The sequence below is a fragment of the Bos taurus genome, chromosome 15 (assembly GCF_002263795.3).
Source record: "Bos taurus isolate L1 Dominette 01449 registration number 42190680 breed Hereford chromosome 15, ARS-UCD2.0, whole genome shotgun sequence".
NCBI classification, from domain to species: Eukaryota; Metazoa; Chordata; class Mammalia; order Artiodactyla; family Bovidae; genus Bos; species Bos taurus.
The window spans coordinates 30553457-30625068 of record NC_037342.1 but is presented as its reverse complement, the minus strand read 5'-3'; the positions used below and the strand labels follow the sequence as shown (position 1 = coordinate 30625068).

General features: G+C 48.5%; 1 long non-coding RNA gene across 2 annotated transcripts; it reads left to right on the top strand.

The window, feature by feature from the left end:
• Positions 1 to 33359: 33359 nt before the first annotated feature.
• On the top strand, positions 33360 to 66023 carry LOC112441621 (uncharacterized). 2 transcript variants are annotated; one of them, XR_003029447.2, is made up of 4 exons: positions 33360 to 33653; positions 38607 to 39036; positions 60849 to 60975; positions 65781 to 66023. It is a non-coding gene; the product is annotated as an uncharacterized lncRNA (long non-coding RNA). The 2 variants fall into 2 exon arrangements; XR_009490648.1 differs by lacking the exon at positions 33360 to 33653 and adding an exon at positions 37624 to 38397.
• The last annotated feature ends 5589 nt before the right edge of the window (positions 66024 to 71612 follow it).

The window sequence follows — 71612 nt, the reverse complement described above, 5'->3', positions numbered from 1 at the left end:
TCCAAGGTACAATGGCTTGGCTCTCCTGCTGGGGTGGGAGTGAGAAGGAAGAGAAGTGGAAATACCTGTCATTCTTTACCAAGGAGCCACAGTGGAGAAAGCAAGACCCAGCTAGTCTCTCAATAGGCTCTTCTGCCACATTACATTCTTCACAAACCACCATGGTACATTTCTAAAAACAAATCTGCTCATGTCTCCTCTCTGCTTAAAATCTCTCAGTGGTTCCCCTTCATCTTCTGGATAAAATCCCAGACTCCCCCAACACGTAAGAACGTCATGATCAGCTAGAGCGTACTTCTCCAGTTGGGACTATCCCTCTCCTCCCTGCCTCAGCTGTGGCCAGATCAAGATTTTGATCTAGAAATTGACTGTGTGTTCGAAATTGTTGGCCATTTAGTGTGCTTTCTCTCACATGGCTCCTTGGACTTGCTTTCTCTTCAGCCTGGAACACCTTCCCCATCTTCCTTTATTCTCCTCATCTTCTAAGATTCAGAGAGTGGGCCTGGGGCAGTGTGAATGCTCACTAAGGGCTAAGTGAATCTCAGCCTCTGAGATGTCCCCCAAATTCAGGATTGGCCCCACAAATTTGTCCAAGGTATCATATGGCTATTTTATCCTTGACTTTTTTTTTAGTATATTTAGCCCAAAAATCAGGACTTGCTCAACTCTTTTTTTTTTTTTTAATTACAGGAGTCATAGTTTTGTATTTAATCTTTAGAGTGACCTGATGGAGGATGTGTCAATTTAGAGGCAGCAGGGTCCGTGGCCTTTGTTCCTGCTGAAACGGTGGGTTGATGTCCCCATCAGTCTCTAGTGAGAACCACCATCCAAGCCCAGGGCCTGTCTTAACCCCAGAGGGAGGCCTCCCCAGCATCCACAATCACACTGAAGTCCTCAGCTCTGGAGGGCACTGGGTCTAGCCTGAGGCCAGGCCCAGGACAGCTACTGGAGTGGGTGTTCCTGCCTCCTGAGGCCAGATTCATCCAGGTCCAAAGGAAGAAATTCCCAAATTCCTTTCACTATCCTTGTCTTGCAATCCAATCCCCATCCAGCCCAAGAGGGGCCTGAGAGAGAAGCAGCCATGCATGGAGCATCGCCAGGAAGGGCTCTGAGGGGCCATCCTGCTTCACTTAAGCCAAGTGGACCAGAATCCCACAGGGAGACCCTTGAGGGTTGAGCCCAGTGGAGGGTCATTCCTTAGTGACAGACACTTGCTGTTGAGATCAGCCTCCTCCTTCCTCAAGAGCTTATGGAAATCCATTACATCCCTTTCCTTTGACTAATTTCTTGATGCTGGGAGGTGGGCCAGAGATGAAGGCCATGTCCATGGCTGAGGATGGTTCCAGCAAATGCTGACTGTCAGCTGTGTGTGTGGTTGCCTTGGAGATGAGCTGCGCCGTGGCCCTGCTGTGTCCTGCTTCAGTGGCAGGTGACAGGGCCTTTGCTGCTGGCCACATCACGGAGCCTGACCCCGAATGGGAAGGAGCAGCTCACTTTGCTCTCAGTGACAACCTCATAGCCCCTGGGTACCACATTAAAGACAGCTTGGCTGGTCAGAGAGTCTCTAGGACACCATCCGTTCAGTCATGAACACATCCTTGGCACTGCAGGGAACAGGAGTGAGGCACTCTGGACTTGAGAGTTTGTATGCTTAGGTATGTGGGAGGAGCCTAGGATAGAAGACCAGGCACTTTGAGATTGCCATTCTCACAGCACCTTCTCCAGGAAGCATTCCTGGACAACCCCACCAGACACACTTTACCCATCAGAATCTCTGCAACCAAGCAATGATCTCAATGGCAGTTGTCTTCTCCCAGCTTACATGGCTTAAAATCTCAGTAAAATTTTTCTTCTTTTCCTTGTCTCCATATTGAATTGGTCGCTGGGTCATTTCCATTTCTCCTAAACAATGTATTCAAGGCCATTCTTACTCTGCTCAACCTGGTCTGGGTTTCCATCCTAGCGAGTCTTCGGACTTTAGGCTCTAGCGCCTCTAATCCACCCTACATACAAATGTCCAAACCAATCATTTTTGCATTCGGCTGTTATCCTACGACTCCCCTACTCATTAATCTTCCATGGCTCCCTCTTTTCTAGTACATAGACACCAGAAAGTTATCTAATTTTCTTCTGTCTTCAACTGATTACCCATGACCTTCCCATATACAAATCAATGATCCCTTTTTAGTCCTCCCTTTTTCTGAAACTCTCTTCCCCCAGACTTCCTTAGGATCATTCCTGCTGCTGCTGCTAAGTTGCTTCAGTCGTGTCCGACTCTGCGACCCCATAGACGACAGCCCACCAGGCTTCCCCGTCCCTGGGATTCTCCAGGTAAGAACACTGGAGTGGGTTGCCATTTCCTTCTCCAATACGTGAAAGTGAAAGTGAAGTAGCTCAGTCGTGTCCGACTCTTAGCGACCCCATGGACTACAGCCTACCAGGCTCCTCCATCCATGGGATTTTCCAGGCAAGAGTACTGGAGTGGGGTGCCATTGCCTTCTCCAAGGATCACTCCTACCTCCTCACAATTCCTGCCCAGGTTCTCAAATCATTCCTGCTTCTCCTCTTTCTGCCCAACTCTTAAGTGTTGATGTTTCCCAATCTTCTATCCTTGGCTCTTTCCTCTCCTTCCACATTCATAGGCTCCTCCTTGGGTGATTTTATTCAACTGCATAGCTTCAGCCACTACGTATTTGCTGTCGATTTGTAAATCTACATCTTTAGTCTAGACTGGCCTCCCAGAAGCTATGTGCTACTTGATGTCTTGAGGTATAAGAAGAAAACATTGTTTTGAAATAAGATTTATAAATATGTAATAACCACACTGACATACATATTAATTATTCATGTAAATACATATTTTTTTCAAGTGTTAGTAGCTCTTTGCGATCGCATGGACCATAGCCTGCCAGGCTCCTCTGTCCATGGAATTCTCCAGGCAAGAATATTGGAGTGGGTAGCCATTCCCGTCTCCATGGGATCCTCCCAACCGTTATATATAAATGCACATATACTGAGGGAGTACCTACTCAAAAATATACTGATGGGATGTAGAACAGAGATTCCTAGCCATCCCAGAATATCCACTCTCCATTATTCCATAGTAATAGAAATGAACTGTGCATACAACTGCACGGGATAATAATGATGTCACTCAGCCTCCCTTTCAGCCTAATGGAGGCTTGTTACCAGCTTCTGGGATGTGAGCAGAAGTCATGTGTGCATCTCTCAGGGTTCTGACCCTAAAAGGAAGGGACTTGCCCTCCCCTCGCCCAGTGCCCCATCTCTGCTGGCTGGAATGCAGATGGGAGTGAGTCATCTTGGACAGCCCACATGCGACAAGACAGGGGGAGCCAGGCCCTGACACCTTCGAGTGCCACATCGGCCCGGGATTGCTTACCCTTATGAAAGACAGTGCTGCTGCTGCTGCTGCTGCTAAGTTGCTTCAGTCGTGTCTTACTCTGTGCGACCCCATAGATGGCACCCCACCAGGCTCCTCTGTCCATGGGATTTTCCAGGCAAGAGTATTGGAGTGGGGTGCCATTGCCTTCTCCATGAAAGACAGTGAGACCTCATCATATTTAAGCCACTCTTATTTTGGGTTTGTAACAGTAGTTGAATCTGTATCCTATCAAATGTGAGATATATGGCGTGCCCAGGTCTAGATTTCTCTTTTGAACTCCAAACCATACATGTGTCTGATATCTATGGCACAGAGCACTTTAGATGTCTGAACTAACCTAGCAGATTCCCTCCCATCACCGTCTGCTCCGCCCCTTCCCTGTTTGGGTCCATCACACCGCTGTCTCCTGGAGCAGGGCTCCCTGCTGGCCACTGCTGGGTAAGGCACAGAGCTCAGCTGCTGGCATGCTTGGAGGGCTGGGACCCCTGGGGATATTAATTCTCAGGAAGTGGTATCCCCAGTATTTTTTATTTTTATGCTAATAGAGGAGGAGAGAAGTTCTTTTTTTTTTAAATGAGTCATTAGGGAGGTTGAGGGAACAAGTGGAAGGAGGTGATGGGGGCAGTTGTGGGAGGATGGGACAGTGGGAGTGGCAGCTTGGATGGGGAGAGGGTTGAGGTCTGAGGCTGAGGGGGCCAGTTCTGTGGGCACAAGTTGCAAATTTGGGTTCAAGCTGAGCTGCTGCAGGCCTGGGTGACAGAGTGCAGAACAGAGGTGCTGAGGGCCCCTCCTCCCTGCTCTTTGAAGGAGCCAGTCCTGCTTGGGTACCTCAAAGATGGATGTAGGGGAGTGTCAGGTAGATCTTTGTGGGAATGTCAGTGCTCTCATGACGGGGAACATTGGTAGGCTCAGCTAGGAAGGGGTCTACAGCAGAAGCAATGTTATAGAGGCACCCGGACTGCCTGTCCCAGCTTCCACGCAGGTGGTACCACATTTATCAGGATGTGAACAGAAGTGGTGTTCACACTCCCAGCCTCACCTCCCTCTCATTCCATTCAGTTTCAACACTCTTTCCTCTGCTGCCTGGATGATGCTGGGGTGACTGTGAGGCCACAGGATGGTGGCAGCACAGGCCCCCAGCACCACTAAGTGGAGAACCTCCCAGGAGAGCGGCCCGGTTGGGAACATCCCAAATACATGTGCTAAGCACAAAGTAATTTTCATGATGTAAAGACACTGGGATTTGGAGGTTGTTTGTTCTAGCAGCAACCATTAATCATCCCAACTAACAGAGTTCTCTAGTGGCTTTGTGAGTGAAGGACACTGACAAAGGGGAAGTGAAGCCCAAGACAGGGGACAGGGACACTGTATGACTGGAGGTGGCAGACAGATGTTCAAATGTGCGCGTGATGTCCTTTCTAGAGACATCAGGGAGGTGAGATCTTATTAACCCCTCAAGTCTAGACAATCTTTCCCATAATTCTTTTCTACTTTCCTTTGATCTTCCAAAGAGCCTTGAACAAATGCTGACAAAAGCCAATGCATACTTCTCTTTCTGTATGCATGTGTGTGTATAATTATACATACTATATATATATATATATATATACACATACACATATATATGCATATATACATACATACATATAATTCACACTTTTTAAAAAGCTCATGTAATTTTTGGAGCCTGCACTAGGAAATTATAAACAGCATGGGATTTAAAAAATTAGCTTTTTTTTATTTTGAGAATCGTACGTTCATACACAGTAGTAAGAAATAAGAGAGAGATTCTGGGTATCCTTGTCCTCTTTACCTGGGTTCCCCTGGTGGTAACATTTCATGAAAATGCGGTACAGTGTCACGCTGGTGCTGACACTGATTCCATCCCTGCAAACTTCCCTTATGTTATCACTCAGCATAATGATCCAGGTTGTCATGTGCACCCAATTTGTTCTGCTTTAGTATTGAGCAGTAGTCCATGGTATGAATATGCCACCACTTTTTAAATTTTCACTTGTTAAAGGGCACTTGTGGTGTTCAGTTTTGGACTATTATGAATAAAGTTGTTATAACATCTATGTACAAGTTTTTGTGAGGACTTAAATCTTTATTTCTCTGAGATAAATGCCCAGGAGTGCAACTGCTGGGTCAGGTAGTAATCACGTGCTCACCTTTTTTTTTTTTTTTTTTTAACAAAGCTGCCAAACTGTTTTCCAGAATGGCAATATTGTTTTCAATCCCGCCAGCAATGTATGAGTGATCTAGAGTCTCTGTATTCTTGTAAACATCTGGTTCTGTCACTATTTTTTATTTTAGCCATTCTGAAATAGGTGTAGTAAGTCGTGTCTTATTGTTCCTGGTTCTAATTTGCCTTTTCCTAAGGGCTAATGATGTTGATCATCTTTTCATGTGCTTATCTACTATCTGCAGATCTTCTTTCGTGAAATCTCTCTTAATATCTTTGTTGTTGTTTAGTCACTCAGTCGTGTCTGACTCTTTTGAGACCCCATGAACTGTAGCCCACTAGGCTTCATGGGAATTTCCAGGCAGGAATACTGAAGTGGGCTGCCATTTTCTTCTCCAGGGGATCTTCCTGACCTAGGGATTGAATCCACGTCTCCTGCACTGGCAGGCATATTCTTTACCACTGAACCATTGCCAGAGGAATTTGTTACAGAAATACAAGGTAGATTAGAATCAATGTCAATCCAATTAACAGATTTTAAAAAAGAGGAAATCTTACTATATTTCTTGAAATATGAAGAAGAAAAATACTACTCTTATTGCTGAGTAATATTCCATTGTATGAATATAACATAATTTATTGATCTATTCGTCGGTTGCTAGACATTTGGGTTGTTTATATGTTTTGGTTGTTGTGATAATGCCACTAAAGGTTTCGGCGTTTTGTATGTTTGTTTTGGACACATGCTTTCACTTTTCTGGCATGTTTACCAGTGAGTGGAATTTCTGGGTCATAAGTAACCGTGTTTAATCATTGAATGGTCAGACTGCTTTCCAAAGTGGATCACCATTTTATATTCCTACCAGAAATGCATGATGGTTGCAATTTCTCCTCATTCTTACTAATACTTCTTACCATCTGTTTTGTTGTTGTTCTTTTTTATTATTATAGCCATCCTAGTGCATGTGAATTTATATCACATAGTGGTTCTGAGTTGCGTTTCCCTGATTACTAATCATGCTGAATATCGTTCATGTGTTTACTGGCCATTTGTATAGCTTCTTTGGGGAACTATCTAGTCACATTCTTTGCCAGTTTTTCATTTGGATTATCTTTTTTTTAATTGAATTATAATAGCTCTTTAGATATTCTAGATACGAGTCCCTTATTAGATATATAATAGGCAAAGATTTTCTTCTATTCTGTGAGCATCTTTGCATATTTTTGATGGCGCCCTTTGAAGCACAAAAGTTTTAAATTTAGCTAATGTCCAATTATTAGGCAAAGGAGAAAAGGAAAGATATACCCATCTGAATGCAGAGTTCCAGAGAATAGCAAGGAGAGATAAGAAAGCATTCCTAAGTGATCAATGCAAAGAAATAGAGGAAAACAATAGAATGGGAAAGACTAGAGATATCTTCAAGAAAATTAGAGATACCAAGGGAACATTTTAAGCAAAGATGGGCACAATTAAGAACAGAAATGGTATGGACCTAACAGAAACAGAAGATATTAAGAGGTGGCAAGAATACACAGAAGAACTATATTACAAAGGTCTTAATAACCCAGATAACCATGATGGTGTGATCACTCACCTAGAGCCAGATATCCTGGAATGTGAAGTCAAGTGGGCCTTAGGAAGCATCACTATAAACAAAGCTAGTGGAGGTGATGGAATTCCAGTTGAGCTATTTCAAATCCTAAAAGATGATGCTGTGAAAGTGTTGTACTCAATATGCCAGCAAATTTGGAAAACTCAGCAGTGGCCACAGCACTGCAAAATGTCAGTTTTCATTCCACTCCCAAAGAAAGACAATACCAAAGAATGTTCAGACTACCGCACAATTGTACTCATCTCACACACTAGCAAAGTAATGCTTAAAATTTGCCAAGCGAGGCTTCAATAGTACATGAACTGAGACCTTCTAGATGTTCAAGTTGGATTTAGAAAAAAGAGAGGAATCAGAGATCAAATTGCCAACATCTGTTGGATCATAGAAAAAGCAAGAGACTTCCAGAAAAATGTCTTCTTCTGCTTCATTGACTACAAATGCCTTTGACTGTGTGGGTCACAACAAACTATGGAAAATTCTTAAAGAGATGGGAATACTAGACCACCTTACCTGCTTCCTGGGAAATCTGTATGCAGGTCAAGAAGCAACAGAAACAATAGACTGGTTCCAAATAGGGAAAGGAATATGTCAAGTCTGTATATTGTCACCTTGCTTATTTAACTTATATGCAGAGTACATCGTGCAAAATGCCAGGCTGAATGAAGCACAAGCTGGAATCAAGATTGCCGGGAGAAATATCAATAACCTCAGGTATGCAGATAACACTACCCTTATGGCAGAAAGCAAAGAGGAACTGAAGAGCCTCTTGATGAGAGTGAAAGAGGAGAGTGAAAAAACTGGCTTAAAACTCAACATTCAAAAAACTAAGATCGTGGCATCTTGTCCCATCACTTCATGGCCAGTAGATGAGGAAACAATGGAAAGAGTGATATACTTTCTTTTCTTGGGCTCCAAAATCACTGCAGATGGCGACTGTAGCCATGAAATTTAAAGATGCTTGCTCCTTGGAAGAAAAGCTATGACCAACCTAGATAGCACATTAAAAACCAGAGTCATTGGAAGGACTGATGCTGAAGCTGAAGTTCCAATACTTTGAGAACCTGATGCAAAGAACTGACTCTTTAGAGAAGACCCTGATGCTGGGAAAGATTGAAGGCAGGAGGAGAAGGGGACGACAGAGGATGAGATGGTTGGATGGCATCACCAACTCGATGGACATGAGTTTGAGCAAACTCTGGGAGTTGGTGATGGATAGGGAAGCCTGGTGTGCTGTAGTCCATGGGGTCACAAAGAGCTGGACACGACTGAGCAACTGAACTAACTGAATGTCCAATTTATCTATTTTTTTCTTCCTGTACTATCTAAGAAGCCATTTTTTAAGCCAGGGTCTTGAAGATAATATGCCCATATTTTCTTCTAAGAGTTTTATAGTATTAGCTCTTTCATTTAGGTCTTTGATTCATTTTGAGTTAATCTCCATAGATAGTATGAGGTAGTAATCTGACTTCATCCATTGTAGATATCCAGTTATTTCTGTACCATTTATTGAAAAGACTGTTCTTTCTCATCGAACTGTCTTGTCACCCTTGTTGAAAATCAGTTGACTATAAATGTGAGGGTCTGTCTCCAGACTGTCAATTTTATTCCATTGATCTGTATGTTTCCTATTACATTTTGAGCTCTTTTAAAAGATGCCTTATTCATCTTCATATTCTTGGCATATGTTAGGGTCTGTTGGTAAATCTAAGTGCCATCTGTTGAACTGAATAGAAAGCAGGACTGCTTTGACAGATGAGAGGGGGGAAATGAGGCTGTCCCAGCTGAGCATCAGCTGCTCAAAATGCAAAGGTACTGCGCCTGGCAAGCATGGACCAATCTGAGAAGTTATCCGGACTTCCTCAGGTCAAGTGAGAGCCTGGAAAGGGACAAGAGAACAGTGTGGGCTCTTCTTCCTGTGGAAGTGATGTTTGTGAGAGGCAGAAATAGACATAAGAAGTTTCACCTGTGAGATGATGGAAAGTTGGGTGTTGGCCGTGCTTGAATGGAGAGTGTGTGCATGGAATATTGCTCCCTATCACGAGAGAGAGAGCCAGGAGGAGTGATATCTGTTTTTCCAACAGTGATTTCTGCCTATTGTTGCTATATGGTTTCTGTGAACATTCATGGGACAGGTATAACAGCTAAGCCTTGGCTGGGCATGCACACATCACTCCCCTCACCTTCACAGGTGTGGGCCTCTTTGCTGGGAGGCACTTATAGTATAAAGGTTGTGGTTGTTTAGGTGCCGAGTCAAGTCTGACTCTTTGTGATCCCACAGATTGTAGCCCTCCAGTCTCCTCTGTCCATGGAATTTCCCAGGCAAGAATACTGGAGTGGGTTGCCATTTCCTTCTCCAAGGGATCTTCCTGACTCAGGGATTGAACCCATGTTTCCTGCATTGGCAGGCAGATTCTTTACCTCTGAGCCACTAGGACAGCCCTAGTATAAGGATACTTGGCATTTTCCTCTGTCCTGGGTTTCTTTTAGGTGTTCAAACATTGTCCATTCTCTGCTCTGCTGTGGGCATGGAGCAGTGGGGTGTTTGAGAAAGCCCCTCTCTGAGATACAGCTTCATTGTCTTTATAATAGCAATGTAATTACTTCCCCTCAACTGTTTAAGCCTAGGGCTGTTAGAAAACCTGTGTCAGTGGAACAGCAAAATGGATAGAGGAGGGGTATTGCTGGGGAGGAGGGCTGAGACGCAGCAGAAGGAGAAAAATGGGAGAGATCATGTTTAGGAGCCTCCAATGCCTCCCAAACTTGAACCAAGGTCTTGTTATTATTTCCGGTGGAGGCCCAGACAGTATTCTCGCAATACAATAATATCAAAAGGCTCAGAAGTAAGCAGTTGTAATGGTTTTCATTGATCAGGCCTATAAGCTCGCTCATTGCCTTTCAGGAAGTTCAAGTCAGGGGTGGGAATAGATTCAGGCAGCAGGGGAGAAGGCTGGGAAGTGAGCTCAAAACTCAGCGCATTCTGAGTGGACAGAGGGCATGACCCGAGCACTGGGGGTTGTATGGACATCAAGCCAGTCTTTCTTCTGCACAATTCAAATGTGCTGGTTAATTTCATGCCCTCTGGGTATAGAGACTGGCTGCAGGCCAGGAATCTCAGTGTCCCAGAGGCTGGAATGGATCAGAGGAACCTAAATTTACCATCTCCTGACTCCTTGAGGGAAGGTTGGAAGCCTTTTCAGTTCAGTTTCTTCCTTCCTCCCAGGCTGCAACTGAGGCTTGTAGTGGGTTGGCTGAAAAGTTAGTTTGGGTTTTTCCATAATGGAAAATCCTGAATGAACTTTTTGGCCAACCCCATGTAACTTTCTCCCAATTAACACGACTCAGCTGTGAAGATATTTCAACCCCCAGGTTCCTTCTCCCGTTCCCTGTTTTCTTGGGGGCCCGTGGTTTCTGGGGCACAGGACCTAGTGATGCAGTCTTACATGTCTCCAGGGCTCTTTGCTTTCCACTGCCCCTGCCTAGCCCTGGTGGCAAACTTGAGTGCCCAGGTGCAGAGAAGAAGGTCACTGGTGTTTCTGAAACACAGCAAACTGTAAAGCCAGTAGGACCAGGACTCGGATCTGGATGGCTCAGTTTCTGCTTTCTCCTCTCATTTCCCCGCCTATTTCCTCTCACTGTTCTTTTCCTTCACTGCCCTCCTCATCCATGGTGTCTGGCAAGGATTTCTAAGGGTGGTGGGTGGACTGCTGAAAAGAGCCCCCTCTGAAAACATTTCCTTAGGGACCTGGAATTCAGCTAGGAAGAGTTCTAGCTGGCAAATTCTGGGCCAATCTGAGCATTGAAAAGAATAATGGGTTCAACTGATTGTAAAACACTGAACAAGTAGATATCCATCAGACCATGGTAGATAGATAGATACGCAAATGAATAACTAAATAACTGTCAGAGTTGAGAAATAGAGAGAAACTCATTTACCACCATTGAAGGTGACTATTGAACCAATTCTTTATTCAGGAAATTCATAATTAAAAAGAAAAAATTAAGCATTTACCTGCCTTTTCAGGAGGAATCGTTCTTAATTCCTGTTGATGAGGAGAAAAAAATGCTTCTTTGGGAAGAACATGAGCTGGTGAATATGAAAAGAATGATAGACTTGTAAAAAAATCATTTTGCAATATTTAAAGAAATAATTAATTCAGGGAAGGATCATCAATAAAGGTTAAATGAAGAACAAGATATTCCAGGGGGTCAAGGTAATGTCCTACAGAAGACTTGCTGATTGTAGAAAGGGAAAATAAGCCTTTTCAATGGTTAGATCTGGCAGGGGCCACCTTAACCAAGTAATGAAAATTAGTGGGACAGCTTGGCAGTACATGCCTTCTGATATGATGAAATATGATGTTGATAGCATCCTCTACAAAGTTGTTTTAAGTATCTATTGATTTATGTGTTAGTCTGCTCAGACTGCCATAACAAAATACCACAGACTGCGTGGCTTAAGCACTAGATATTTATTTCTCAGTTTTGGAGGCTGAAGTCCAAGATCAAGGTGTTTGTTGATTCAGTTTCTGGTGAGAGCTCTCTTCCCGCCCTGGAGACAGCTGCCTTCTTGCTGTGTCCTCACATAGTTGGGATAGGAAGAGAGAGATCTCTCCTATTCTTCTTCTTATAAGGCCACAGTCCTATCAGATTAGAGTCCTACTTATGACCTCATTTAATCTTAAATTCTCCCTAAAGATCCTGTCTCTAGATACAGTCACATTAGAGACTGGGGCTTCAACACATGAATTTGGAACAAGGGGACACCATCTAGTCCATGGCAGTGCATACCGCCAAACTAAATAGCCTTAAACAGCAAATATTTATTGTCTCATGGTTTCTGTGGGACAGGAATGCAGGCACAGCTTAGCTGGGTGCCTCTGGTTCAAGGTTTCTCATGAGGTTGTAATCAAGCTACCACCTGGGACTGTGGTCTCATCTGAAGGCTTACTGGGGTGGGGTGAAGAGATCTACTTCCAAGCTCACTCATGCAGTGGTTGGCAGGCCTCATACCCTTGCCACATGGACCCTTCCAAAGAGTGCCCCATGGCATGTTGACTGACTTCCCCCAACAAGGGTGATCCAAGAGAGGGTGAGAGACAATAGCCATGACAGAAGTTACAGTTGTTGTTGTTTTTTTTTTAATAATCTAATCTCAGAAGTGACATCTCATTGTTTCTGCCATATTCAATTTATTAGAATCGAGTTACAAAGCCAAGCCCATGCCCAAGCAGAGGGGACCACACAGGGTGTGAATGCCAAGAGGCAGGGATCAATGGGGGCCACCTCAGAAGCTCCCACCATGGACATTCTCCTACATGAAATCTCAAACTTGAATCTAATCTGCGGACAGAAAATACCGGGAAATACAGTGAGAAGTTGAATAGCACCATAAGGAAATAACCAGGCAAGCTCAAAAAGTGGGACATTTTGTAGGACTATCAGCTCAATCACTTCAAAATGTTGATGTCATGACAGGAAAAAAAAAAAAAAAAAAGGCTAATGTGGTGGGGAAGTGGGGTGGGCTATTTTAGATAGAAGACTGAACCGACATGATAACCAAATGCGATGTCTGACTTTTAGAGCCTGCTGTTAAAATACAGCTAATAAATGACATTTCTGGGACAACTGTGAAAAAATGAAGATGGTCTGGATATTGAATAATATTAAGAAATTGTTAATTTTCCTCAGGTGTGATAATGACATCTTGGTTTTGTAGGAGAAAGTCCTTTTTAAGAGATATAGGCTGAGCATTTAGGAGTGTGCTATCTTGATGTTGGCAACTTATACTCAAACAGTCCAGAGAAACACACAGATAAAGCAAATTTGACAAAATTTTAATTGGAGAATGTAAATATAGTGGGTATATGGCTGTTATTGTCTTATTCCTTGAGATTTGTTGTATGTATGAAATCTTTTCGTAGTAAAAAGTTGAGAGGAAAAATATTCAGTCTTCTGACCAAAACTATTCAACCCATAGAGACGAGCCCTGTTACATCCCTCATGAAAAATGCCTCAGTTTTTTCTCACTGAGACGCTTAGAGTTTGCCTGGTTCATGCCCCATCTTGTTCTGGATGAGAGTCATAGTGACTTCTCGCCCTGCCTCCAGCCCTTGCCTGGCTTCCTGGAGAAGGAAGCCTAAGATGCAGGTACAGAGCTGGTTGTGTCCGGGTCTCTGGGCACATGGAGGCAGGTGGCTGGGCAGTCTTGGAGCAGATTCCTGGGCAAGTGTCTTTTTTAAAAAAGTTAACTTGCCTTGGAGTATAGTTACTTATAGTATAAATAGATAACTAATGTTGTATAGCACAGGAAACTCTACTCCGTGCTCTGTGGTGACCTAAATGGGAAGGAAATCCAAAAAAGAGGGGATATATGTGTATGTATACCCGATTCACTTTGCTGTACGGCAAGAACTAACCCAACACTGTAAAGCAACTCTATGTGTGTGTGTGTTAGTCACACAGTCGTGTCCAGCTCTTTGCGACCCCATGGACTGTAGCCCACCAGGCTCCTCTATCCATGGAATTCTCCAGGCAAGTATACCGGAGTGGGTAGCTGTTCCCTTCTCCAGAGGATCTTCCTGACCTGGAGATAGAACTGGGTCTCCTGCATTGCAGGCAGATTCTTTACCATCTACTCAGGTAAGGCTCGTTGAGAAGGAGAAGATGAAGGAGATGGAGGGGTCTGCTGTTTTCAGGTCCTGGCATTCCGAATGCTCTCAATGGGACATCAGGTGGGGCAGGGAGACCCTGAAGCCCCTGGGGAGGGGACCAGAGAGCCCGTCTCAGGTATACTGCGAGTGTGGGGATGATCAGTGTTTGACAAGCAGGAGCTCTGGGCCCTGTGCCATTGTGTGTGTGACACACGAGGCAGACCCTGGCCAGGAAATGGCTCTTCTTTCCCCTTGCTCACCAGCACCTCTCCTTGGGATCATCTTGGGAAATCTTGAAAACATTTCCACGGCCTTTTCCACTCAGGGTAGCTGGGGATCACAGCAAACCTCTCCCATTCATCGGTCATCTGCCCCTCTCTCTCACAAGTCCAGGTCCTGCTGGGAGGGGGCTTGGCTAGGTTACCAACATCAGCTGCCTGCCCACCCATGTCTCTGGAACAAAGCCTCTATCTTATCACAGGAGGCGCGATGGCCTGCGAGATTATCTGTAGAAGGAGAGTGGATGAGATGCACCAGTACACACATCAGTTCAAAACTCCAGAAGTGAACTTGCTTCCTTAGACCTGGAAGTCTCCTGGAAACCCCAGCCAGGGGTGTTCACTGGCTTGGCGAAGACCCCAGAGAGGCTGCTGAACGAGGCTGTCAGGTTCCCTAGTTTTACCCATAATCTAGAAATCCATAAACTGTAGTCACACATGAGCGGAGCCTGGGCTTGTGGGCAGCTGACAGGTGGGTGATGAGGAGCTGAGGGAGGCGAGTGGATCCTCTGTCGAGGAGAAGCGCTGGAACCACAAGGAAGCAGTGGGGAGGCTGGTGAACCCTCAGAGGGGGCGAGAGGTCTCAGGGTCCAACCTGATGATGTGGTCAGGAGGGGAGGACCAGGAGCCCCTCCTGGAGCAGGTGGAGCCCTGAGCACTGGAGAAGAGCCAAAGTGTCCCCTTTTACGGCATATGCTTTTGGGTTAAATCTTGCCCTTAAAAATGGAGAATAGTCTTAAAACAGTAAGGAATGGGGACTTTCCTGGCGGTCCAGTGGTTAAGACTTTGCCTTCCAATGCAGGGGGTGAGGGTTCGATCCCTGGCAGGAAGTTAAGATCCCACATGCCTCAGGGCCAAAAAACTAAAACATAAAACAGAAACAATCTTGTAACAGATTCAATAAAGACTTTAAAAATGGTCCACATCAAAAAAACATAAAAAAAAAAATAAGGAATTAAGTCACCGACCCCAACCCTCAATAGACTATATCAACAAACTGCCAGCCCTCAGCATCCATGGGTTTCCCATCAGGCTGCAGCTGGGAGCCAGCATTTAGTCTGTCCTGTGGACACCTGAGGCTGATGCCCTGCAGGGAGAAGGTGCCCAATGGGGAGGGGGAAGGGGGCAGGCAGGGGTGCCCAGGGAACACCTGTGTTATGGGACCTCTGTGCTGGAGGCCAACAGGACCAAGCTGGTGTGGAGAAGACGAGCTTCACTGTGGAGGGCTAAGGCAGTGCAGGGCAAGAAGCCAGAGGGCTGGTCTCTAGGCCAGCCTCCTCACCAGGGGGCCCGGAGCCGTCACTTCTCCTCTGATTCTTGGGGCCTCATCTGTGCCTCGGTAGTTTTCCAGGACCCACTATAACAGAGATGCCTGGTCAACCCCAGACTCACCCAACCCTATCAATAGGGGCAGGAACTGAGCCTCTTATTACCCAAACGTCTCCCCAGGTGACTCTGCCTCCAGCCATGGTAGCCGAGGCCCAGGAAGGCAGCAGGGGATGGGCAGTGAGGAGGGAATGCCAGGGGAGATGGAAGGTTTCTTCAAACCTCTGAAATCCAAGGACTTCCTTTGCGACAACTTCCAAGGTCAGAGTGGTGACCCTGAGGGCATTCAGCCCTCCTACTGATGGGTTAGATGATGGGCTAGATGATGCTGTTAGGCCTGCAGCATTAGTCTGAGCTCAGTCAATGCGTGTATTCCCTGCTCTTACTTCGGTGTGTCCCTACTTGCCTGGCTGGGGCGGAAGAGTTCATCTGAGAACTGAGAAATATGGCAAAACATGGTGAAATATCTTCCAAGACAGAAGTGGGAGGTTGTGGAGTGGTTCACAAAATCCCCATGAAGTTCTAGGCTTCTCTTCTTTGAGGCCAGTGATGAGAATTGCTTTGCCTGATCTGGAATAAAGAGGCCTTGAATGCTGTACACTCCCTCACCCCTTACTGGCATCAAAGAAGACTCCAGAATGACCCTGGAGGTCTCAGGAGGAGCAGGGGCCAGGACAGGACTTGCAGCCTCCCCCAAACTTGGAAAGACAAGGTAAGGAGGCAGTTTCCCAGTGGGATTCCTGGCCAGGGCCATCCCATTGCTGTCTAGAGAAGGACAGCCTATCAACCCAGCAGCTTGCTCCAGCAAGTAGAGCTCAGGCTGCCTTGAAAAACCTCCCAGAATCAGTTCTGACCTGGACCAACATGATTAACTCCCCTTCAGGAACCCTCAGGCAGGGATCAAGACAGCAGCCTCAGGAAAGATGTGGGGTGGGAGAGGCAGGAGCCAAGTGGCAGATGGAAGAGGGGGCAGACGGAAGAAGGGGGGAGTGCAGGTCGGGGAATGGAAGGTGGGGTGTTAGGGGCATCACTCTCCTCTGTTCTCCCTGGACCCTGGCCCTCTCATAGGGCAGGGGTCTCATTGTTCACAGAACCCCCTTGTCCCTGCTCACACCCATCATTCCCATTCCCCTGTCTTTGCCCTTATGTTGCCTTTAAGCATCTTCCCTTTCCTAGTTTAACGTGCTCAAGTCTTTCCCGTCTTCAAGCTCCATATCTTCAGCGGAGCTCTCCCAGACAACTTCAGCCTTTATTTAGTCAATCATTCATTTTACAAAGTTTTTTTTTTTTTTTCCCCCAAGCCACAAGGGGCCAGGATATAGAGATGAATGAGCCAAGATCTTTGCTTCAAGGAACTCTGTTAGACTGATATGTAAATAAGCCAACTAAACTAAGACACAAAGGTGGGCCCCCAAGGGGCCCAGTGGGTTGAACGGCTGTTAGGGGGGCCAGGCAAAGCTTCTTCCCAGAGCCAAGTGACTCTCAAGGCATCCTGGGATGTGAGGGGTGCTCAGAAGGTTGTCCTGGCAGAACACCTGGCTCGTGGCGGAAGGTCATCTGCTGGAGGGACGATGAAGGGCACTGGGCAAGGATGTGAGGTCCACGCAGGCAGGCACCTGGCCTTGGGGAGGTGTGAGCTGCTGCGTGTGGGACGGGGGGGGCCACCCTGGGTCCCCACCGTGGCTCAGGCAGCTCCTGGGATGTCCGCCACCAGGATCTGCGTCTGATCTTATCTACCTCCTCATCGGAGGATAGGGACCAGGTTTTACCCCCTTCCTCCTTTCCCTGCTTCCGTGGTGGCTCAGATGGTAAAATCATCTGATTGCACTGCTGGAGACCTGGGTTCAATCCCTGGGTCAGGGAAGATCCCCTGGAGAAGGACATGGCCACCCACTCCAGTATTCTTGCCTGGAAAATTCCGTGGATGGAAGAACCTCGTAGGTTACAGTCCACGGGGTCACAAAGTGTCGGACACAACTGAGTGACTTCACTTTTTTTTTCCTTTCCCCTTTCCCCTCACTGCCCCACCTACTGGTCACACAGCATTGTCCTGAGTACGTAGACGGGACTTGACAGATTATTATTGATAAATTATCCCTAATATCCTTTCTAGACCTTTGTTTATCAACTCTATAGCCTTGAGACAGAGAAAATGAATCTCCCTGTTTGTGTAAGATGTGCCAATCATGGGACCTGCCTGGCTCCCCACTATAGCCTGTAGGCTACCCTCTGTAGCCCCTGCTCAAGGGGCAGCCGTAGGTGGCCAGGTTGTATATCACATGACTCCTCCCTCCCTGGGCACAGCTGTTTAGTGGCTTATAGAAGGCAGACTTAAAAAGACTCTGTCAAAACTGGGAGGGCTGGGCCAATCAGATTTTTGTTCTCAAGAAGCTGAACTGGGAAATTCTGGAATCATCACAGCCTGGAAGCAGAAGCTGAAGCCTGCACAGAGATCAAGAGGCCCTGATGTATGTTCTGGGCCAGCAGGGGTCAGAAGCCCCCACTACCGGTAAGAAGAGGCTGGCAGGTAGAAAAAACGCCAGGCAGAGGGTGAGGATGTGAGCAAGAGATGGGGGCGGGGACAGAAATCAGAGAGAGATGCAAGTGCTCTGAGGGTCACAAAGCCACAGGGAATCCTCACAACGAGGTGCTACTCTCCCATTTGACAGATGAAGAAACTGAGGTGCAAAGAGGTTTAATGGCTTTCCCAAGCTCACACAGTCAGTTAGTGGTAGAGCCAAGATTTGAATCCCGACCACAAAGCTCTGCTGTGTCTGGGCATCTGGCTGGATCACTGAGCAGTCTTAGCTTCTGAATAGCCCCTTGGTTCTCTTACCTGGGGGGCTTGGCCCCACTGTGAGGATTTCCTGGGGATTCTGGGTTTTTTATTTACTATTCTGTATGTCTCCTCACATATACTCCCCCTCCCACACACACACATTCTTCAGCTAAGGGAATCTGTCCCTCATGTACCTGGTTTGTTGAGGCTCAATTCAGTTCAACACAAACATGAAATATTTACTTAAAAAATTTTCTCAAGTCAATGTTTTCAACCCTACTCCGTTGAATTTCCCTTTTCTGTCCCTTGACAATGTCTGAGGTAGATTCTATAACTTCTTTCTGATTATAAAATATATCAAATTTAAGACCCCCAAATCTCATGTCTGATTGAAACTCACATTTCCTCGCTGCCTGTGACCCTGGGGTCTGGGGTGGGGTAAGAGTTGTCTGCTCTTTACTCTTCTTCCCCAGGAGTGAAGGCCATGGGGGTGGGGGTGAAAGTGGGGTGTATGATGATGCCACCATGATGATGAGTCTTCAAAGTGGATGGTCTGTTCCAGCTAACTTTTCCAAACCACTTTAAGCCTTTGGCCCCTCTTAGCAGGGGTCCCCTTGCCCGGCAGATTGCCTGCCCTCTTTGGGGTGTTACCAGCAAGGTAGCTTAAGCTGTATTACCTTCCATTACCTTCTGCAGTGTTCCTTGACCCATTGAAAACTCATGCATCCTTGCCACTTCACACGTGGAAATGTAGACTCCACCCTGCTGTCTCCAATCTCCTTTTCCCTGCCCAGTAGCTGCATGGGGCTCAGTGAGACTGCTACCTGAACAGACTACCTCTTACCAGAGTGAGGCGCCAGAGTCCCCTTCTCGCAGGCTCACCCAGCCTCTGATTGCTTTTGAATGTGGGGTCTGGATGCCTCTCCCCCGCCCCCCAACTTTGAGTCCTAGTTTTCCCTCTGGGGTCTCAACCAGAGTTCCACTCCATGTTCTTTAAACTTGCACCCCACAGGAATGGCCCGGCTCACTCCCTGCCTGGACTCAGCTCTCTCTCTGCCCCTAGTGAACAACAAAGGGGTCCCTGATTTCCCACCCGCCTTGGATGAGCAGCAGGCCTGAGGAGATCAGGGGTTTCTGGAAAGCCAGATGCTGCCAGCGTAGCCAGTGTGTCCATCACCCCTGCTGCCCTGGCCGGGGCTTCTCTTTCTCTTGCCCCAGCACCTGTGATCCTCTTCTGGATCCTTCCATGACTTTTCCACCACCCTCTGTTCTTGGTCTCCAGGACCTCCCTCCCACTCTTTAATCACACACCCGTTATGTTCCAGAACTCCTTGCTGCCACTCCCTCCTTCAGCTGCCCCTCTTTCCCCTCAAGACCTGAGTTCCCATCCCCTGGTGAACCCAGGCTTGGTCAATCCACTTCCAAGGGACCAAGGTGGGGGTGGGGAGAGGCTGCTTTGTGAGGCCGTGGCTCCTTCCCATGGAGCACACACTCAGCCTGTCCAGGAGATGGCCCCTCATCTGATGGACCAGAGGAGCTTGCCCAGCCTGGCTGCATGCTGCACTGAAATCAACAGGCTGTTCTCTCTCTCTCTCTGTCTCACACACACACACACACACACACAGAAGACTGAACGCGGGGATGGTGTAGACAGGGGAAAATTACAAGGTTCATTTAGAAAGCAGTAAAGAGGGGATTTCAATTTCCTTTGAAAGTCACAGCACAATTCTCCCGTGGTGGCTTTTGCAGAAGCAGTGGGATTCTGCCCTAGGAGCCAGAGACCCAGGACACGCCGAGTCAGGGGAGGTGCTCAGGAGGGTCATGCAGAGCTTTGGGCATTAGTGTGGCTGCTTCATGGGGGGGCGGGAGGGGTTGGAGGGAGGGCTCCGTGTGGGAGGGGCCAGGAGAGGGGCAGCTGTGGGAGGCAGTAGAGGGAGGACTTAAGGGATGGCAAGATGATGGGGCCATGCTCACGCGTTGTCCCATGGGTCTGGACAATGTGAGGCCAGTGAGGCATCTCAGAGTCAGAACGTAAGAGGCATCGCTCTCAGGTCTGTGCAAGTGGATCCTGATATGCACAGGGCGCTGGCTGTGTTCTGTACCAAGGGGGCGCCATGGACCGAGGGCCTGCTTGCAGAGCCCCAGCAGACAAGAGACAGAGGGATGACGTGCAAACAGGCAGCAGAGCGGAACAAGCATGTTTAGTAACAAGTGCCGTGCCATGCCCAGCCACTTCAGTCATGTCCGACTCTTTGCAATCCCATGGACTATATCCCACCTGGCTCCTCTGTCCATGGGATTCTCCAGGCAAGAATACTGGAATGGGTTGCCATGCCCTCCTCCAGGGGATGGCAGTGTCCTATCTGGGAAGGTAAGGTTCAGGAGGAGATGATTCTATTTCTCTAGGAGGACTTCTTGGAGGAGGAGGTAGGGATGGTTGAGCAGCTATTTGAGTTTTGGCAGAAGAGGAAAGCGTGGCCTGTGTGTATGTGAGAGAGAGAACTCTTCCTGTGGACCACAGCATGCACCTGCTGTCAGGCCCCATGGATGCACAAGACTGCAAGGTCAAGGTCAGTTGATGGGGGTCAGGGCTCATGGGAGCTGGTTCTAAGGAAGCCTGGGGAAAGATTTGGGGAGCTTTCCCTACTCTCTTTTGCTTCAGGCTCCTACATCCACCAACACCTCTGTGCTGGCTGATGAAATGGAATGGTAAGTGTAGAGAACACTGAAGGGTTAATTAAGCCTGCAGGTGGGGCCTGGCTCTCCTGCCAGCTGGACTTGTGGCCTTGAGAAATTTTAACCTTTAGGGCTTCTTTCTCTTGTGACAGTAGCTTACATTTTCATAGCTCTTTAGGTGACAGGTAGTCTTATGTTTACTTCTCACAAACTCCTGAGAGGAAGCCCTCGATAAACCCATTTTACAGACAGAGACACTGAGGTTAGAGGAACTGTCACTATTACAATTCACTCCTATATAAAATGAGAAAGTGGGGCTGGGTAAGCTCCAAGGATTCCTTTTAGAACCCAGATTTTATGATCCTGGGGAAATCTACCACCAGAGGACAGTCCTAAATGTTTGGGCAATGTCCTTGTTTTATCTCGTGTTCGTTTCCTCTCGATGCCGTAGTGAATGACCACAAGCTGAGTGACTTAAAATGACAGATTTATTCTCTTGCGGTTTCTTAGGTTAGAAGGTCAAAACCAGTCTTCCTGGGCTCAAGTCGAGGTGTCAGCAGAGTGGATTACTTCCTTTTTTTGTTGGTCTAAGGCTGCTTTACAATGTTGTGCTTGTTTCTACTGTGTGATGAAGTGTATCAGCTATACATATATACGTGTTAATATGCCCCCTCCCTCTTGGACCTCCCTGACACTCCCTGTTACCCCACTAGGTCGCCGCAGAGCACTGAGCTAAGCTCCCTATGCTTTACAGCAGGCTCCCATCAGCAACCTGTTTTACACACAGTGTTAGTGTTCGTCGCTCAGTCGTGTCTGACTCTTCGTGACCCCACGGCCTGGAACCCACCAGGCCCCTCTGCCCGTGGGCTTTTCCTGGCGAGAATACTGGAGTGGGTCGCCATGCCTTCTCCAGGCTCTTACACATGGCAGTGTGTGCCTGTCAGTGCGACTCCCGATTCACCCCGCCCTTGCCAGCCCCTCCTTGCGCCCCCACGTCCATTCTCTATGTCTGTGTCTCTATATCTGCCTTGACGCTAGGTTCGCCTGAAACACTTTTCTAGAGTCCACGAACATGCGTGAATATGCGATATCTGTTTTTCTCCTTCTAACTTGCTTCACTGAGGTTGTGGAGAAAAGGGAACCCTTTTTGCACTCTTGGTAGGAATGTAAATTGATACAACCACTATGGAGAATAGTATGGAGGTTCCTTAAAAAACTAAAAATAGAACTATCATATGACCCAGAAAGGACTTCCCAGGTGGCACAGTGGTAAAGAATCTGCCTGCCAATGCTGAGACTCAGGAGATGCGAGTTTGACCCCCAGGTCAGGAAGATCTCCTGGAAAAGGAAATGGCAACCCACTCCAGTATTCTTGTCTGGAGAATCCCATGGATAGAGGAGCCTGGTGGGCTACAGTCCATGGGGTCGCAAAGAGTCAGACTCGACTGAATAGCACACAGTCACAAACATGACCCAGAAATCCCACTAGTAGGCATACACCCTAAGAAAACCATAGCTTAAAGACACCTGCCCCCCAGTGTTCACTGCAGCATTATTTGCAGTAGCCAGGACATGGAAACGACCCATGTGTGTCGGCGTGTCCGTGGACGGATGGACGGATGATGAAGATGCGGTGCATGCAAACAGTGGAGCACTACCTAGCAGTAAAGAGCTGCACTCCTACAGGCTACGCCCGGAAAATCCACTTTCTCGCTTTTTCTGACTTCAAGCGGCTGCTGTCATTCCCAGCTTGTGGCCTCTTCCTCTGTCTTCAAAGCCAGCAATGGAGCATCTTCAGATCTCTGTCTTACCTCTGCGTGTCTCCTCACACTCCTGCTTCCCTCTGCTAAGGACCCTTGTTAACCCTTATAATAATCCTTATTATTATTGAGCCCACCCAAATAATTCAAGATGATCAAGATCCTTAATTGAACCACGTTTGCTAAGTCCCCTTTACCTTGTAAGGTAATAATTCACAGGTTTTGGGCCTAGGAGGGAAACATCTTTAAGAGGGGGTGTTATTCTGTCTGCCATGTAATCCTCTCCCCATCCTTCTTCCCCCACATGTACTAAAACCAGCGTTAAAAGTGTATCTGGAAAATGCTGTGGGCTGAGCAAACCTCTGTCCACTAGTGAATGAAGCTCATTGTAAAGGTAGACTCTGTGAGGGAGAAGAAGTGGGTTTCAGTTACAAATCAAGGGAATGAATATAGATGTCAGAAAGCACTTATTCAGAGGACTGTCTAACAGAATTACAGGGGGGGAGCCTCAGCTGAAAGGCAAAGAATGCAGCGTGATGGTTAGTGTCATTGACCATTAAGCCAGGCAGACAGGAATTTGAAACGAGCCCTGCTACTTTTTCACTGTGTGGCCTTGCACGTCTGCACTGTGATGTAATGTGTGTGCTCAGTCACATCCAACTCTTTGTGACCCCATGGACTGTAGCCCGCCAGGCTCCTCTGTCCATGGGATTCTCCAGGCAAGAATACTGGAATGGGTTGCCATTTCCTTCTCCAGGGATCCTTGACCCAGGGATCAAACCCGTGTCTCCTGCATTGGCAGGAGGATTCTTTACCGCTGTGCCACTTGGGAAACCCATAGGATACCAATAAAAATATGAAATGCACGTGGACTTCCCTGGTGGTCCAGTGTTTGAGACTCTATGCTTTTACTGCAGGGGGCACGGTTCGATTCCTGGTTGTGGAATTAAGATCCCTCATGCTATGCAGCGTGGCCAAAAAAAAAAAAAAAAACAAATTGCATAGGTTTTGTTATGGGAATTATGAGGTAGCATTAGGAAGTTCTGAGATTCTCATGATATCAGAATGTGTGGTCCTGCCCAGAGGCAAGGTTTGGAAGAGATGACCTTGGAGGAACGTTGGGGTTCCTTGAAGGCCGGGCCCTGTCTATGCGTGTTGAGGCCCTGAGAATATGTTTAACCAACTCTTTGGTGAGTTCAGAGCTGACTGCCCTTTGGCAGGCCCCCATGCCTCCTGACAACCAGCAGAGCAAAGCTGCGGCCTGTAGAAGGGTCCTACAGGGATCCAGATGAATCACCTGCTGACCCTGCGGACCTAACGAGCAGGGTGGGACCCTCTGGCCCTGGGCTCCTGGAGGGGCCGGGACGCCTGATGACTGAGAGCAGGGCAGCAGGCCCTTTTCTCTCAGCAGTGGAAAAACAGCCACCCCAGCACGCGCCGGCCGCACTCTGTGTCAATATGCTTAATGATTTGTGACATGATTGATACAGAAAGCGAACTTGCTATAATCCATCTGTTGAAGAGGAAGTGGGCGTTCAGGGGAAATCAGGATGACATGCGCCCTGCTTATTGCTGGGGCTAGGCATGCTGGAGCAGGCCGTTTCTGACAAGTCTCCCGGTCTCCAGCCCAGGGCTGCCTGGGAAGAAGGAGCCCAGGAAGGACCACACACCAGGCAGGGAGTAGGGTGGCAGAGCTAGAGGGAAGCACTTCAGAGTTACAGCCCTGGGAGCTGGAAACCCTCGCTCCTCTGTGCCTGCGCCCGTGAGCTAACTGGACAGCTCTGTCCTCTTGTACCTGCCTAGGTCCCCTCGTGTCCCTCTCAGGAGCCTATGTGTGTGCTTCCCTGCTCACGGCTCATGAGGACACCCTTCAGAGGATTGCTCAGGGGATCCTGGAGCCACCTGACCTGTCCGTGCCTGGGAGGTGACAACCCGCTCACCCCACCCTCCACTTCTGGTACAAGGGATACAAAAACCCAGTACCTTTGCTTCAAGATGGAAAAAAAAAAAAAAAAAAAAAAAACCCTTCATTGTCTTCGACACTCCAGAAGTTTCAATGTGATCAGACTGAGGCTGAGACTTCACTTGAAATCACACCCTTCCTTTTTTCCTCCCCTTCCCTGTTCAAACGGGCTCACTACCTGATTCATTTCTCCAGGTAGCACTTCCCTAATAAATAAGTAAGGACCCTGATCAGACTTGTTTTTCTCAGGATCTATCTGCTTCTAGGGAACCCAAGCTCAGACAGCCCCTAAGCAAAGCTGGAAGAGGCTCATAGGTAGCTGCAGGCGATCCACATACTCTTTCATTTCGATCAAGTGTTATAGTGTGACGGCCCTGCCAAGACTGTCAGGTCCCGAGGACCCATGCCAGTGGCCAGAGGCTGCAAGTCGGGTCATCCCAGAGCCTGTATGAGGTGTTGGACTCTCGCGTGTGGGTGTGTACATCCAAGCACTCAGGTCTGGTGCTGGGGGGTTTGTCTGATCTCCCACCCCAGCCCCACTCTCTGCCTGCTCCTGCCAAAAGTGGATTTGCTGTCCTCTGTCTGCTGTGCTTGGACAGATGTTAAATTTGTCATTTAACTCACATGCCCTGAGTACATACACTGTGATGACTGCGTCAGCTCAGTAACTAAATACCATGGATGGGGTGGCTTCAACATCCGACATGTATTTCTCACAGTTCCGCAGGCTGGCAAGTCCAAGATCAAGGTGCTTTCAGGGTTTGCTTCATGGTGAGAATGCTATTCTGGCTTGTGGATGGTTGCCTTCTTGCTGTATGCTCACGTGGTCTTCCCTTGGTGTGTGTGTGTGGAGACTATGAACTCCAGTCTCTCTTCTTATAAGGACACAAATCCTATGGCATCAGGGCCCTAACCTTTTGATTCCATTTAACCTTAATTATATCCATAAAGGCCCTAGATCCACATACAGTCACAGTAGGGGCTGAAGCTCCATCATGTGGATTTTGGGAGGACACAATTCAGTCTATAGCAGTGCGACAAAGCCTTTTTGAATGAAGGGAACTTGAAAGTAACTTAGTTTGGTCTCTGGGTTTTGCTTGGAATCCTGCAGTGCCAGGGACTCTAGCCTAGGTTTAAACCTGTGACCTGCATAACCCATAAAGAATCTGCCACAAGTCAACAATTGGAAATTCACTGTTAATGTGGATAGATCCTCAGGACATATTCTTTTACTGCTCAGATTTCCTTGAATAAGGGAGAGGAAAAAATGTGTGTTCTTTCTTTCCAGAACACTTTCCCACTCCTGCTCAGAGGGGTCAGGCCCTCATTCATTCATTCGCAAGGTGAATACTCACTGAGCATCAGCTGTATGGACCTCTGTTGTCTTGGTTGCCCAGGCATGCAATCAGGCCTGGCCAATCAGAGCACTGCATCACCGTGGCTGTGTAATTAGTTCAGAGGTGGACAGGTGATCAATCTGGGCCGGTGACAGCGAACCTTAGGGCTTCTGCTTGACTGTTGGAGAAGTAAAACTCTAACCTGCTGGACACAAATTGGTGAAGCTATAGGTCTTGAACTGTGGGCAACCGTGTTGCTAACCACAGGAAACCTGAGACAAAACTAATGTGTGGATGAGAACAGATCTAAGAAACAGAGGCCACATCCTGGTGATGTTGTTTAAGGTCCCAAGTCCGTCTGTGCCTGGAGCCAGACCCTGGACTTTCAGACCTATGCACCAACACATTTCTTTTCACTGAGGATAGCTGTGCTTCTTTTGTTGCTTTTAAACAAAACTGATGTTAGTTCCAAGAGAGGGGATGTGTACATGACAGGCCACACTGAGTGGCCGGAGGGTATAAGGGCAGTGAGGATGTTGTACCCTGGGCTGAAAGGTCGGAGGCCTTGTTACACTGAAGAGACTGGCAGCAAACTCCTATTAGAAAGTGACAAACTTGGCTTGAAACTGACTTGCTTGAAAGCAGACGACTAAAAGTCCTAAAAAGCCTCTCAGTCTTGACTAAGAGAGCTACTTTCTGCCCGTGACCTGAACTCCAAACAGCTGAGAAGCCAAAAATATTGAGGCCTGCAGGATTGCAAAGCTAAATTATCATTTCCAACTTAAAATTAATGTGAGTAAAGACAGGAAGGCGGGAAACTGCAGAAATCAGATCGGGACCTGGGAATACGTTGGTCCCCTAGGCTCTTCACTGGAACCTCCAATGACGAGATCCCACTCCATGCAAAGGATGCAACTGGGGCCAGATAATCCCCTCCCACCCCCAAGCGATTGTTTCACACGACCTTAAGGATGTGAGCTCCAGGATGGAGGCCAGGAGACTGCCGGCCTGGAGGATGGGCTGAGAACTTGTCAGGCAGTACAGTCACAGGCTATGCCTTAGTGAGATTTCTGGTTCCAGGTACTAACCGTGGAGCAGACCAGAAGCAAACACCCACAGCCTACTAAAGCACCAAGAGAATGACTCTTCAAAAGAAACCCCCAGTCTGTCCAAAGACCTGCATAAGGTGCCATCACCTACGGTAGTCTTCAGGTTCCCCAGTTCCTCATTGAGCAGAAGAGCTCCCTTTTGGAGGTTGCATCTTCCTCAGGGTCCATCTCAAATGTGGCTGTGGAAGGCAGTGGGCCAGGGGGACCGCTCAGAGAACTCAATGAAGGACAAAGAACCTCGCTGTCTGTGGGCATGGAGAGAGCCATGGGGTGACGTCTGGTCTGGCGCCCTCTGCATGCTGCCTCGCAGTCTCTTCTCCACTGTGCTCATTGTGTTTCCTCCCCACCATCATATACGGCTCATGCCATAGGGGGCAGCAAGGGGATGCTGTTGTGTCACTCAGGCCAAGACAGTAAGAGGCCACATCTGGAAAGACCAAGAGAAAAGCGCGTCTTGAGGGGCAGAATTCTGTAGTGCCAACACCTGGGCTCTGGCCACAGACTGCTTCGTGTCCTCACTCCTTCACTTCACAGCTACGGGGTCACAGTAAGTTACTTGACATCTTTGTATCTCAGTTTCCTCATGCATACGGGGTGATGACGATGGTGGGTTACACATCTTGGATCATCTCTCTGCGGCTGCCATCTTGCTACCACATGGGCGTTGAGACAGAGGCCACCGTGAGGAGGGCAGTGGGACTCGGAGGTGGCATGATGTTAGATGTGGTGATGTTGGGTTAACCCCTGCTCCAGTCTTGTCTGAATCAAGTCTTACGCCATCCTGGTTGCTTATATGGAGAATATATTTCCTTTATACTGAGCTAAGCAGATGGATTATTGTCACTTGCAATAAAAAAAAAGCTAGCTGATAGACCTACTGTGTGTGTTAATTACTAGATGTACAACCCTCACCACCGTGCCCACTCTTAGGAACTTTGAGTGGAAGGCATTGGGATAGGGAGGCCTGCATGAGGCATAGCCAACCTCACACATAGCTTAGGTGTGAGGCATCAGGGGAAACTTCCCAGAGTAGGTGACTCTTGGCCAAACCCTGAAGGAATGAGCAGAGCCAGCTGCAGTGAGGAGAGGAGAGAATGTACCATCCCATAATGAAATTGTCCATCCCTCACTCACTGGAGGTTGTAAGGATGGGCTAGAAAACAGCTTACTGGGAAAAGAGGATTTGTACCTTGACTGGGAGGTTGAAATCCAACCCTTCAAGTGGGGAATATGCCCTCAGACACCACCATGGTAGCCCCTAGAACAGTACCACCCTCTGATGGCTCTTCAGTGCTTTGGTTTGAGCTTGGGTCTTGTCTGGCCTGTACCATGTTTAAAATTTTAAAAATGTGTTGCCCATATTTAAAATTGAGACTGTTCATAGAAAAGTTTGAATTGGGGGCTTCTCTTGAAGGCTTGATAGCACTAGTCCTGCATTCCTATTTGTCATCTCTGAGCTGGCTCTGAAATATAGTGCTGAAATACAGTGCTCCGTTCATGTAGGACTCATGTGTTCCTGGGCCCACTGCATTCTGCCTACTTCTTTTCCTTACAGGTAGGTCCCTATAGGTGTTTGAGTTTGCACATCCTATTATAGAGTAAGGGTATACTGAACATGGATCAGGTTGCATGAGCCAGTGGGTGATGCCCCAGGACAGTGGTCCCCACCTTTTTGGCACCAGGGACTGGTTTTGTGGAAGACAATTTTTCCACAAATGGAGAGGCGGGTTTCAGGATGATTCAAGTGCGTTACATTATTGTGCACTTTATTTCTACTATTATCACGTCAGCTCCGCCTCAGATCATCAGGCACTAGATTCCAGACGTTGAGTGTACCCGCCCTAGGGAATGAAACAGACCTGAATGGGTGGAGGCCCCTTGCTGTGTCCTTTCTTCTGGGTGCTGATTGGGGCCGCGTCCAGCTGAAGAGTAGATTTGGAGACTCTGGGTTTGAGCACATGGGGTTGAGTTGGATGGAGGGACTTATTTGATTTTATACCATTCAAGGCCACCTGGGCCAGCAAATGGGACCTCCCACATGCTCCAGTTTAGCCTCCCAGGCTTCTGCAGTGGAGATTGGAGACAAAGCCATGGCTGATTTAAAAAAAAAAAAAAATAAACAACAAGACCTTATTTATTTGTCTTGCTTTCCTCCTTTCCATCTCTTTAAGGGCAGCTTTCAGGTATTCCTGGGTCCCCAGGTCAGAGTCCATCATAATAGCATCACTGTGCATGCACGCACGTGTGTGTGTACATCGGCCTGTTTGTACGTCTGTGGGTGCATGTGTGTTCTTTGAACGTTTATTTGACATTTGTTCTTTTTATTTTAAATATGAATTAGATTTCAATGCTATTAACTTAAAAATGTCATTTAAATCCAAAGTTAAGGTTGTTCATAATAGTCTTGTACACAGCCTTTCCCCTAATTTTATTGAGGTGTAATTTACAGTCCTATTTTCAGTGTGTAGAGCTCTGTGAGTTTTGACAAATGTTTAGCCTCATGTAACCAGCACCACAATCAAAATATAAACATTTCCAAAACCCCAAGGTTCCCTGTGCTCCTTCCTAGTCAATCTCCCACCACTCCTGACCCCACTCAATTATTGTTTTGCTTTCATGCCATTTTAGATTAAATTTCTTCTTTTTCCCCCCAGAGTTTCATAGAAATAGAATTAATACTACTTCCTCTTTTGTATCTATTTCACTCAGCATGATATTTTGAGATTCATCCATTTGGTTGTGGTATATTCAGTTCAGTTCAGTTCAGTCGCTCAGTCGTGTCCGACTCCCTGCGACCCCATGAATCGCAGCACGCCAGGCCTCCCTGTCCATCACCAACTCCCAGAGTTCCCCCAAATTCATGTCCATCGAGTTGGTGATGCCATCCAGCCATCTCATCCTCTGTTGTCCCCTTCTCCTCCTGCCCCCAATCCCTCCCAGCATCAGAGTCTTTTCCAATGAGTCAACTCTTCACATGAGGTATGTGGTATATTACTTTTCTTTTTTCTGAGTATTATTCCATTGACTGTATAGTGACAGTGTCATTTACTGATCTAGTCACCTATTGCTGGACATACTGTTTCCAGTTTTTGATATTACTGATACAAGTAAATCTACTATGAACATATGTATATGGGTCTTTGTGTAGACACACATTTTAATTTCTTTTGGGAAATACCTAGGAGTGGAATGGGGTGGGGTCATTGGTAATTGTGTGTTTAACTTCTTAAGAATTTGCCTATCTTTCCAGCGTAGTTATTGTACATTTTTATTCTCCCACGAGGAATGGATGAGGCCAGTTTGTGAGGCGATACATAGAGTTCCACATCCTTTCAGCCTTTGGAGTTTCCTGCTTTTAGAGTTTAGTCATTCTAATGGGTGTGCAGTGGTATCTAATTGTGGTTATTAATTTGCATCTCCACGATGACTAATAATGTTGAACATCTTTTCACGTACTTACTGGCCATATGTAAATCTTTTCACACATAATAGCATCTTAATACTACTCAACCTCTAATAGAGGCCATAGAAGATTATACAGAAAATTAGTTCACAGAATGGCAAATCAGCTCAATGAAGAGGACAGATAAAAAGATGTAGGTGTGAGAAGGAGAGGTAACATCTGATCTCTGAGCTGGAACTGTGAGGTTGAGGTTTTTATCATTTTCTCAGAACTAAGCAGCTGGGGCAAGTGACTGGCAGGGATCTCAGACCTGCTTCTGTGACGGGAATGCTTCAGTGCTTGGCTAATGGCTGCCTCTCTGTTGGGCTCCCTGGGGGGGGCAGGGGGCAGGTAACTGCAGAGTGGAGCATTGAGAGACACAGAGGCAGACTCATGGCATTGCCTCCTTTTGATGAGTTTGCTTGTTCCTGGACATACGTTCTGAGCCTGCCTGGACTCTCCACGTCCATTGAAGCCACCTCTGCCCTTGGTTGGAGAGTCAACCCAAACAGGGCCTGACCCTCAGTCGCCCCCTTGTGGTGGAGGCAGGGGTGAGCGCTGTTGCTGGTCATGCCCCCAGGCCGCTGAGTGGCAGGTGAGTTGGTCCATGCTCACAGGTGGCTGGACTCAGTCCTGTGAGATATCCACTGACAGGCGGGCAGATCTAATCCTGCCATCACTCAGAGCTTTAACTCAGCCTGGATGAACTGTTGGACCTCAACTCATTAGACCCATCCACTGACCAGTCTGTTCAGTGTAAAAACAGCTTCGATTGATTTTTTTTTTCGGTGACTAGGTCTGCTGTCTGCACCAATCAAAATGAGATTTGGCTCCAGGAAGACTCAGCTTAAGGAAGGAATGTCTTGTTCTTTGTCAGTTTGGCTTATCTTCTGTTCCAAGAGCTCATGGGTTTGTCATCTGCATCAAAGTGCTCGTGTCTTCTGCCACTAATTGGCTGCGTTGTCAACATGACACAGTGAAAAAGTCAGTGGTTTTGGAATGTACTGGGACCTGGGTTTAGTCACAGCTCTGTCACTTACAAGCAGTGTGACCTCGGGCAAGTCTCTCTAAGACCCCATTTCCTCTGTAACATGGGGATAGTAAAATTTATCTCATTGCATGGTTTCAATAATTAAATTTGCCAATGGACTTGGCGCTGAGCTATTTTGCAGTTTGTACTGGCTCTGGGCTTCAAGCTTCTGCCTCTGCAAAATAAGTAAGTTGGATCAGGTGACCTCCCAGGGCCATCCTGTTCTGATACATGACTCTGAGAAAGAAAGCGATACTCTCATCCAGATCACCAAGTAATTTTTCCTGGCAGCAGATTATGTCTCAAGAGGGGAGGACACAGTAAGACATGTAAACAGAAAATTTTGGTTTCTATAAATAGGAGGAACTTTTAACCTTAATGACAGCCAGTTTAACACATACAAAGTATTCAGTACTACTCCTGGGCTAAACTCCTTTCTTCTTCCTGCCCACTCTCCAGGTAGCAGTACTGTCCCACAGGCCCATACGTTTGGGTAAACAATCCACCAAGACAAAACCATGTCTCAGATTCAGTGGTCCCCTCTGTCTGACTCAGAACAGTGACCTTGCTGTACCTCAGTTTCTCTTTCATCCCAGGCATTCTACAGGCCTTACCCCTTTCCTCCTGGTGTCAAAACTGTGACTTATCCTCTCAAATGCCCTCCGGGGTCCTCCAATAGGAGTTGGCAGGATGAGTAGCAAGAATTATTATTAATTAGTGAAAATATGTATCATCACATAATTGGAGTGTATAATTGATGCTTCACTGCTGCAGGCAGAAATAGAGGGAGAGATAGATGAAAGCCAGGGAAGAAGGAGGCCACCATAGATCCCAGCCACTGTCTAGAATGAGAAATAGGGAGGATTTGGCGCTCCTGATACCCGCAAAATGTGGACTGACCAAAGGTCATGAGCTGGGGCGGGGGGTGCCTAACAATCAAAAAAGCAGGGGACAAACAAGCCCTTAGTGTTAGCAGGGGATGTAAATAGAGCTGCTTCCCCCAAGGAGATCATTTTAAACCCACATTCTGAGCCTGCTGGTGTGTGTGTGTGTGTGTGTGTGTTTTACAGCAGCATCAGATTTCCAATGAAAGAGCTCAGTTGATTTCTGCAGTAAGAGGAAGAGATGATAGCATATTGCTCGTGGCTGGCTTCCAGACTGTCCCCTGATCTCTTGTACTTTTGAGTCTTTGTCGCTCTGTCAGCACCCAGGCAGAGCTTCCATCCTCTCCCTGGTCCCAAGGACTGGGTTATTATAAATGAGTCGTGACGTCTAGGATCTATTTGTTTCAGGGCTCATTTGTTGGAAGAGGAGGAATAAGGTAGCAAAGAAGAGTGTCTTGGTATATTGCACTCAAAGTTTCCTCCGCTCTGCTGAGGGTGTGGAAGGAGGTGTGTGTGCAGTGGGTGGCTGGGAGCTGGGGGACTGGGGCAGGATGGGACAGGAAGCAGGTGTGGGTCATTCTTGGAAGGGGAAACAATAATAAGAGCAGCAGGCACCACATGTTGAATGCTTCTAGTGTGAGAGGCACTGTTGTCTTCGTTTAGTTGCTAAGTTGTGTCCAGCTCTTTGGCAACCCCATGGACTGTAGCCCTCCAGGCTCCTTTTCTATGGGATTTCCCAAGCAAGAATACTGGAAAGAGTTCCCATTGCCTTCTCCAGGGGTTCTTCCCAACCCAAGGATCGAACCCGCATCTCCTGCTTGACAGGTGGATTCTTTACTGCTGAGCCACCTGGAAAGCCCTGTCAGGCACTGTGCTGGAGATGTAATACCTGCATGAATTCATGTCATTGTCATGCCCTTTTGTGACATGGGTGCTGTAATTATCTCCAGGCATTGGAAGGGAAACAGAAGCCAAGGGAAGAGAAATCACCCACCGAAGGACATCCAGCTGATAAGTGATGGAGCCAGGACTCCAGCCCAGGTCCTGCTCCAAGCCCACACCTGCATCCGCCAGCTCATCCTCCAGGCACACAACGTTGTCCACTCTGCAGCCGCTGACACCGCCACCCACGCTTCACCCTGAGCGAGCCCCCACCAGCCCCATAGGCTCGTCATCAGGATCACATGAGCTCTTGCTTATTAAGTACTCAGATCAACGGTAGGTCCTTATTATTATTATTATTTTTAATGCTGTTTTTCTTTCTTTGTGCCAGACACTCTGCTGAATGCTGCAGGGCTACAGAGGTAAAACAAACATACATCCTGCCCTCCGGGGAGCTCCCATTAGAGTGGGGAGGTGGGATGGACACACGCAGATAATAAAAGGAGATGCGTGATGTGCCAAACACAGATCATGGAGTAAAGGCAATTGAAGTCTAGGATGAGGAGGGATGCTGCTTGGGGAAAAAGGGGAGGAGGACCTACAGCTGAAGGCAGGGCTGGGTTGTTAAAGTTTAAGTTGGAGTGGGTGAGGTCAAAGCCTTCTGGTAGAAATAATGATACCAAAATGTCAGCTTCTCCCCCCAAAAAAATAAGCGGGGATTTTTTTTAATTTAAAAACATTTAATGCAGTTTTAAGGGTTACTTTTTATTTACAGCTAGTAGAAAATATCGGCTATATTCCCCATGTCATACAACACATCCTTGAGTCTACCTTACACCCGGCAGTTCGTGCCTCCCGTTCTTCCGCCCTTGTGTTACCCCTCCACCCTACTGGCAAACACTAGTTTGTCCATTATCTGTGAGGCTGCTTCTTTGCTGCTGTTACATTCACCAGTTTGTTGTATTTTTTAGGTCCCACATATAAGTGATATCGTACAGTGTTTGTCTTTCTCCGACTTATTTCACTTGGTACAATAAAGCATAGATTTTTGTCTGTTTTGTATGCTGCTGTGTCCTCAGTGCCCAAAAGAGTGCCTGGCACAGAGCAGATTCTCAAAAGAAGCAGGTTAAAAGAGTGGATGAGAAAAGGGAACATTCGGAGGAAGCTGCAAGGTCTGTTTGGGTAAGACCGGCAGACTGATTTGGCCAGAATGGAGAGTGGGCGGTGACGGTTAGAGGAGAGAGGCTGGAAGCAGCATTTAAATGGATCTTGAAGAATGAATCTGATTTTGATAGATGGAGAGAAAGGAAGTCGCTATAATAAAGCCTGGCGTGCCTTCACATGAAAGCCCAGGAGAATAAGTGAAAAGCTTCATCACGTACAAACCAGAAATTTTTTTCCCACCTGGACACCTGGAACAGAGGCGGTAAAACCGAGAGTCGGGAACAGAGGAGACTGCAAACCCCAGGCTGGGCTGTGGCACAGAAGTAGCAAATGCAGCCCGCGGGCGCCTGGTCCCATTATCCTGCCCCCTTCGCCACTTACGTCCCCTTAACAATCTGCAGCCCACAGTATTTGTCTGCTCTGGTTTATGGCAGTGACTTCACTGTGCCAAAGCCTGGTCTCAGATGACCCCTTAAGCTGATTGCCTGGCATCTTTAGTCTAAGCCATTGCCCAGTGGACTCGGGGTTCCTGCTTTCCAACAGCTCGCCCGGGGTGGGCAAGAGTGGGCTGAGCATTTCTTAGTAAGTGCCGGAACTGCTCCAGTGTCTATCCAGCCCCCAGGTTAGACCTTCTGTTCTTAGAGGAGAAGGATGTGTTTTCTATTTTCTTTGCTCCCGGGTGCCTGAAGTAAGCCTGAATTGAGTGATGCTAAGAAATTAAACATTTTAGAAAAAATTCTGTGGTCACAGTGGGCCCAAGTTAATGCTTTCAAATTGAGAATGGGTAAATTTAGAGAGTGTGGGGTGAGATTTGGAGAAGGGCAATCTGTTAGTTGATCTCAGTGACACTGGTAAAAAAGTAAATGTTGGGGTGTGCGTGTGTGTGTGCTAAGTCGTGTCAGTAGTGTCTGACTCTTTGTGACCCTGTGGACCATAGCCTGCCAGGCACTTGTCCATGGGATTCTCTAGGCAAGAATACTAGAGTGGGTTGCCATGCCTCTTCCAGGGGATCTTTCTGACCCAAGGATTGAACCCATGTCTCTTATGTCTCCTGCATTGGCAGGTGGGTTCTTTACCACCAGCACCACCTGGGAAGCCCCAGATATTGGGACAGGGAATGATAAAAACAGAAAAGAATATATGGCATCTCTCATTATTTTCCCATAGGACTCTGTTTTAGAAAGTTGCATGGGGGCAATAAAAAGAATGTTTTTGAAGCTGACAGATCTGAGTTTAGTCTCTGTTATTTAGTGGTTGAGTGTCTCTGGGAAGTCCCCCAACCCAGTGGTGACATTTGTCAGGAGACAGTTTTGATTGTCACAGTAGGAAGAGTGGGTTTGCTACAGGTTGATGAGAGGGTAGAGGTCAGAGATTCTGCCAAACATCCTCCAGGTACACAGGACAGTCACCACAACAAAGAGTTATCTGGCCCCAAATGTTGATAGTGCCTAGATTGAGAAATCCTGTCAACCATATGAGCCTCTGTTTCCTCATCTGTAAAATGGGGGTGAAGAACAGCCACCTCATGGGTTGCTAGATCAAATTTAGTGTGCATGCCAACTTGTGGTGGGGGTGGAGAGTTAGTCCCGGGCACACAGTAGGTCCCCAGTTTGGTTCCTGTCATCTGCTCTCAAGTGCCTTCTTCATTCTGGATGCGGAGAAATTAGAGAGAATTCAGAAGCATTGCCAAGGTAATTACAGGGCAGGGAGTAACATTTTGAAGGAACATGAAAAGAGGTGGGATTATTTAGGCTGAAGAAGAAAGGTGGCTCAAAGGTGACTTAATAATAGTCTTAAAGCCTAAGAAGAGTTATTATTTAGGGAAAGATAATCCACTGCTTTCCATCTCCACTGAGGAATGAAAAGGAACCACAAGTAGGGTGGAATTAGGCTAGATAAAAGGCAGAACTTCCTGTCTGCAAAGGTCAGCTGAAGAAAGAACCTTCTGCACATCTTAAACCCAAAGGCTGCCCCGCATCAGAATTTATCAGCTAAGATTGATGAGCAACTTCCTGTGTGTTGGGAGAGCTGTGGGAATGGTTGGAGTCAGGTGGGCATAGGGGAGGTGCAACAGTGGGGATGGAAGGGTCTCTGCCCTCCCATTTGGGGAGTGTGTGGTCATGGATGCCCTGGAATGCCAGACCAAGGGGGATGTCCTCGTTCCACAGGGGCAGAGGTATGGGTGGGGAGAGCCCCTGGCCCGAGCTATGCTTGGGAAGGTTAATAGTAAAGGTCTGTAATTTGGGCTAGAGGCATCCCTGGGGGGCAGAGCGGTCAGTTAAGACCCGAACATGAGGACTAAGGTGGGGTGGGAGGTAATCAGGGTAGTGGCAGCTGGGAGGAGTTGCAAAATCCTCTCTTGAGCCCTGTTTCCTGGGTGAGCCTCTGATTTCTCCATCAGGGTAGACAGGTTGGCTCCAAGCTGGGCCACCTGCTGATCTCAGCACGCTGGAATCCACCCCAAGCGAGTGCTGGATCTTCTCCTTTCCACTCTGGAAACTTGGAGCGTGGCCAGATGCCCTGCCAACCATGAGCTCGGCTGCTGCTGGGGCTCTGCTGGTGGGAATGCAGGAGGCCCACCGAGGCAGGCCGCGGTCCCTGCTCCCCATTAGCGGTTTCCTCTGACTGGTCCTACTTCCGGGTGGAGATGCTGTGTGGAAAGGGAGTGCAGAAGGAGTGGCAGGAGCTGGAGGGGTGGGGCCGGGGATAGAGAGCCATCCAGGCCCAGGAGGAGAGGTGCTGACGGAGGCCCCATCCTGCCTGCTGCTTGGCAGCCTCTAAGTTGGTGCAGAGTCCTGGTAGCGCCAGGCCGCGCCCGGGGCCGCCCCTGCAGCCTGTGGCAGCAGGCAAAACAGCCGCTCCCCCTGGGGTCGGCTGGAGGAAAAGGGGACGACAGAGGATGAGATGGCTGGATGGCATCACTGACTCGATGGACGTGAGTTTGGGTGAACTCCGGGAGATGGTGATGGACAGGGAGGCCTGGCGTGCTGCGATTCATGGGGTCGCAAAGAGTCGGACATGACTGAGCGACTGAACAGCAACGCCGGGGTCCCACCTGACAACTTAGAAGCCTGTACAGCTCCAGGCAGGAAGGTCGTGCAGAGGGTCTCTGCTGAGGCCTGGGTGCGAGGGGAGGGGTTTGGGTTACAGGGCCTGAAGGTCAGAGCTGACCCGAGGGGGGACTTCCTGATCCAGAGCAGTGAGATGCTGCCAGGTGCTGGGAAGGGGGCATCAGGAGGAGCGGGGGGCCTCACCCCCAGGAGGTGCCTCAGAGTCACCTGGGCGAGCAGTGAGTGGGGAGCAGAGAGTTCCTCAGGCTCCAGGCAGACCTAGGGAGTCAGGATTTGGCGCTGGCGGAGCAACACCTGCCCTCTTCAGAGTGGTGAGGCAGCTCTCCCCTCAGGGTGAGCGGGGCCTCTACAGCAAGCTCCCCTCAGAGCTGGGGCCGCCAAGAGAAAAGAGTAGAACTTCAGCGTTAGGAGGACTTGCACTGTGAGTTCTGCCTTGATAATATTAGTTCTGGAACCTTCCGCAAGGCACAAAGCTCAGTTTCTTCCTGTTTCAGAGGGTGTCAGTACCTCTTTTATAGGATTGCTCTGAGGAATAGATGAAATAATGCACTGCCTCTACATGGTTGGTTCTCCACAATTAACATGCTTTCCTTTTCCGTTGCCTCAGGGCCAGGAGTGGAGTGAGCCCAGCCAGGTGGCTTGAGGCTCCTCTGGAGGCATTCACTCTCAGGTGAATGAATGGGCCCCAGAGCGGGCATCTCCTTTGATTTTGCACCCTGGGGGCATCACTTGCTCACCCTAGTCCCAGCCTGCCCTGCTTTTGAGCAATTTGTCATCTCAGTCACAGGCTCGTTCAGTTCAAGAAATTCTGGAGAGGCACCCTCAAAGTCTGCGGAATCTCACAGGTGACGTGAAGAAGTAAACCATGTGCATGTGATAATCAGAGATAGAGATAAACCCGGGGAGAAGAGGACCCAGCATCTGACCCAGACTGGAGGGGCAGGGGAGGGGGGCTGAGGAGTACAGTTGGAAGGATTAACCAGCAGGAGTTAACCAGCATCACTGACTCTCCTGCAGTGGGATCCCAGCCCAGTTAATCTTATTCTACCACCAGGAGGACAATTTGGCCCAGGCCTACACAGCGATCCTAAGACTGTGCCCGCAGGACATCGGCCACCTGTACGGAAAGTGCAAAAAGCTCACCAGATGCTTCTAGAGCTCAGAGGGTTGGCATCGCTGAGGTCTGGCCCCCATCAGCCGGCACATGGCAGCTGCAGAGGAGTGTGGGAATATCCCCGTGGGGAGGAGGATCTCAGCCGCCACTCAGCAACAAGGCCACTAGCGGCTCACTCCTCCGGAGTGAAGGCGCTGCAGTCATGAATCACGCCACTCCCCAACTATTTTGAAAGGAAGCTTCCGTGATGAAGGAGGAGAATTACAGAGAGCAGTGCCAGCGTTGGGAAAACATGCCCAGCTTCCATCGGCAGCCGTCACTTCCTTTCTCTCTGCTCGAGGTGCATATGACAGGAGCTTCCGAATAGCGCGTAAGTGCAGGAAACGCTGTGAGTGTGTGTGTTTGTCTTCTGAGCGACTTTCATCCCGCCAGAGGTTCAGTCTGTCTGTAAAATCCACGTCCTTGTCAGCAACTGGCGAGGCAGCTCAACAATGGAACGAACTTAGCTTGTTTCACCACCTCCACTAAGCGAAGCTCACTCCCATCTCTCCCTCCAGCACAGGAGCTTACATTGGTACACCGTTATAGACACACGGCAGAGGTTGGGATCCTCGGTAAGGTTTCCCCAGCCTGAGCTCCAGCTGGGAGAGCTCCTCTCTGCTCTACCTGCCACCACAGAGCCATCCTCCACCTCCAGCTGCAGCCCTGTAGAAATTCCAGCAAGCTCCAGTGAACATTCCTGTGTAGGTGATAAACTCTCTGCTGGACAGGGCCACCTAAGGACAGGGAAGTTGTAGAAAAAGACCTCTGGAATTTGCTACAGACTTTATGATGCCATGATCAGGAGAACTGTTCCCAGAGGCCTTTGACGTCCCTTGCAGTTTGAAGCCATTGTCTTCTTTATGGTAATGATCAGATTCTCTGGGACTGAAAAGACTTTAAAAGTCAGCTGGTTCCCTTCTCCTCTCCTTCCCTTCCCTGCTTCCTTTTCCCCACTCTCCATTCTTAAATCTCCTTTGCAAGTTCGTCATCACCCCACTTGTATCCTTCTAGCAATGGGGAACTCAGTATGTCTCAAGGCTCAGGGCCACTTGGATGGTTCTATGGCTCTTCTTCCACTGAGCTGAAGTTTGTCCACAATGAGTTTATTGCCACCCCCTAGGAGCACAAAAATGGAATCTAATCTATCCACTACATCACCCTGCAAGCCTCGTGCAAACCTGAGCCTTCTCTCCTCGGGGAGAACAGCCTTACTTCCTTAAACTGCTCCTCTTGTGCATTGTTTTATGTCCCTTTGATTGGAAATGAATATCTGAAGGCCGTTCTGATTCAGATTTTTTTTCTTCCGGGGAATTTAGTGAGCAACGTGGCCAACTTTGAGCCTAGTATTTTGGTTTATCAAAGTGGCATCATAACTATTACTCCTAGAGTAACTGAGCCCTGCAAACATTGTCTGCCTGATGACGTCCTGATCAGGGGAAGCCAGTCAGTACTCTGGCAAAACACTCATTCCACCCAGAACCCAGGCTTAGAGAGTAATTTTCAAACTGCTGAAGCCCCAGGGACTTCCTGGTGGCTCGGATGGTAAAGAATCCACCTGCAATGTAGGAGACTTGGTTTTGATCCCTGGGTTGGAAGATCCCCTGGAGAAAGGAATGACAACCCACTCCAGTATTCTTGCCTGGAAAATGCCATGGACAGAGGAGGAGCCTGGCAGGCTACAGTCCATGGGGTGGCAAAGAGTTGAACATGATTGAGCAACTAACACTTCAGGGGATTCTCAAAGGACAGTGGACATCCTTTAGATGTGAATCTTAGCGGAGCTGATACCTGCACGCTGTCAATCTGACCTCCTGTACTTTTGCTGAAGTTAAGATAAGGAATGTTTTTGAGGGTACCCAGGAGGCCCTTCACCTTACCAGGAAATCCTTGTTTGCAAGAGAATAAACCAGTCTTTGGAGGTGGTGACTAGGTCAGAATTCCAGGACAGGAGAGGCCTACCTTTGGCCACCTCTTTGCTGGAGCAAAAACAGTACAGGGGTCTCCCTTCTCTCCAAGGAGATGTGGTTCAGATCTGGATCTGAACCAGAAAGACTGGTGCTTTGAGGAGCTGTCTCCCTGCTTGAGAGCATCCAATCCCTTCTACCACCTCAGTACCTGATTTCCAATTTGTTGATATTTTCCATTTCATTTCCCTCCCCCTCACCTTCCCTCCCTGCAGAATCATTTGGGGCTTTGATTTTCCTTTGTTGGAATGAGAATTTCCTTCCTATCACAACTGCACCTCCCTCTTCCCACCTCCATGACATTGTTTAATTCAGCTGTTTCCTGCACCTGGCTTTGCCTCACACCAACCAGGAGGTGGGCAGAATCACAGCCCACAGCCCCTGCTTTACCTCCCTCCACGTCAGACCTGGGCCTCTCCAGTTATACTCCCTTCTGCTGGTGTCAGGATGGAGTGAACTTTAATTACTGACACTGCTGTGCCAGGAATAGGGGCTTGGCGAAGCCTCCACTCCATCCCTGGTGGTCTGCCCAGTATCTTGGCAGTAGGAACCCAAGATATTCCCATAATCCTCTGGCTGGTGGAGATTCCAGTCTCTTTCCCTGGACTTCCAGGCAGGACTGTCCTACAGTCACTGTGCCAAGTTTGAGGAGGGATGCTGGTGTGGGAGAAGAGGAAGCCTCTTTTAAGAACTGCAGAAAATGAAATTCTATTATCTGTCTCCCGTGCTCTCCCACTCATGGGGTCTTCCTGTGGCAATGGATTGTGTGCATGCATGCTAAGCCACTTCAGTCATGTCCAACTCTTTGAAACCCCTTGGGCTGTAGCCTACCAGGCTCCTCTGTCCATGAGATTCTCCAAGCAAGGATACTGGAGAGGGTTGCCATTTCCTTCTCCAGGGGTGGGAATGGATTGGTCTAACCTAAATCCTAACCACTGTCATTTTATTTACGGTTAGCAATTATTCTTTTAAAAAATTTCATTTCTTTGGCTGTGCCAGGTCTTAGTGGTGGCACATGGGATATTTCTTTGAAGCTCATGGGCTTCCCTCTAGTGGTGACACGTGGACTTACTTGCCCTGTGGCATGTGGGTCTTAGTTCCCTGACCGGGGATTGGACCCATGTCCCCTGCATTGAAGGCAATTGTTAACCACTGGACCACCTGGAGAAAGTCCTCCACTAGATTTTTGTCTTTATTAAAGCCAATCTGGCTTTGTTCTCTCTCATTCTCCTGGTCTCCAAGGTTGGTCAGGTGGGCAGGGTGTTAGGATCAAGGTGTCCCTGTCTCCTTCATGGCTTTAATTCATCTCTCTCCATCTTATTTCCATCTTTGGCTCAGGCTCCACAAATGGCTATTTTCCTATTAGCATCTCCTTTGCATCACAATTCCCAGTGGTGATGGAATTGAGATGGCTCCTCAAAGAGAGCACAGCTCTGTGGATCAACTGTTTATTGAGTGTTGAGACCATCATACCAATTTCACTACGCTGAGATTTTGATTGATGTTCTTCAACCTGTAATCCATGGTCAAAGGGATTTTGAAGTGAGGAAAGGCCCTGGTCTGCATAAGTAGCCCATCTGTCCATTCATTGAATTATTCATTTAACAAATACTTTCTGACTCTCTAGCCCCAGCCAGTCACTGGGCAGAGCGTGAGGAAAATGAGCTAAGAAAACATGATTCTTCTTCCCAAGTCACTGATAGGCTTGGGGAAGCCATATGTACCCATGTACATGTTATAGTGCCAGGTGGTGGGTACTTTACACGTACAGAGTGGGAACAGGGCAGCTGTGCCTGGGGCCTCAGGGAAGGCATCATGCAAGAGATGACTTTTGAACCATGCCCTTGAAGGAAACATAGGAGCTGTATGGACAGCTAAGGTGGAGGAAAGACTTGATGTTACATTGTTCAGACCAGCAAGGCACTTTCAATTGCTTTCCCTGGTATTTGCCTCAAACTTAGAAATTATGAACTATATCATTGATTCTTTTAATCTAGTACAGTATCTACACAGAGGCATCCCTGGTGGCTCAAAAGGTAAAGCATATGCCTGCAATGCGGAAGACCCAGGTTCAGTCCCTGGGTGGGGAAGATCCCCTGGTGAAGGAAATGACAACCCACTCCAGTACTCTTGTCTGGAAAATCCCATTGATGGAGGAGCCTGGTAGGCTACAGTCCGTGAGGTCACAAAGAGTCAGATACAACTCAACGACTTCACTTCTTTCTTGCAGTATCTTTGGTGTGCTCAGTTCTGTGCTCTGGGCACCTTACAAGTGGCATCAGCTGCTATTCATAAAGATGAGGGACACCGGGCCACACAGAGGGTGCAGGCGTTAGGGCCTGAAATCAGGTCCAGCCTTCTACCCCTCACTGAGGCTAATGCAAGCATCTTCCAGGAAGTGTAGAGGGCTCTGCTTATTGTCTGAGTTCTGAGTTCCTAAAGGTGCCAAGTGTGCACTAGTCAAAATTTAGACACAAGGAGAGCGTAAATCTGTCCAGGGGAGTTCTGATTTTGGTGTCCGCTCTTTAATCAATAGCATTAGGCATTCCAATTGAAAGGTCATAATCTGGTGGTCTCCCAGAAGAGTCATTGGTTCTGACGTGGACATATTACATGGCTTCCTGACTACCAGGAAGACGGGGCCAGCTTCCCAAAGGAACAAAGATGCTGCTCTCTTTGCATTGTCTTTGGATCAAGGGCCAGAAATGAGCTTGGTTTTCATCACAGCTTCAAAGCTTAGCGCTGGAACAGACCTTGGTTAGTTTAACGCTTCTGCCCCTGAAAAGACCACACGAAGTCCTTGGGGGGCCACCCTAGCCAGGTGAAAATAGATCCTACTGCCAAAGAGAATCCGTGATTTCCTTTCCAGAGGACTCTGAAAGAGCGCCCTTAGTTACATTTAAATAATTCAAGCTGGAGTGTAAATGTTTTTCACTTTGTTCTGGTTTCCTCCACATTTCAGACTTGGCAGGCTCATCATCAAGGAGTTAGAGAGGGAGCTCTCAGTGGAAGGTGTTCCGGGTGGGTTGATGGCTGTGGGCATCATTCCTGGGGAGCAAAGGAGGTTGGGAAGATCTCCCTGGAGAAGGGGATGGCTACCACTCCAGTATTCTTGCCTGGAGAATTCCATGGTCATAGGAGCCTGGCAGGCTACAGTCCATGGGGTCGAAAACAGTTGGACATGACTGCGCAACTAACATGCAACAACAAAGGGGTTAACGTGCTCAGGCTGCAGCTGGAAGGGGAGTGGCCCAGGGAGTTGCTTCAGCTCAGTGCCCATGGCCTCTCCCCAGAGAGGCCTCCCCAGTCACTGTACACAGAGCGCTTCATCCTCCTGGCCTGTTTTATTTTCTTCATAGTACTGCTAGCTGCATTTCCACTTATTTATTATCCATTTCCCCTTGGAATGTATGCGCCACAAGTACAGCACTGTCTTGGTTACTGCTGTGTCTCCTGATGTCTTGTAGGGGCTCAATTAATATGTGATTGAATGGTTGATTAAAGAATACGAAAAGTTTTTGTCTAGACTCTGAAATACAAGCTAGGTATATATTTTTCTGGACTTACAATTAAAAGGCCAAGTCTGTGAAGCCCTAGGTCACAGAGTCACTGTGAAGACTACTATAGACAAGGACTTCCTGGTGGTCCCGTGGTTGAGACTCTGCACTCCCAATGCAGGGGGCATGGGTTCGATTCCTGGTCAGGGTGCTTTTGGAGAGGCAGCAGTGAAGTGAGAAGCATCTCACATGAAGCGAGATCTTCACTCCCTGTGCAGGAATTGAACCTGGGTAACTTGGATGAGAACCAGAAATCCTAACCACCAGACCAGCAGTCATGTCTGACTCTTTGCGATCCCATGGACTGTAGCCTACCAGGCTCCTCCGTCCATGGAATTTTCCAGGCAAGAGTACTGGAGTGGGGTGCCATTTCCTTCTCCAGGGGATCTTTCCAACCCAGGGACTGAACCTGGGTCTCCTGCATTGTGGGCAGGTGCTTTATCATCTGAGCTACCAGGGAAGCCAACTTGGATGAGAACCAGAAATCCTAACCACCAAGACCAGCAAGGGCTAGAGGCTAGAAGCTATTTTTTCCTGGATCTTTGCCCCCGTTGAAAAATGCATTTTTCACGGAGGCAGAAACTGTGAATACAGGTACAAAGTTTATTATTAGAGATGTAGCACAGCAACAAGTGGGAGAGCACATAGAGAAGTGAGTTGTCAGTTAAGATAGAAGCAAGACAGAGATGCACACCTGGAGAGAAATGAGGTGGGTGTCCCTGCTGATGAGGAGGAATACAGTAAAGCAGAGGTTTAATCATTTATACAGGGGAGTTCTTCTGGGTCTTTTTTTACTTTAGCCAATTATCTGGTTTCTTTTTCCACACCTGACCTACCCTGGGACCCTCCAAAACATGCGTGTGCAACTTTTCCCAAGATGGATTCCAGTCCAGAGGTCTATGGGGCAGCCTTGGCCCATCCCATAACAGGGGAACCAAGATCCTGTATGCTGCACAATGCGGCCAAAGAAATAAAAAAAATGAATTATTATATAGACATAAAATGTAGTAGATACATAATGTTTATCTCTGCATCCTCTTTTCTTTTGGGGCCCCCATGGTTCTAACTGGCCTGTCAATCACAAAAAGCCATAGGGCTAAGCATGTGACCCAGGCCTGGATAGTCATCTCTTCCCTTAGGACAGTGATTGGCCCAAGAATTGATCACATGATCCAAATAGAGCCAATTAGAGTTCTTTCCTGAAATTTATATATTTGTGCTAAGAGGGGAGGGAAAAGCTATGACTCAGGGCATTTGAAAGCTATCTTCTCTGTCACAAGGGCATAAAAGCTATTTTGCAGATGACACAGACAACAGTTGCCATGTGGATGGTGAGAGGCTGGCGTCTGATGGCACTGATTCCGGGCTCTGGCTTCTGATTGTTGGATCCTCGGAGCTCTTCATTCTTTGAACTCTGTTAGTTATTTTCCACTTTACAAGCCAACATTTTGCTTAATTAGTTTGAGATGGTTTTCATTTGTATGTAGCTGAAAAGATATTTTCCTGGTCATTCATTTATTGGTGTTTCATTTATGAATTTAGTCATTAATATATTTAACAAAGATTTATTGACTATAAAACACCATTGTTGTATAACAAAGAATTTGATTAATCTTTGTTCTTTGTTCCCAGGATGGAGCTTCTAAACTCTTGGAAGTAGTGTCTTTGTTATTCACAATGGGCCCCTGGGGACCACACCTGAGTTTGTACTAAGGATTTGATTCTGGATGGAGGTTGGTCCTTCCAGAGAAACAAACTTTGTTTTTTTTTTTTTTTTTTTTTAGAAACAAACTTTGTGATTACAGAGTTGGGCTTTGAGTGAAGTGATGTTGGCCTGATCTCCTCCAGAGAAGGGAGGGGATTTAGAGTTCAGTCACATGGCCAGTGATGCAATCAATCACGTCTACATAATGAAACCCCAATAAAAACTCTGAGCACCAAAGCTCAGTGGCTGGTGAATGCACTGACGTCCCAGGAGAACCACACATTCTGATTCCAGGAAAAGAGGGTATGGAGACTCGGCGTTTGGGCCCCCCCAGACCTTGACTGTGAGTTTTTTATTTGGCTGGCTCGGATTTGTATCTTTTATCATAAACACATTGAAAGTATAGAACATTCCAGAGTTCTGTGGGTTGCTGTCTTTAGTCACTAAGTCATGTCCAACCCTTTGCGACCCCATGGACTATAGCTCACCAGGCTCCTCTGTCCATGGGATTTCCCAGGCATGAATACTGGAGTGGGTTGCCATTTCTTTCTCCAGGGGCTCTTCCTGATCCAAGGAATCAAGCCCTCATCTCCTGTACTGGCAGGCAGATTCTTTACTGCTGAGCTGCCAGGGAAGCTGTATTGAACTATAAAACCCAAGGAAGTTGTAGAAACTTCTGAATTTGCTGCCAATTTTTCCAAAGATTAGGTGTCCTGAAGATTCCCAAACTTGTGGCTGGCATCTGAAGTGAGAGCAGTCTTTCTGAAGTGAGAGTAGTCTTCTTGGGGACTACCCCCTTAATCTGTGGCATCTGCATTAATTCAGAGGGTTTGTGCAGAATTTTACTGCAGTGTTATAACCATACATATGACCCAATCATTACATTCTAGGTATTTATTCAAGAAAAAAGGAGATAAGTAATTTTTCACCAGATGAAAGCTTTGTATACAAATGTTTATAACAACCTTCTTTGTAATAGTTCCAAACTGGTAACAACCCAAATGTCCATCAATAAGTGAATAGATAAACAAACTGTAGAATATCCGATCGATGGGATAGCACTCCATGATAAAAAGGAACAAATTAGTGAAACGAGCAATAATATGGAGAGTCTTAAAATAATGATGCTGAATGAAAGAAATCACACAAAAAAGAGTATACTGCATGCTTTCATTTACATAAACCTCTAGAGAAGACCAACTAACCTATAGTGGCAAGGTGGCCTGAGAGGAGAGGTGGGGAGGGGTGGCAGGGAAAAGTCATGAAGGTCAGGAGGATACTTCTTGGGTGGTGGGTATGTTCACTATTTTGACTGTGGTGATGGATTCTGAGGTGTAGATTCCTGTCAAAACTCATCAACCTGGGGAAAATAATCTAAAAAAAAAAAGACTGGCTATATATATAACCGATTCACTTTGCTGTACATCTGAAACTAACTCAACATTGTAAATCAACTTTTTCTGTTGTTTAGTCACTAAGTCACATTGGACTCTTTGCAACTTCATGGACTGCAGCACGCCAGGCTTCCCTGTACTTCACTATCTTCCAGAGTTTGCTCTAATTCATGTCCACTGAGTCAGTGATGCTATCTAATCATCTCATCCTCTGCCACCCCTTCTCCTTTTGCCTTCAGCCTTTCCCAGCATCAAGGTCTTTTCCAATGAGTCTGTTCTTCGCATCAGGTGGCCAAAGTATTGGAGCTTCAGCTTCAGCATCAGTCCTTCCAGTGAATATTCAGGGTGGATTTCCTTTAAGATTGACTAGTTTGATCTCCTTGCAGTCCAATTAATACTTCACTAATTTTTTAAAATTATAAAATATTAAAAAATGAAAGAAAAAACTCATCCAATTGTACATTTGAAATGTAAGTAGTTTATTGTATGTCAATTAAACCTCAATAAAGCTATTACAAACATCATCATGGTAGGTCCAGTGAAAGGCTGGAAGTTTCCTTATAACATATCCTGTACCTCTGACTCAGTAAATCCCAGGACTCCTGACTTACCTCCAACATGCTGTTGCTCCTGACATACCCTCTCCCTGTTAAGGACACTACCCTCCACCCAGAACCCAGAAACCCAAGAGCCTTTCTGGACTTTATCCTTATCTTTCACCAACAGCCCACTGGAAATTATATTCTAGTGATTCTTTTTCCACTTTAATATCTCTTAACTTCAACTCCTCCTCACCAGCAGAGTTCAGATCATTATCACCTTACATGTGAATAGTTACGACAGACTCCTAACTGGTTTTCCAGCTTCCAGGCTTACTGTGACACCCACAGTGCCACCTACTCCTGCTTGTAAGCCTCGTATGAGATCCGTTCTCTACACTGTTTCCAATGAGACCTTTCTAGAACCTATGTGTGACTTGAAGGACCTTAATACATGTTGTTTCTTCCAGATAAAAGGTAGAAAATAAATGTCATTCTCCTTTCTTTGCCTAGATAATACTTGCCTTAAACCATGGCTTTATTACAGAGACCTTCCCATACTCCCAGTCTAGTGATGTATCTCTATGAGCACCCGGAACTCCTCCTTGGTAGGAGTCTGTGTGCTCACAAATGCTACATTCATGGTTAATTTACTGTCTGTCATCAGACTGTACTGCTCATGAAAGAATTATGTCTGTTTCATTTACTACTATTTCCCAGTGCCTTGCTCAGAGTTTGGTCCAGACAGGAGTTCCATAAATATCGTTTGCCAACTCAAGGAGGGTTCAGTCTACTAGGATCGTAGCATCACAGGGACCCAAATACATACATTAGGCAAATTCTATATACCTTAAAGCAAGACCTAAACAAAATACTATAGTGGGTCACATAAGGGGAAGGGATCTGGTTGTGGAATAAGAAAGGGCCGGAAGGAGGAAGGGGCAAAGGGAGCCGGGTCAGGCCTTCCATGGAGAATGGACTTGACAAAGGAGAAGATGCAAGAATGTCTACAATAAATGTGGAGACTAGAATAGTCCAATTTCTTTGGATTATACATTTACAGAGTGAAAATAGTAGGGAGAAGGAAGGCTGGAAATGCCTTGAGGCCAGTGCTTGGAGAGTGTTAAATATCCAATTATTTGGTGGCCTAGGGGGACCACGGAGGGTTTCTGAACAGGCGAATGACTTAGTTAGCTGTGCTGCTGCCAGTTCTTCTTCTCTCCTCTCCTCCCTTCCCCTTCACTTCACCTCCCTGCCCTCACCTTTTTGGTGGGAGGAATCGTGGTAACAACGAACCATAACATGGATTAGAAGGAGATAGAAACCAGAATTGGACACCTACTGCTTAGACTGTTGTCCAAATACTCAGGTGTTAGCCTTGAAAATAAAGGGCTCGGGCCAGATGCGAGAGGAGTGGTAGAAACAGACTTTGAAGGTCTTGGCACTTGATTACTCAAGAGGATGAAAGAAAGAGAAGGTTCAAAGATGAATCAGTGGTATCAACCCGTTACCCGGAGGATGAGGCTATCTTTACTAACTATCACCAAAGAGTTGGTTTGGTGGGGAATCCGACTGGGGCAGGGAGTGGGAAAGAATTGGGAATGAATTTGGCCTGTACAGCCAGATGAATGCAATTCCCGGCAGTCTTTGATCAAGAAATTCCTCAGGCTTCTTTCCCGCTGTGCTCAGTCCTTTGGGAACCTCTGCCAGTCAAGTGGATGGGAGATCCATCTTCATGGAGAGATTTTTTTTCCCCCTTAATAAATAACAATGCTAAATTGCAAGCATGTGTGGGAGTATCAGGACATGGCTCCTCAATCCTGCTATTGTGTTCGAGCTCTGGGTAATTAGTGTCTGATAGTTTTAAACAGATGGGTCTCTCTGGCAGCAGGGATTACAGCTTGAAATCAATCCTGAACAAATATTATATTAATTTCCCAACTCCCTCTCTCTGTGGACAAAACCCGTTCTTTTCCTCTGAACACTGTAATGACGAGAACATTAATATTAGATCATTTAGAGATGAAACGGAAGTGGTGGAGGAGGAAGAAGGGACTGAACTTAGGAGCTGAGGAGGAGGCAGATGCTAAAAGTTTCATGTGGCAGGATGCAGACAGGAGGCAGGAAAAGGAAATTCTGAGCGCACACTGGGTGGGGGTGGGGGTCTGTTCAGGGTTCCAGTGATCCCCAAATGTTCCGCATGAGCTTGACATTGGCACCTGCTCTGACAGCAGCCTGGGTAGTCTCAGATGTTTATGCAGTCTCAGAGAGGAGATGGGTTCTACATAAATAAGTCTGCAGGGGGCCTGGCTAGACTTCTGACTTTCCAATCAAACTGGGCCATCTACAATTCAAAAACAAACGGGCTACCTGGAGTGAGCCTGCAGCCTCTGCCCCCACCACCTGGGAAGCCCAGCCTCTTCTCCTGGACTGTTAAAAAGGAAAAGCCTACCACCGCATCCTCCCGTAGTGGCAGGTGATGAGACCCACGCTCTCGTTCCCAGCCTTGGGTAAAAACTAGGCCTGGAAATGTTTAAATCTATAGGCTGTCAGCCCTCGATTATTAATGCTAATATAATTCCTGAGCCATTTTTCTTTGGCTTTGTAAGCTTTGGGGTTTTTTTTTTGTACTTCCATCCGGCCTTACCTACCTAATCATGCTCGGCTCCGGTTGACGTTAAAGCATGAGGCTCAGCAGCAACTGTGAAGTTGGGAAGAGAGCAGGGAGTTGCTAGTGAGGAGTCTCGAGGTCAGAGCCCCCCCACCATGCTCCTCTCCGGGAGATGAGCTCCTGGAGCTGATGTAACGTGTCCAGTGTCTGTCTTGTCAATCTTTTATCCCTGGCTCAAAGTAAGTACTCACTTGGTACTTGTTGACTAGTTAATTATTTCACTTAATTCCAGGCCATAAAGGACACCAACTTGGGACTACAGGGACCAGCTGAGAACCATGACCTTTCTGCTCAGAGGCTTGACCTTGCGAGAACGTTCCTATGAAACTTGAAGAAGCTTTCCCCACCTCTTCTACTATGACCCAGGGGCTTCTCTTGGGGACAGAGCAAGGTCCTTCAGCTCCCATCTTATAGATGCTTGGGGACACACATTCTACACTGGTCCAGGTCTGAATGGCTTCCAGAGATGAAGAGCAGTGATCCTGCCTGCTGAAGGCATCATTTCAATTCTAGGAAAAGACTAGGAGGAGGGAAGGGAGGTGTGGAAAGCATCTTTTGCTAAACTCTTAGTATGGGCTCAGGTACCTTAGACACATTAGCTCATTTATCATTTACCTAGCAGCCTCCTGACCATTACTAGTTTCTCCATCTTTTTTTTATCTAATGCAAACAGTCACAGGTAGACTGCTTTTTTTTAAAAGATCTATTTATTTATTTAGCCGTGCTGGGCCTTCATTTCTACACAGGCTTTCTCTAGGTACGGTGAGCAGGGGTTACTCTGTTGTGGTACACAGTCTTCTCATGGAGGTGGCTTTGGGAATCACAGGCTCTAGGGCACGTGGGCTCAGTGTTGTGGTGCAAAGCTTAGCCACCTTGTGGCTTGCGGGATCTCCTGCACCAGGGATCAAATCCGCGTCCCTTACATCGGCAGGCAGGTTCTTAACCACTGGACCACCAGGAAAGTCCCTAGGTTCCCCCTTTGAAAGATGAGTGGAATCTCAGAGAGTCTGAGAGGGTCTTCAAGGTCACAGAGAATCTATATATGGCAGGGACAAGATTCAAGAACAGATCTGTTCACCTGAGTGCTACCACAACTCCTTTCCTCTTTGTCCTGGTGAATGTATCCAGGAAGAGGTTGCCAGAAGCCAAAAGATTTTGCTGTCTTAGACCACTACTTTCAGTGGCAGAGCTGGAAGTCCCATAGAACCAGAAACTCCAAGAGAGGCATTATTATATACAGCACAGGGCCCAGGACTCAGACAAGTGTTCAGCGACCCTAGTTAGATTACACCCCAGTCTCCTCTGTGTCTTCACATGTAAAATTGGAGGTGGTCGACTGTGTGACTTCCTACACCCTTCCCGTTTCTGACATGATCCCAGATGCCAGGAGGCAGTTTCTATAACCTGCAAATCCTAACTCAGACCATTCCAAGGTCGGGCTTACCACACCTGCGGGAAGGAAACAGTGATATTCTTGACCTGACCTTCATTGCTGGCCATCCCTCCAGCTCTCCGCTCCCACCCCATTTCAGGTCTAAACTGAAGGGTAGAGGTGAAGGCAGCAGTGGAATAGTCTTGAGAAATACAAATGCCCTTGAACCCTCAGTCTCCACATGTTTGTTTTTTCAGTTCAGTTCAGTCGCTCAGTCGTGTCCGATTCTTTGTGACCCCATGAATTGCAGCATGCCAGGCCTCCCTGTCCATCACCAACTCCTAGAGTTTACTCAAACTCATGTCCATCGAGTTGGTGATGCCATCCAGCCATCTCATCCTCTGTCGTCCCCTTCTCCTCCTTCCCCTAATCCCTCCCAGCATCAGGGTCTTTTCCAATGAGTCAACTCTTCGCATGAGGTGGCCAAAGTATTGGTGTTTCAGCTTTAGCATGAAGCTAAACACCCAGGACTGATCTCCTTTAGGATGGACTGGTTGGACATCCTTGCAGTTCAAGGAACTCTCAAGAGTCTTCTCCAACACCACAGTTCAAAAGCATCAATTCTTCGGCGCTCAGCTTTCTTCACAGTCCAACTCTCACATCCATACATGACTACTGGAAAAACCATAGCCTTGACTAGACGAACCTTTGTTGGCAAAGTAATGTCTCTTAGTTTTCTGAATGTTGAACTTTAAGCCAACTTTTTCACTTTCCTCTTTCACTTTCATCAAGAGGCTTTTTAGTTCCTCTTCACTTTCTGCCATAAGGGTGGTGTCATCTGCATATCTGAGGTTATTGATATTTCTCTCGGCAATTTTGATTCCAGCTTGTGCTTCTTCCAGCCCAGCGTTTCTCATGATGTACTCTGCATTTAAGTTAAATAAGCAGGGTGACAATATACAGCCTTGACGTACTCCTTTTCCTATTTGGAACCAGTCTGTTGTTCCATGTCCAGTTCTAACTGTTGCTTCCTGACCTGCATATAGGTTTCTCAAGAGGCAGATCAGGTGGTCTGGTATTCCCATCTCTTTCAGAATTTTCCACAGTTTATTGTGATCCACACAGTCAAAGGCTTTGGCATAATCAATAAAGCAGAAATAGATGTTTTTCTGGAACTCTCTTTCTTTTTCCATGATCCATCGGATGTTGGCAATTTGATCTCTGGTTCCTCTGCCTTTTCGGTCTGGCCAATTAGAACAGGGGTTTGCCTCAAAATCTCTGATTTCATTGGTCTCAGATGTGGTCTGGACATTGGGATTTTAAAATGCTTCCTGGGTAATTCTAATGTGTAGACTGAGAACCACTGAATTAGAATAAGATTAGTACTGCCCTTACTCTCTTCATGGCAATGTTTTGAGAAAGTGATGGCCTAGACTTTTGATCGGAACAGCTACACTTGCATTGATCACCTTAGAGGGAGGCTGCAGGAGGGCTGTGTGCTCCTGGTCACTCTGGGTTCCATGGTATCCTTGGTGTTGGGTCAAAGTCCTCCCTAAATGTCCATTTTGGCCTTTCCATCTTCCTAGGTGTCATGTTTGCTCTGCAGGGTCGCAGCCAAGGAAGACATAGGAATGTGAGGAGGTAGCATCCAGGTGGGCAACACCTCTTCTTGGTTAACTTGCCCCATCCCCCACCTGTCCTGGGGAAACTGGGCCTTGGGCTGCAGGAGCAGCACATGCAGGCCTGGCCAGCTGGCCCTAAAGCAATGCCACCGACCTTGGCCTGGATAATCACTGGGGCAGCTGTTGGGCGGGGCCAGGGCGGGCCTCATCTCTTCCAGCGTTGGAGTGCTGAGCCCTGCACTTGGCGTAGGTAGTGGTGGTGGAGGGCCAGAGGAGTGGCTGTCTTAGCTCAGGGGCTCCACTCTGGCTCATCGTCCACTCGAATCCATGCAACAGGAACACAAAAGATTTAAAATCTCAGTCCTCAGCCTCCCAAAGTGTGTTGGTGGGTGAGGACAAACTAAATCCCTGCTTTCATTCTTTCCCCCAAATGGAGCTCACATAAAGCCTTTAAACCATCGGCTTTTATCTGTTTTTAGTGTCCAATTTAGGGCTTTGTGAGGGGCTCCCTCCAGGGCTTTCTCAATGGATTTATATCCCAGTCAGATAGCGTCTCCGAAAGCTTGTCTGAGCTGGAAAGGAGAGAAACATCCTTCTCCACTGTCAAGTGACAAGTGACGGTACCCGGGCAGCCGGTTTGAGAGCTCAGGGGACCCACTCTGGATGCTGGGGCCAGGCTGGGCCCTGCCTGGAGAGGGCTCTGTATTGCCTTTCCTTTTCTGAGTGCAGAGACTCCGACTCTGAAAACCTTTCAACAAAGTACTGGTTGTCCTCTTGGCCTGTCACCTGCGGGCATGAGGATGTCAGCTCCCTGGCCAACCACTAGGTGCCATGTGCATGCGGGAGGTTGGAGGGGCAAAGCTCAGAAGCCTGCTCTGGCTTGCCCAGGAGGAAACAACAGCCCTCTCCTTGATGGCTAAGCTGACTCTTCCAGCTTCTACCAGGAGCTGCGTTAACCCCCTGCTCTCTGCCTACATTCCCGCTCTCAGCTGGGAAGTCATTGTTCTTTCTTGTGATACACATTTCTTGTGCCTGTATGCTCAGTCGTGTCTGGCTCTTTGTGACCCCATAGACAGCAGCCCACCAGGCTCCCCCGTCCCTGGGATTCTCCAGGCAAGAACACTGGAGTGGGTTGCCATTTCCTTCTCCAATGCATGAAAGTGAAAAGTGAAAGTGAAGTCACTCAGTCGTGTCTGGCTCTTTGTGACCCCATGGACTGTAGCCCACCAGGCTCCTCTGTCCATGGGATCTTCCAGGTAAGAATACTGGACTGGGTTTCCATTTCTTCCTCCAGGGGATCTTCCCAACCCAGGGATGTAACCCACAACTCCTGCATCTCCTGCATTGCAGATAGATTCTTTACCAATGAGCCATCTGGGAAGTCTTGAGCATCTACTATCTGCCAGGCAGAGTTCAGCATGGGGGTTTCCATGCCTAAGTGGCTCGTGGTGAATGTGAGGCAGAGAGGCAAGTAGGTGATGACAGCAGAGTTATTTGTGAAGAGAGAAGAAAAAACGAGGGACTGAGATGTTCAGAGAAGGAGCAATGAGCCTGGCTTGGGGCTCAGGAAATGTCCTAGAGCAGAGACCCATAGAGCAGTGAGCGTCCCCAGCAGGGGATGGTGGCAGGAGTCTTCTTTATCTTAAGAGATCATGGCCCCAGTGGGTATTCATAGGATTCCTGGGCATTCTTGGTTTATACCTGTTGTCCTGGCAACACTTTCATTCTAAAAATGTCACTGTTCAGATGACAAACAGTCATAAATCAGAACTGTTTCTGAAAAATCTATGAATAGCGTATTCACAGAGCATATGTAACTCAGGATTGAAATCCTATTTTGTGACAGAGTCAGCGTGCCTGGTGTGTCCTTTGTGTGTGTGGATGGCAAAGGGCCATCATGCAGAGTGTGTGTGCTGGCTCCATCGAGTCACTAGAAATTTCAAAAATGACCTGGGGGTTGGAAAAGGTGGTCGTAAGGTGTAATAGAAACCATTTTAATTTACTTCTGCCTTTTACAGTTCTGGAGACTGAAGTCCAGAGAGGGAAGGGGAGGAGCAGAGAGGAAAGGTGAGCAGTGCTTGGGCGTCTGCTGTGAGGTACACACCTTGCTGCACGCCCATCTGTGGGCACCCTTTCAGCCAATCAGAGGTAGTATATGCCCATTTTCCAGATGAGCATGGAGCTTGGAGAGATTCTGTAACTTGCAGCTACAAAGTTGTGCAGCTTCAAGCAGCAGGTTAAGTTTCCCGACTTGTGGCCCAGTGCCCACCTTCGTGACATCACCACTCATGGGAGAGTGGCTTGGACACCCTTGCTTGGGGCTGTGGTGACTCCAGCTGGCCTCTTTCCAGTCTTGCCACTGTCACCAGTCCCTAACGGTCCTCTCACTCTCTGAGAGGCATGTCTCCTGGGATGCTTTGGATGGAGTCTCTCTTAGCCCCTGATAGCTCAGGCCCTGCACATGGCAAGGACCCTGGGGGACAGGCAGGAAGAGAGGCCTCAGGCTGGAAGGAGCTGAAGACAGGCTGGGCTCCTGGTGGGATGGGCCCTATTTCCATGGGCGGTGCTCCTGGGCATCTCTGCCCTTCTGGTCTATGAAGCGAGGGATGTGCAATGAAGGACTGGAAAGCTTTGATGTGGTTGTAATTCCAGGGTTGACAGCCTTGCTTTTGCCACAGGCCCATCCTGATTCTGTGGTTAAACCCTGGGAGAACAGCGTCTTCTGAAACATTTCTGCCTTCTCATGGCCTATTGGAAAAGCGCATTTGCTGGCTGTGGTGATGCCTGAGGGCCCCAGAAGTCCAGAGATGAGGCGGAAGAGGGCACAAGGCCTGAGGGAGGCCCATTGCGGGGACAGCAGATGTGAGCGTGCAGTGTGGGGAGGGTCATTGATTGGTCCTGGGCCCCAGGCCCCTACAAGGGGTGTGGGGCTTGGCTGGGAACCCCAAGCGAGCTCTTTCCTGGGGCTGAGCTAGGAAGGAGGAGGAGACTGCTTTTCCAGGAGGTTGAGCAAATAGCCCTGCCCAGGCTTGCCTCCGGTAAGTCCCATTGGCATGAACCCCCTTGTCTGACATCCTGTCCTACTTCAGACGCCTGCCCTGCCCCCCTGAGAACAGCTCGCTGGCTCCAGGCCTCAGACACTTGTCCCTCCCCTCCTCCACGTGGGCGCAGTTGTTCCCGTGGATGAGCAAGGGCCCCAGGGGTGGCTGTAAAGGGGAGAGCGCAGTGAAGGATGGAGATCATTTGCACACCCAGACTTGTTCTGCCGAGCTCTTGTCAGGGTGCCCAGAATACTTAGTTCCCACCTTGCCAGGTATGAGAGCCGGTGGCCGGCGAAGCCCAGGTAGGGCTCTGGCCTGGTGCTCCAGGTCGGCATGTAGGGCCCCTACTGTCTGAGGGCCCCACAAGGGATGGAGGGACCCTGTCCTTTGACTGCAACCTCCCTAGCCCCTACCAATGTGGCCAAGGCCTCTGAGCTTGCCTTCAGCGCCCCCTGGCTGGGTCACTGATCTACAGAGGTTCAGGGTGTCGGTTGGGACCATGAAACTAACCACCCTTGCAAGATCTCAGGGAGCCACAGAGCTCTTTTTTCTAAGATTTTATTTTTTATTTTTTGGCTGTGGTGGATCTTAGTAGTTGCTGCAAGTGGAGGCTATTGCGGTGCTCAGGCTTCTCATTGTGGGGGCTTCTCTCTTGTTGGGAAGTACAGGCTCTAGGTGCGTGGGCTTCAGTAGCTACAGCATGTAGGCTCAGTAGCTGCAACTCGCAGGCTCTAGAGCAGGGGCTCAGTAGTTGTGGTGCGCGGGCTTAATTGTTCCAAGCATGTAGGATCTTCCCAGACCAGGGATTGAACCGGTACACCCTGCATTGCAGGGTGACTCTTTACAGTCCATGGGGTTACAAAGAGTTGGATTCAACTGAACGACTTTCACGTTCTTAACCACTGGACCACCAGGGAAGCCCCACAGGGCTCTGTGGTGCATTTCTGTATATGTCTGTGATGTGTCCTCCTATGACTCCACACTGACCCTGCTCTGCTCTTTACCCTGACCATGAATGCCCTCAGGGATAAAGATGCCTGTCTCAGAGTGCCCAGGGTCATCCTGGCTCCTAGGAAGGAGCTCCTGTGTGGGGGAAGGGGTAGGGCCAAGTGTGGGCACATGACTTTACTAATTGCATCTATCTAGCACCTTATGCAGTATTTTCACATCTGTTTTCTGACTTGAGGGTTCTGCTGAGCCCTATGAGGTAGCAGGGCAAGTGTTACCACCCTGCACCTTGTATGTGGGGAGTCCCAGGACCTGTTAGGAGCTGGAACTTGTCTGAAACCAGGTCCAGAGCAGCTTAGGGTGCAGGCCTTCCTGCAGCCATCACTGGCTCACTCCCCTTGAGGACCCTGCATCTAACTGGGGAACCAGCTGTGCCCTGAGCCCACGGGGAATGTGGGCCCTGGCAAGGGTGAGAGAGACAGGACTATACAGTGGGTCACTCTACATGGCTCCCTTCTCCCAGCTCTGCTCCCCCAGATCCCAAGGTGCCCTTGCTGGGATCCACCCCTCTAGACTTCTCACTGGCGTCATTGCTTGGAGTCTGCTGAAGCCAGGCCATCTGGCCCACGGATGTGTTCCCTCTTGGGCATCTTACCCATCCTGTCCCCTGGGCTTTTGCATGCCAGCGTCCTCCTCTAATTCTTGCTGCCCACCGGTCCCTTCCATCTTCCTCTCTTCTGCCCCCTGCCCTCCCCAGCACACCTTTGCTGTGCTGCTCTGCCTGGGGTTCTCCCTTCTAGCATTTCTGTTCTTTCTTAGGGTGTCACTTTCATTCCGGACCTTAACCCAGTCCTGCCCTGTGAGGGGCCTGGACTGTCCTCTCAGCTCCCCTGAAGGGCTCAGTCCTTGCTGTGTCCTTCCCTCTCCACCCCCACCAGGTGGGCAAGCAGTCACATGGCCACCAAGTCCCTCCCAGATCTCCACATCACAGTCCAGATTTTCTCCATTAATCGTATTGATTTCCTCTGCCACACTGTGGGGACCAAAGGCAGCCTCAGCAACTCAGCAGTTCATTAAGTCCTGGTGGTCCCAGGGGCCTGGCCTTGGGTGAATATGTGAGCGGGAGGCCCGGCCAGGGTCGAGGGGCACATGGGGCAGGGAGTGCAGGGCCGAGCAAGGCATCCGGCCGGGTGTGACCTGAACAGGAAGAACATGAGGCCCCAGACAGGCCATGTGGTGGTTGCAGCTGGAGCCGGGCTTCAGGCCTTTCCCGGAACCAGCAGGGACCCTGTTCCGCCTGATATGGCTCCTGGCTCCCACCTACCCTCGCTGCCCATCTTCCTGACTGTCCTTCCACCAAACCCCTGGCAGGCCTTGTGCTGGGCACCTGAGATGAGAGCTTCTCAAGTTTATCTCTGCCCTCAAGGAGATCCCATTCCACTGGGAAGGCATGCGTGCATGCTAAGTCACTTCAGTCATGTCTGACTCTGTGCGACCGCGTGGACTGCAGCCCTCCAGGCTCCTCTGTTTATGGGATTCTCCAGGCTAGAATAGTAGAGTGAGCTGTGTGCCCTCCTCCAGGGGATCTTCCCCGCCCAGGAATCAAACCTGTGTCTCTTTGGTCTGCCTACATTGGCAGACGGGTTCTTTACCACTAGTGCCACTTGGGAAGCCCTCCACTAGGAACACAGACCTCCAAAAAGATGATTAAGACTCAGAAGACAGCCTCAGACAGGGCAGCTGGCTGTGTTCATTTCTGAGTGACCCCCAAACCCAGGTCTCAGACAGACTTGGGGCTGGGGCTGGGCTGGGTGTGTGCCAGATGATGGTGCTTTGAGAAGTTCCCACAATGCACCATAAGAGTCGCTTCACTTGTTCCAAAGCGTTGTCACTGTCTGTGGTCAGAGTCTGCGCTGATGCTGACACTCACCCTCCTCTTCTTCTGGGATCACTCACTCAGCCAGTCATCCTGTCGGCAGGTGTTTATTGAGCGCCTACTGTGTACCACGCACGGTGCTTGGCCCCCATGCCACAGTGGTGGGAATACAGACATGGCCTCTTCCTGCTCGTGGACTCTGGAAGTGAACTTTCACTTGTCAGCCTAGAACCGCACCAGAGCTCTGGGAGGGGGCCAGCTGGCCCAGAGAAGAAACTGAAGTTTGAGTCAGGACTGTGCAGGAACCTAAACTGAACCTCTCCTTCTTCACTGGGCGAAGGTTGACCATGCCTCCCCAACACATTTCCCCAAGGGGGACTTCAGGGTCTCAGGATAGAGGACAGACATTTGTTCAGTTCCCGGGTGTCTCAGTCTTTTCCGGCTGCTGTATCAAAAATACCCATCAACTGGGTGACTTAAAAACAATTTCTCACAGTTCTGGAAGCTTGGACGTCTAAGATCAATATGCTGGCAGATTTGATGTCTGGTGAGAGCCTGCTTTCTGAATCATGGACAGCTGTTTTCTTGCTGTGTCCTCACATGACAGAGGGGTGAAGGAGCTCCCTGGGGCCTCTTTTATAAGAACACGTGTCCCAGTCTTGGAGGGTCTCACCCTCATGTCCTAATCACCTTCCCAAAGGCCCTACTTCCTAATACCATCGTCTTGGGTGTTGGGTGTCAGAATTGCAACATAGGAATTGGGAGGGAGTCATAAACACTCCATCTATACCCAGTGGTTCAGATTCCTTATCTTAAGCCTCATCAAAATCCAAAGATATACATACAATAATCTCAATTTACAGACCAGGAAGCTGAGGCTTGAGGGAGCAAATGCTCTCATCCAGAGTTCCCAGGGGAAGCAGAAAAACAAGCCTGACTCCAGAGCCCATGCTTTCCTCAGCACCATGTTGCTTCTGGGTAACAGGAAAAACCTCCCCCGTCTGCTCCCGTCTGAACACTGCAGACACACGTACACCCTGACCCCTGGGAAGATTGCTCCCACTCAAGGCTTTGAAGAAAATTATAGGCAAAGTGTGAGAGTGAACTCCCATTTCCCTTCCTTAACTTCTGCCTCCCTGCTCCCAGTATCTTCCTAGGCCTGGCAACTCCAGTCTCCCCTCTCTATCCCCCTCTCGCCCCAGAAAATCCCACGAAGCCTTCACGTGACTCTATATAAATCCCCGCTTTCAGCACTCAGAACCAGCTCTGCTTTCCTGGTGAGCTCTGGGTCTCCATCTGGTTTGGAGGCTATTTTGATTCGCCGGATGTAGATTAGCTGCCATGATCTGGGGCTGGGCCGCTGGAGAGATGCCTTTATCTACAGAAGGACAATTTAAAAACTAACTCAAAGCACAGAGAACAAATAAATAAATTCCTTTTTCTCTCCCCAGCACTCTCCATCTCGTTTTTACAGGTGACTGCTGAAGGATTTTTGCTTCAAACAGACTCTCGCTTGTTTGGGGTGTGGGGTACTGCAATGTGGACCGAGGACAGGCAGCCATGAGCCGGAAATGCCAGGTGAGGGAGAGGGTGACTCCAGCAGGATCAGAAGAGGGCACATCCTGGCTCCGGGTAACGGGGCAAGTGGTATGCTCTTTGGGAGTACCCTATCTTCATCCACGTGCTCTAATATAAGTGTTCCTGGGACAGGAATCACCTCCCCCTTCTCCTGTCATTGAGAAAGGAACCTTCAGGTCTGCCTGGGCGGAGCCCAGAGAAGGGCTAGTTAATTACATGGCCAATGTCCTATGTTTCGGGAGTTCACGGCGCCTGAAATCTGCATCTGCCTCGGCATCCCCCAAGGTCGTGGTGGTCAGTGTGTCCTGTCTTGGGAGGCAAAGAGTGGCCTAGAGGTGGGGGTTGGGGGGAGGGGCTTGGGAGGCCAAGAGGCACCCAGAGGTTGGGGTGGGGTGATGGGGTGATAATCTGGCAGCTCCTGAAAAGCTGTGGATTCAAAGAAGAGGAAGGGAAGAAAAAGAAGAAAAGTCTGTGCCTTTGCCAGTTTCTCATCTACTCCTCCCAGCGACCTTTGGAGAACTTCACTAACCCCCTTTATCGTCGTTCAGTCGCTCAGTCGTGTCCGACTCTTTGTGGCCCCATGGACTGCAGCACGCCAGGCTTTCCTGTCCTTCACCATCTCTTGGAGTTTGCTCAAACTCATGTCCATGGAATCGGTGATGCCATCCAACCATCTCATCCTCTGTTGTCCCCTTCTCCTCCTGCCTTCAATCTTTTCCAGCATCAGGGTCTTTTCCAACAAGGCGGCTCTTTGCATCAGGTGGCCAAAGCATTCCCCTTTATAGATAGAGGCAACTCTGAGGACGGGCATCCAGCTTCACGCGGCAATGGCAGAGACAAATTCAAACACGTATTCCGCCGGAATTTCTGAGTCTCTCCTCTGTACCACTGCTGCCACTTGAAGAGTTTCACAGAGCTGGTGAGGGTTCTGAGGAGCAGGGAGGGGACGCAGAGGGAGAGAAGGAAAAGGGAGGGCATCTTTTCCTCTCTCCTCCTCCTTTTCTCTCCTCCCCTCTGCCCTCCACCCTCACCTCACCTGGAGCAGCTGCTGCCTCCTCTCTGGACTGGACAGGTCCCTTGTCATGGTCAGCAGCCACGTCGTCCAAACTGGTGGCCAGCCTTGACCCAGAGCCGTGAAAGTTGAGTCTGTCCTTTTGGTCTCAGGATGACAGTGAAAGTGACCATCAAAAAAAGAAAAAGCATCTCAGAAGGGTCACTCTGGGTTGAGTGTAGGGCAGTGTAGATGGGGAGGGGTGCTGACAGGTGAACCTTTAGCTTGCCCTATCCAAAACTGCCCTGTGCTGGCCGGGCATGCAGCCTCCCCTTACCCACACCAGTGGTTCAAAGTGGGCAGCATTCAAGACCCTGCTTTGATATCCTCGCCTGAGAGGTCACTATCACCCATCTTTATGGATGAGAAATGAGGCTCTGAGGTCGTATGCATAGCAAGGAGTAGATCACACATTTGAACCAGGCCTGCCCCATCCCCAAACTAGAATTTTCTACTAGAAAAAAACAATATGAACTACACATAATGTTGCTGGAGGGCTGACTCTCATCCTCTCTGCTCAGTGCCATGCAGACAGACACCATGTCACGTAATCCTTCGAAGGTCTGTATTTCGCAGATAAAGAAACTGAGGCTGAAAAAGGTTAATACTTTACTGTGAGTGACACAGATCTTAAGTTGGGGCCCCAAAGCCCATGCTCTTCACCTCTAGGCCAACTGTCAGTCACAAGTGGACCCCAAATAGACAAGACTAAGGGTTCGCATTTGCTTGCATTTTATGCAGGTAGAGGCACTGTTAGGCTTGAGGGGTGAGAGAAGGGGGTTTGCAGAGGGAAACTGCTGAGTGGCCCCTCCCTGCCCTGGGATCACCCATCAGAGCTGGCAGTAAGCACTGAGTGGTGTGTACCCTCGCCACGAGTCTGCCCATGACTGGAGTGCAATTCCATGAGGGTAGGGCGCAGTCATAGTCCTTTTAGTGTCTAGCTGAGGTTTACCAAAAGCTTCCCTGGTGGGTTAGCAGTAAACAAAAAAAATCCACCTGCAATGCAGGAGCTGCAGGAGATACAGTTTCGATCCCTGGATTGGAAAGATCCCCTGGAGGAGGGCATGGTAACTCATCCCAGTATTCTTGCCTGGAGAATCCCATGGGCAGAGGAGCCCAGCAGGCTACAGTCCATGGGTCGAACATGACTGAAATGACTTAGCATGAGGTTTACCAGGTGTTTACAGGTGAAGAAACGGGGCCCAAGTGGTCTAGATGAGCTGGAAACCCAGAACTCTAATTACCAGTGTGGCAGATCAGGTGTCTCATGCAAGTTCAGAGAGGTTGCTGCTTTGAAGTCCAAGGATTTTCTTTCTAAAGTCCCTCCAATCACCACACAACCATCCTTCTTTTCTTCCTCTCTATAATTCAGTTCTGCCCCTGTGATGATAAGAGCCAGGGAGGGAGGGGGAAGCAAGCTAGTACCACCATGAAGCCCAAGTCATGACTCATCTCATGATCAGGCTTCCCTGGTGGCTCAGATGGTAGAGAATCTCTCCTGGAATGCAGGAGACCAGGGTTCAATCCCTGGATTGGGAAGATCCTCTGGAGAAAGAAATGGCAACCCACTCCAGTACTCTTGCCTGGAGAATTCCCTAGTCAGAGAAGCCTGGCCGGCTACAGTCCATGGGGTCACACAGAGTTGGACAGGAATGAGCGACTAACACACACACACACACACACACACACACACACACACCCATTCTGTAGGTGTCAAGACTGAGGTTCAGAGAAGGGCAGTGCTGCAGATTTAGTCCACTGGAAGGACATGCTTCCAAACAATAAGACCTGAAAAGACAGCTCCATCTTCCAAGACTTGAACACTCCCTAGGTTCTTTTCTGTAGGCGTAAGTGATGTGGTTCTGCAGTTTGACTGGTGTTGCTGGGAGATGTCAGAATCACGCTTAAGGAAAGGAAGAACTGCCTGGGAGAGAAGGTTGGAGCCAGCGTGGTCTGCACACTGCTGATGATACAGGAGATGAATTTAGATGGTCAGATTATTATTGTTGCCTTCGATTTTTGGCAGTGGCTATGGAGTTCCATATATGGTGATGATATAAGCTTTAGTTTAAAAAAACACATTTAACTTAATGAAGCGAGTTGATTTAAAGGCAAATACAAAGCAGTGTGGTTTGATTTTTGAGAAACTGACTTAAAGGGTCCTGAAAAGTTTTGCTTGGCCCTGAATTCTCTCCCCGACAAGCTTGTGACAATTCATGGACTTGGGACAAGGTGTTGCCCATTCTGAGAAACCTCTGTCAGAGCTGCAGGCAGCCAGAGCAAGCAGGCATCTAAAACACTGCTGTGTCCAACACTTCATATCAGACATGAGGAAATGGAAGCCAGGGCTGAGGTCATGGAACGGGCGTCAGCACACACATTCTCAGAAACAGCCTTGCCCTGACTCACTTTCCCCGACACTCATAGGGTTCAGGGTGGAGCCACTGGTCCAGATCGGAGTCCCCACCAGCAAGGGGTGAGGTTTTCAGTATGTGCTTGCGTCCACGCACCCATCACTCCAGTTGTGTCGGACTCTGTGTGACCCTAGGGACTGTAACCCGCCAGGCTCCTCTGTCCATGGGATTCTTCCGGCAAGAAGACTGGAGTGGGCAGCCATTCCCTTCTCCAGGGAAATCTTCCTGACCCAGGGATTGAACAACATTTCTTAGGTCTCCTGCGTTGGCAGGCAGGTTCTTTACCACTAGTGCCACCTGGGAAGACTGGTTTTGAACACAGTGGCTTTAAATTTACCAGTGGAGCCTTGAAAACTTACAGATGCCTGGGTTCCATTCCCAGAGATTCTGGTTAGGTGGTTTGATTTGGGGGTAGCATTCAGGGAAACCATTCTTTAAAAATCTCCCCAGTTTAGCTCAGTGATCTGTGATGACCTAGAGAGGTGGGATGGAGGAGGTGGGAGGGATGTTCAAGAGGGAGGGGATATAGGTATACATATATATGAATATGGCTGATTCAGTTTTTTGTACGGCAGAAACTACCACAACATTGTAAAGCAATTATACTTCAATAAAAAAATAAAAGAAGCTCTATAAAAGAAAAATCTCCACAGTTGTCTACCCTAAACTGGACACCAAAGCCCCGACATGAGATGCATAGGAAGGACAGTCCTTGGGTTGCCCTATCCTTCTTCTGAATTTTCTATGCTCTGCAATGCCTAATGCAGAAGGGGTGGGAGAAAAGAGAGAAGGAGCAAGAGACAGAGGAGGAAGGAAGGGGAGAAGAAAGAGACTGTAAGTGAAGCAAACAGTTGTGGGCTTTGGACCCAGGCAGATCTGGCTTACAATTCTGACTGTACCACTAATATTTACAATATGTGTTACCCAAAGCATCTTTCTCAACTTTGAGACTCAGTGACCTCATAGGTGAGGGCTTCCCAGGTAGTGCTAGCGGTAAAGGACTCGCCTACCAATGAAGGAGATGCTCAAGGGACGTGGGTTCGATCCCTGGGTTGGAAAGATCCTCTGGAGGAGGGCATGGCAATCCACTCCAGTATTCTTGCCTGGAAAATCCCAAGGACAGAAGAGCCTGGTGGGCTACAGTCCATAGGGCCGCAAAGAGTCGGACACGACTGAAGCAACTCAGCACGCATGCGCGTAAAACCTCATGGGTGAAATGATGGTAATAGTCATCAGTGCCTCAATAAACAACAGTGAGTTTTCAATGAGATTCACCATATAAAGGGTGAGGCACACGTCCCGACCTCGTTGGATGCTAATTCTCATCTTTATCATTACAGCCGGAGGCCAGAATGATCCTGTTGTTAAGAGGAACCAGGGACTCAGTTGGAACATTCTTCAGGGCAGAGGAGTTCATTAAGTGGCTCAGAATTAAGATGGGCAGGAGCTAAGGAAGAGCGGGACTTAATTCCCTTGCACACCCAGGGGAAGGGGTCTCTTTTGGAAGAGATTTGCATTGGCTTTAGTTGATTGCAATTACACTGTCCTTCGCTGTGCTGAAAATAAAATGAAAACCTAACAAAGTTCCAGGTTTAATTGAAATTTCCTGGGATCTGTTATTACATCGCCGTGATTGTTCTGTGCCACTAATGAGCCTGTGCTAGCTGATTATCCAAGTGTCTCTCCAGTCACTATTCCATTATTGCATTATTAATGATCAGATATGATTGTCACAGCCGATGGTTTGAACATCAAAGAGCAGAGACAAGTCAGAGAGTCTAACAGATGGACAGATGGCCATGGTTGGATGGAGTGGGGCCAGTGGGCAGGGTGTGCTGGCCCACAACTTGGTACCCAGAGTAGGAAGGGGCAGGCATATGGATGACAGTGTGGTGAGGAGACATACTGGGGAGTGGGGGCTATGCTGGAGGAGGTGGTGGGGTGGGCGTGGTGATCAGTGAGAGGTAGACTCTAGGAGCTGATGCGAGGAAATGTTGCCTCTAACTTGGTCAATGGCTCTTAATTCTCCGCCTGTCTGGAGTAAAAGCCAATGACTCATGATAAACATAAGCAAAAACCATTTCCAGTTGAACGAAGTCTTAGGGGACTGGGAAATGGATAAAGACCAGTGTAAAGGGCAGGAATGAGGAGAAGGCTGCAAGAGCCAGTCTTCCTCCACAAGCCCGGGCATTCATATCGAGACATTGGTGAGTGCCTTTCTCCTAGAGGATGCTTACCTTGTGATGAGAGGATTGGTGGACCCTGGAAAGGGGCAGGGGAGACCTGGACCTGGATGCTGCTGGGAGCATCTAAAAATGGGTGCTGAGCAGGATGAACTCTACAGAAGCCTCCCAGCCCAGTTTTCAACTAGTCACCTCTCGGTACTGCCAAAGGGAGCTAGCTAGAAGGGAACCTGCATGTTAGTGCCATGAGAGAACGTTGGAAGAGTTTTCTGGAAACTGGCAGAGCTGGCCCGTGCTAATGGTCTTCTCTAGAGATGGTGATGAGTGGGCTCCAAAGGTTTCACTGAGCCCCATGTCCCACCCTGCACCCCAGACCTCCGCGTGCAGGTGGGTAGCCCATTTAAATCCCACGTGCCCACAGCTTGGTTTCCTGGGCTCTGACCCTGTGCAGCCCACCGCTGCTCCCTACGCCCCTCCTTTCAGGAAGCAGCCTTTCCCGAAAACAGCAGACAGGATGAGGTCACTTCAGGCACCCGGTTGCTGCCAAATTTCATTCTTCAAAGATCACGCTCGCGCTAACATGAAATGCAAGCCAGGAACAGGAGAGAGGAGGGGGACAGACTGACAAAACGGAGGGAGAGAGAAACCCACAAGCAGGAGAGAAGGAACTGACATTTGAACACGGTTGTGTAATTGGAAAATTGATCCCCTGGCCGCCCCCTCCCCCAGTAACAGGCACGGGAGCTGCTGTTTCTCCGAAGCTCCTGGTGGAGGCCACCTGTTCTGCTACCCTCGCTGCCTCCATCTCGCCGTCTCCATGGCAAAGAGGCAAATGGCTGGGGGCTCCTGCAGCCATGGTTTCCTGGGCAACCCTCAGGCAGCAGCCCACCTTAGGCTGCGCGTACTGGTTTGTCTCCGCCACCGCTGTATGGCCGAGTTATTTCCAAGCAATGGGGGATTCTGCCCACATAGCCACTCAGAGTCCCACCAACACGCACACAGGTGCCCCTCCATGTGCTCCTGCCCCCTGTCCACCCACGGTACCCATTCTGAACCTGTCCAGCTTGTAGCAGGCTAGGCTGACCGACCAATCACAGAGACACTTGCTTGGGGCGGCTGGCATAAGGAAGGCAGGGACCCTCAGGGTAGGCAGAACCTGAACACCTTCTCAGTCTTCAAGGAGGACTTTTAAAAAATTGAGGCAAAAAAATCTAACTAGGAGAATGCTTTCCCCTTCTGCTCCCCCCATGACCCTGGACCAGTCAGTCATGAAGATGATATTGAACATAATTGTAGTAATCCCACCTTGCAGGACTTTTTTGTCCTTAAGGAAGCAGAACAGCTATTATTAACATCTCCTACTTACAGAAGTGGAAGCTGAGCCCCAGAGAGGTGATGGACCTGGGGCTTCCCCAGCGCCTACTGGACAGATGATGGGAGGGGGTGAGCATCCAGGGGGCAGCCTCTGGCAGGAAATGTGCCCATCCTACAGACACACCACAGCCCAGCACCGACTTCAGAGACTATGAGACCACCCCAGGGGCTTCCAGGAGGCTGTACTTCCCGTCCCTGCCTCAGAAATGGACGACCCAGGACCTCCCCCCACCTTTACTTAGAGAGGAGCATCTGTCTTGTTCTTAGTCTTCTCCCAGGAAGGAAATTTCATTCTGGCAGCTGCTTTCCACATCTCCCAAACTTTGTTAGGAAGTTTAGATCGAACAGATTTTCCAGAGTCTGCTCTGTGCCAGATAAAGCAATTTACATATATATATTGTCTCGGGTGAGCCTCACCACTGCCCTGCAGGGTGGGGAGGGCAGGACTAGCTCCATTTCACCAGGAAATGGAGGCTCAGCGCTTAGGCTAAGTCAGTTCCCTACGAGTACCAGCTCCCAAGAGTCAAAGTTGGGATTTGAACCATTGATTTCAAGCTGTGCATCCAGTTTCCCTGATACTGGCCACAGCTCTGACAGTAGTGAAGCCACTGTCCTGTATGGAGGAAGTAAACAGCTCTACAGTCCCCTAGAAAACTCTGCAGCCACCATCCCAGGCCAGGACCAGCCAGAAGTTCAACGGAGGAGGCTTGGGACCACTCCACTTGTGACCCATCAACCCACCTACAGACGCACCCCTCAGCCAGTCGCTCAGCTCAGAATGAAAGAAGAGCTGGAAAATTCCTCCATCCTTGTCATCAGCCTGTCCCCACCCCTTCTGCTCTGGTCTGAAAAATGTTGAGTTGATTATATTCTGTGCTCAATCACCAGAAATAATCAATCTGTAATTAAGAGCATCCTCCAGCCCTCTGCAAACCTTCCTCAGATCTCCTGCTCCTCCAGCCTCCCCCGACCCCCACCCCCACCACCACCACCCTCTCACCTCCCCCTCCCACCTGCCTTTCCAGCATGGAATTGTTTTAATGAGATTTCTCTGTTACAAATGACCAGTTTGTTATAATTATATTTGGTGCAGCAATCGTGGCTTAAAGATGATTTAAAACAGGCAAGGCTCCAATTTATTAGGCATCAAATTTTCTGTGGTGAACTTTTTAACTGGAAGCTGCCCCTTTGACATGGAGGGGGCCATCTCTGCCACCCTGGGCTGAGCAATAGTCCTGAAATATTGATGGTTTCTGGGTGGAAATGTAGCCGAGGAGAAGTAACTTTGATTAAAATAAAGGAATCCCTCAAGAACATCTTGGCTGTCCTGGGTGTCCCATTCCCCTCCCCAGTGCCAGAGGAAATGCGGAGCGAGCAGAAGGGAGTGAGAAGGGGCTGCCACTCAAAACCAGATGAAGGATGAAGAATGTGAGCTTCTGGACTCACTGCCCGAAGCATTCCCAGGCAGGACTTCTCCACAGAGTCATCATCGTGTGTTGTTTAAATTCTATAAAAAGCTTTGGTGACAGCCAGAGCTGGGGAGCCTTTGAGACTTCTGGCTTCGGGTTCCAATCTGAAGCTTGCTACTTTCTCCCTGTGTGATCAGCTTTCTGAGTCCAGCAGAGAATTTCCTGAGATAACGAGTGGAAAGCACTTTGTCTAGAACCTGGTATGCAGCAAGCACTCAGTACCTGACAGATACTACCAGTATTGCTATTGCTTTGCATTTAATAGCTTATGAGGGCCTCACAAACCTGTGTGTCACATACAGCAGGTGTCATTGTCCTCGTGGAGAAATGAAGGCCTGGATAGTCCAGGGCTGCCCCATACTTTAGGTGGTGGAGCTGGGTCATAGCCCTAGGTTCCTTCTAACCCCAGCCCTGGCACCTTTTCCTTCCTATACACCCATACCTAGAAGTTCCCAGAAGGAAGCAGGACTGCCATTGTGATTGAAAACAGCAGTTTATTCTTTCAAAATACAAATAGAAAGGCTCAGGCTTGAAATCAGGAAAACTACCTTGGCGCAAAGGAAGAAAGGAGGAAGCTGAGGGAGGCTGAATGGACCCTGTCCCTTTCAGAATGTGGAGGCTTCCATGTGTCGTGGGCACAGCCTTTTGGGGCTTGGGCTGGTGGCTGGGTTATATACCCACCAGGACCAGCCTGGGATGGGGTTGAGTGTGTGCCCCGTCTCCCACTGGAGCCTGAGTTCCCCAGGGCAAGGGTCCTGTCTCATTGCCTGCCTCCAAGAAGAGCACATAGGTGTGCAGTAATCTAAGCTGCATGCTCCCTGAGGTCAGGGGAAGGGCAGTTCATTCCTGGAGGCTAACCCAATGCCTGGAACACAGTAGGTGCTAAATGTTCAGTCGCTCAGTCGTGTCTGACTTTTTGTGACCCCATGGACTGCAACATGCCAGGCCTCCCTGTCCTCACTATTTCCAGAAGTCTGCTCAAGTTCATGCCCATTGACCGGGTGATGCCATCCAACCATCTCATCCTCTGTGGCCCTGTTCTACTTTTGCCTTTTATCTTTCCCAGCATCAAGGTCTTTTCCAATGAGTCGGCTCTTCACATCAGGTGGCCAAAGTATTGGAGTTTCAGCTTCAGCATCAGTCCTTCCCATGAGTATTCAGCGTTGACTTCCTTTAGGATTGACAGCTTTGACACTAAATAATAATTTGTTAAAGAGTGACTGAATGAATGGAGAGTGTTAGTTGCATTAGATGAAATGGCTTCTCCTCTCTGACCCCGCTCTCTGGAGAGTGCAGTATTGGCCATCCTTTCTGGCAATGTCCCCAGCTACAAGGAAGAGAGCTCAGCCTCCCTGGCCTGCTGGGACGCCAGGGTGGATTCCAGGACTCCGGCTCCTACACCAGTAACGTGAAGAGTTACAAAGCTCCTTACACATCAAGTTCTGACTCAGAGATCATTTCTAGGCCCAGGTGAGAGGATCAGTGGCCCGGTGCCGGTGGCTGGGGTGGAGTGGGGAGGAAGGGGAGGAGGTGAGGGCGCCCCCTTCTGTCCGGCTCTGATCTGTGCCGGGTCTCAGCCTCCTGCTCATTACCCTCCTTCTCTGACCAGCTGCCTGGTGAGAGGCATCAGGGCCTCCTTTGGCTCTCTGACCCCTGTCTGGGGATGGGAAGATGGAAGGGGCATGTGTTGGTCCACCACAGTTGCATGAAAAGGATGCTTCCCAGCAGGCTGAAGCCCAGAAGCCCAACCTGTGAGAGCCCCTCCAGGTGGCCCACACGCAGGGTTGGTGGTACCCTGCTCTTCCCACTGCTCTCTCCTGGGGTCGGGTTCCAGACTGTCCTGAGGATCACTATGATCAACCACAGACCTCCTGCAGGGCGGGGCAGCTCCAGGGAGATGTTCAGCGTCTGAAGTCCTCAAGCAGCAAACTTGAAGGTGAAATGCAGTGTTGCACAGTCAAGTGAATTTTGAATTTGAGTTTCTAGGAGCCTTTGTCCCTGAATGGTGATGGCCTCATGATAGGAAGCTGAACCTCCAAGACATGGTCCTTCCACATCCCTAATCAGTCTCCCCCATCCTCACCTTGGTGCTCTGTCAGTGATTATCTAGCCATTTGGTGATGTCAGGGAGGGTTTGGCCAGCACA